Consider the following 72,089-nt stretch of genomic DNA (forward strand, 5'->3'; position numbering starts at 1 on the left):
TTGAGCCCCACTGGAGGCTGCAGAGAATTCTGGATGAGTGAGTACTAAAAACAGGGGAAGTTTCTGAAAAGGGTTTCTCAGCCCTTTACTTTAGCCCTGGCTGGGGCGAGTCACTGCCATTCTGTGTGTACAAATGACTCATGTGAGTGACTCTCTCCCTTGCCAGAGGGGCCACTGGTACTTATGGAGCACCTCCTATGTGCCGGACACTGAACTAGATGTGATGTGTACCATCTCATTCAATCATCCCCACACCTTGCAAGGATTCGATCCCAGACTCTCTCTACAGCCCACACGCAGATTCACTGCATGAACTTTTCCATCCCAAACATCCTCAGAGCCCACCTATTTCATATGAAGCTCTGGGTACTGTCAGAAAAAACAACCAACATTTGGAAATAAGGCAGACAAGGTGGACGGCACATCCTTTCCATATCATAGCAGGAAAAGACCATCCAAGAGTGTCTGGAATTACCCTGCCCAATGCAATAGCCACTAGCCACTGTGGCTAGTGAGCTTCTGAGTGGTTGCCTCTGAATTGAGGCATGCTGTAAGTGGAAAATCTACACTGGATTTCATAGACTGAGCATGGAAAAAAATTGTAACATAGCTTATTAATAATTTTCATGTTGATTACATGTTGAAGTGATAATATTTCAGATATACTGGGTTAAATAAAATTTATCACTAAAATTAATTTCACCTGCTTTTTTAATATGGTGACTCGAAAATTTAAAATTACGTATGTGGTTTGTATTTTATTTCTATTGTAAGCACTCGACCAGTGGAATGTATTTAGTACATCTCATTGTTTCCTATTGATTAAAAGTCCCAGACTTAGTGAAGTTACTTGTTAATTTATAGATTTTGTCTAGGGGCTTCCCTGGTGGTGCAGTGGTTGGTGGTGCAGTGGTTAAGAATCCACCTGCCAACGCAGGGGACACGGGTTCGAGCCCTGGTCCGGGAAGATCCCACATGCCACGGAGCAACTAAGCCCGTGCACCACAACTACTGAGCCTGCATGCCACTACTAGTGAAGCCCACGTGCTTAGAGCCCGTGCTCCACAGCAAGAGAAACCACCGCGATGAGAAGCCCACGCACCACAACAAAGAGTAGCCCCTGCTCGCCGCAACTAGAGAAAGCCCACGTGCAGCAACGAAGACCCAACGCAGCCAAATATAAATAAATAAATAAATAAATAATACATTTTGTCCAGTAAAGAGGCACATAATTTCTGTTGAGTGGAACAAATAACCCTTAAGGTTTAACTGGTTTTATATCTAACCCAGCCATTGTGTCCTAACATTTTGTTATTAAATTTCGTTGTTAAACCCTAACATCTTGGTTTCTCACATATTGGTTCCCTCATTAATTAATGAATTTCAAAAAATCCTTGACACGTTCATGACACATTTGTTTGAGAGTTGTGATTTTTACTTTTGAGACAAGCACTAATAGAAATAGAATGCAAGCCGCATACGTAATTTTAAATTTTCTAGTAGTCACATTAAAAAGTAAAATTAATTTTTAAAATATATGCCTTTTAATTCTATATGCACCAAAAATTATCATTTCTACCTATAATCAAGATAAAAACATCTTGATTGATAAAAACATTATCAATGAGATACTTTACATTCTTTTTTCATACTAAGCCTCAGAAATCCGGCACAGCTCAGTCTGGACCAGACACATTTCAAGTTCTTCACAGTCACCTGTGGCGAGTGGCTCCTGCATTGGACAGTGCGGGTTTTGACTTTATCCTTAGAAGTAAAGAATATGACCAACAAATAAAGGCAGCTTGAGACATCCGGGGTCCACGTGTGAGCTGGAAGGCAGTTGTCTCTATAAAGACAACCAGAGGCCTGGGCGGAGCGGGGCTGTACCTGAAAGTGTGTCCCAGTGTTCACATCACTTCAGTGGGACTCCTGAAAAAAGGGCACAACCTGAAACTAATGAGAAAACATCAGGGAAAAATAAAGGCAACAATCAAAAAAAGAAACATTCGATAAATTTATTGGTCTGTACTCTTCAAAATGCCATGAAGACAAAAACCAAGAAATTGTTCCAGATTAAAGGAAACTAAAGAGACATAACAACTAAATACATACAACTGAAGATCCTGGATTGGATCTTAGACCCAGACAAAAAGTTTCTTTCTTCTACCACAAAGGTCATTTGTAGGATAACTGGTAGATTTGAATAAGGTCTGCAGATTAGATATCAGTATCACATCAGTGTAAATTTTCTGGTTTTGATAATTATATAGTTTCATATGAGACTATCTTTTTTTTTTTTTTTTTTTTTTTGGCTGAGCCGCACGCCTTGCGGTATCTTAGTTCCCGGACCAGGGACCCAACAGTGAAAGCGCTGAGTCCTAACCACTGGACTGCTGGGAATTCCTGAGACTATCTTTTTTTAAAGAAATAAACACTCAAGCATATAGAGGTAAAGAGGCATCATATCTCTCAAATTTACTCTCAAATGATTCAGAAAAAAATATTTAGGGAGAAAAATGTGGTAATATATTGACATTTGGAAAATCTCGGTGAAAGGTACATAAAAATTCTTTGTACTATTTTTGCAACTTTTTTGTAAGTCTAAAATTTTAAAAAGAAGACTATTTCATGTTTGCTACTCTAGTTAAGAATATGCAACCAAAAAAGGCCTTTAACTCCAAATCACCTGAAGTTCCACAATGCTGATTCTATTTCTTTGATGAGAGGCCACTCTCACAAGTTTTGCTAAATGATACAATCAAGGTTTTAAAAATAAGATACAATATATAATATATAAATTTTTTTTCCTTAATAAAAGACAAGACTTTATTCTCAGGAAAAAATAGTTGCTGTTTTGTGTCATTAGGCAGAAAAGATTTTATTTCCTGGGAAAAGAAAAATTCCTCATTGTTAGTGTTTTGCTATAAAGTTCCTTGAAAGAAAGAAAAAAAATGAAACAAAAAAATCAAGTAGGAAATAGGAACATGTTTTCTTAGTTTATTGAGCTGGGTTTTAGTTCTAAATTAGATTACTGGCCAGATTACTCAATTACCTGTTCAATTCATTTTTTTCAGTGTCTTTTTTTTTCATTTTGGTTTCTATTCTTTCTTTCACCTTCTTAATATATCAAACACATTTTATAGCTTCTTTCAGATGGCTCTTTCACTCAGGCTCTTGGTGTGCTAATCCTTTGTCTTTTGCAGACTCACCCTTGTCATTTTTCACTGAGCTGAGATTGTTATATAAGTGGGGATGAAGAGCTAATTGCACTTCCTGTTAAAGCTCCTTTCCTTTGTGGTCCACTGCTGGAGGGACTTGTGGGCAGCTTCATCCTCCATGTCCTCACCTGGCCCACTCCTCCCTCAGCCACTGGCTGCACTGGCTCCACCGCGGTTGCCTTGGGTGGGGGGTGGAAAAGGTCTCACAGGATGGAACCTGAAGGAAACTGGGCATTGCTCTCCTCTGACCACGACAGTGTTACAGCCAACTTTCTTAGTCACTCGCTGATTCTTTGGAGACAAGTCACAGGTTAGATCTTGAGCACTCTCACCATCGGCTGCTGCTGCTCTGCCCCTCAGACTGTGGTACAGGGATCCTATCCAGGCAGCCCTTTTAGGCCAAGTTCCTGGTCTTGATCCTGGCTTCCTGGAAACACGGCTACATTCTTCGCCTCCACAAACCCTGAGAGAGCGGACGATTTCTGATGCAGTTACTTCTCACGGCTCTGCCATCAGCATTGCCAGCTAGACACTATCTCGACTTGAGAATTTCCAATGAGCCTAGCTTCACTCTGTGTCATATATTAGATTCCAGAATAGTTTGTGAAGTGCCCCCCTCCTCTCCTCCACTGAGCAGGCAGGTGATGGTGGAGGGACATGCCCAGCACTCTAAAGCATTCTCCAAAGAAATTGTCTCATTTCCAATTTTTCTGGCTCTTCTACTTCGATCCTTCATAAGACCCTCCAAGTATGGACTAAAGTCACCAAAAAATGACTTTCTGGACACCTCTCTTGCAAATCCTGGGAAAGAAAATAAAGGACCGACAACCATATGTCTATTTGACCTAGTACCGTTTATGGAGCATATAAGTAGATTTTGTACTTCAAACTCAAGTCAGTAGACTTTCCCTACAGAAACCAATTAAGAACTCTTGAAGAATCCAAGATGAGGAAAAAATAGTGAAAAATTTAAGACTTGGCTATACATAGGATACGATAGGAGATGCCTCAGTGATTCAGGTCTGAATGCAGCATGTTTCCTCTAAAGGTTAAGAAGTGAGGAACCTTAGGCTGAATCTGCTGAAGTGGTTTGGCTGATATGACAAAATTCCTCAGGCCTCACAAGGACGGACTCAGGACGTGCTACCAAAAGTTCTTGAAGACTTTCCTCTTTCGAGACCCTTCACTTTTCACTCGCTTCAGTGTTTCCTAATACAGCCTTCCCAGCTCAGTCGTTCTTCTGCCCAAATCTCTGGTTCTTGCTTCCTGCTCCTGCAGAGTTAAATGGAAAGGATCGTAGGACAGTTTTAGGGTGTAATGTATGGGGTGGCAATTTTTAAGTCTCTATTGACAGTTTCACATGCTGTTTCCTCAAACTTGCTATTTTTCGTATTTTAAAACTGTGCCAATCTTTTTACCATTCAAGCAAGCCTTTGACTAATGAATTTATTGGCCTACTGTACTGTTTCCATTTAGTTCCTTTCCTTTCTGTGACTTCTAATGCCCAGAACTGGATTAATCATAATCCTTGTTTCACCCGTTCTTGAATGGATCTCTTTCTGAGTATTTGTGAACCCACCGCCCTGCTCCCAAGCTGATAACTTACACTTACTTTGCCTTCCTGTCCTAGCCTGTCCCCCTGCTTCTTCTCCAGTTAACCTCTATTCTAAATTTTGTACTTGTCATTCATACCCTTGGTAAAGGAAAGAGAAAGTTTTGTCACATATATGTATGCCTAAGCATAAGATCTCATTTTTGAACTTTATATTGTACTGTTTTATATAGTTTACTGGGGCTGTTTTTTCCCTCAATATTGTTATTAAAATTCAACCATGTTCCTGACTGGACTATAGTTGACTTATTTTCACAAATGAAGACGATGTCATCAGGAAAATATTTATCCATTTCCTTTCCATGAACATTTGGATCGTCTCCAATTTTTTCCAATTCAAATTGTACAGCTCTGAATAATCTTTTTCAATTTCCTGAGGGCACACATGCAAGTATTTTAAATACTTAAAAAAAAGATATGCTCAAGAGAGAATTGCTCAGTTGTAGGGATGTGGAATGTTCAACTTCACAATACCAAATTGTTTTCCAAAGAGATGTACTAATTTAAACTCCCATCAGCAATGTATGAGAGATCTCCATCCACATCATCTCTAATGTCTGGTATGGCCAGACTTTCAAACTATACTAATCAAGATTACTTTAATTGTGGTCTTGGTTTGCATTTTCCTGGTTAAGCCTCTTTTCATGTATTTATTGATCAGATATCTCTTCTATAAAAATGCACTTTCAAAATCTTTGTCCATTTTTCTATTTTATTATAATTCTTTATATATTTATACCAATTTTTGGTCCATTAGCTTGTCTTTTCTCAGGTGCTTCTTTCCACTTCGATATAAAAATTTCTATGCAGTTGAATTTATATTAACGTTCATATATTAAGATGCTGAATTAACATATAATTTTTCTAGTTAGGTTTTCTGTGTCCATCTTAAGAGATCTTTCCTTACAGACTTCAAGGTCAGCAAGTGATTCACTTAAATCTTATGAACATTCCAAAGTTTGCTTTTAAATCTTTCATTTTTCTTAATTTGATTTTTGCCACGCCTCGTGGCTTGCGGGATCTTAGTTCCCCAACCAGGGATTGAATCCGTGCCCTCGGCAGTGAGTCCTAACCACTTGACTGCCAGGGAACTCCCTGGATTTGATTTTTATGCATGGCAGGAGTTAAGGAAAACAGTGGAAATGGCATTCATTAAAAATACAAACAAACAAAAACCCCCGTAAAATCATGTGTTACCTTTCTTCTCTTGACACACTAGAAGTTTTAAAGTACCTACCTGTTTCCAAACTAAACCAGGATCATTAATGTGAAAAACCTTTTGTGACAGGTAAACTTTATCATTAATCTCTGCTTGGGAAACATGATCTGCTGAGCAGATCCACAAACTTTTGTTTTGCAGACTGAAGTTCTCAAGTTTAGAAACAGCTTTTATTTTTGGGGGGTGGGGGCCGCCACGGTTTTACACGCCCTTGTTTTCCCGAACGTTACACGTTCCCTCTCCTCCTATAGATTTCAGCAATGTGGACACTAAGTTATTACAGCTCATGAAGTAAATGCATATCCCTGGGCTTTAGAAATTAGAATCCCAGAGACTGGGTGCTGGGAATAAGCACTTTAACCCTGATTTGATCAAAAGCATTAAAAGTGAAAGCCACTTGCCTGTTACTTAGAAAGCAGAGCCTATTTCTTCTTCCTACACTCTCTGAGTTCCTCACCTGTGAGTGCACAGAAGTCATCTTTAAATTCTCCTATCTTGATGCCTTTGTTCATACTCCATCGGATACCATCCATTCTGCAAGTTTGACTCAAACATAAATCTTCTCTGAAAAGTCCTTCTTAATCACTCAGAACAGTAACTGGCCCTAATCAACCTCCGATTAAAAAAAAAAAAAGTAAGCCCCTACTGAAATACTGATAGGTTTTAAAAGTTCTTGAATTGGAAATAAATTTACTACTGACAAGTCTTCGATTAACATTAGTTAAGTCTGGTCTTTCAGAAATTTTATGGAATGGACTTATAAGAAAAAAGTACTCATCACCAACGGAGTCCCTGGCGTCACCTAGGATTGATAATAGCTGTGCCTAAATATACGCATTCAATATATTCTTGGTTTCTGCATCCAAAAGACACATATGCTTGCTTGACCAGCAGGATGGTTGGATATTCTTACAAACTGAGTAATTATGGTACACAGGTGAGAAGCGTATGTCTTCCAAATAGTTGGTCTACCATCAAGTTTTGAAATACTTGGGGGTTGACAGTCATACATAAAGTAGTCTTCAAAGGACCCAGGTGAGTACCATAACCAGACTTGGATGTACACAAGCAACATTTTTAAGGTTAGTTTTCACACTTTTAAAGCAGATCTACCACTGTGATGGGTTCCTGAATACCATTTTGTCATCCAAGAATATCAGTTTCCTTAGAGGCCTGTTGTAAAGTTTCTAAAAAAACAAGAAACAAAGAACCTACAAAGACCCAGCAGTATCTTATGTTTAGGTCTCTAGTCTATTAAAAGGAACTAGAATTAATCGAGATAGTGACTGCTATAGGTCACACTAAAAATAACAGAAAAGTACTTTACAGATGCAATTTCACATTCAGAAAAGTATCCAAGTCCAGCCATTTTCCAAGGGCCCCGTCTAAGCCAACACCTTAAGACTGTAGATATTTCAATTCCACCACTGTAATTTCCTATATGGTGTATAACAAAATATAATAAAGCAATTTATTTAATGATTCCTTCACCTTTTCCCACAGGAAGGTGTATATCTCTGAGCACCAGTTAAAGTTCCTCACACACTGCAGGCTCTCATGCAGTGACTATGATATACTTGCATCCAAATAAACTGCCATTCTCTCCTAACGGAGAGATAAACGATTAAATGATGCCACCACCGCTGAAAAGTGTCAAATTCTTAGATCTACATTCAGAGCCTACTAAAGATTTTTAAACATCTCACCATTGTTAGAGCTCCCAAGTTATTCAATCAAGTTGAGACCTGACCACAAATAATCTAAGATTGCAGATTACAAATTGGCCTTAACTAGTTTTAAAATATGCGCTGGGCCATGGCAGGATTGGTGACTATTTTTAGGGAAGACAGGAAAAGAATTGAGCTCCTATAGTTACTAAGCCACTTGACATTACATTCTTTTAATTCTCTTTTACTCCCCCACCCCAATTTCTATCTTCATAGCACAAAAAACAGCTATTAACTGGAAAAGCCAAGACCACAGGCCAAAGTGGCAGCAAAATCCATCCTTTTAACCGATCACACTCCTGCCCTCTCTCAAGGCACAACTCTGAAGTGGATATGTACACTTAACAACTCCAATACTACACACACACACCAAATACATTACATTGCTGGAGTCTCCAAATTCCTGAAAGTGTTGACAGAAACAGACATGAAGCCTGAATTTGGGGCAATTTAAGAAATGTTATAAAAAATTTATTATTCAAATCTCAAGGCAAAAAAATCTCAGGTTGAAATCTTCCTTTATCTACTGGGCACTACTATGTAGAAACCTATTAACAGCTAATATTAACGAAGTATTATCACAATTTATTTCAGAATCAAACTAGTAGATGAGACTGAGGCACATAAATAGGCAAATGAGACAAGCTTTAGATTTTATTTATAATTTACTTGAATAAAACCCATCTCCTCAGTCTAACTTCATTCTCTGTAGCTATAAAATGATTATTTCATGTCCTTGGCCTGGGGGTCAGGAGAAATCAATAGAAAAAGAAAAGAGCTGTGCGTGAAGATGCATTATGTTGTTGTCCCAAATGCGTAAGAGATCTTTTTCTCCTGGAAAGAAAGACCCCAAGGCCTCCATTGCACTTTTATTTGAATGTAACATTTGGGACAATTGTCCCAAAGGGCTGATATTTCCCAATTTAATCTGAGGTCATAATAAAACAAGCAACAAAACAGTATTCGGGGTTTCAGTTCTCACCCTTATCATCAAGACTCACTGCCTCCCATCATCAGTATTTATTGAGCATTTACAGTGTACTAGGCACAATAGAACATACAGAAAACATTGTCCCTGCTCTCGAGGAGCTTACATTCTAAAAGAAAAAAAAAATACACCTCTTTTAAAATGGTATTTTTGTTTGGTGTTTTCTGCAAGGTACTGAGGAAATAGCTTGTAGGGTGAGCTTTGGGTATAACTTAGCCCCATCATTATTCAAAGAGAGGAAGAGGAAGGATTTTAAAGGCAAAGACAATGACAGACCATTCAGGATAGGTAGGGTTTACAGGGAGATAAACACAATCTCATCAACTAGGGAGAGATTTGCTGCAGTGTATAGGATGAGGGAAATAGTTTGTGGGATGCAAGCAAAGGAAGCAGGGTATCCTTAGGCATTGAGTGGAGCCAGAAAGATCATGCGGCCTTTTCCCCAAGTACATGGCCACCAAGTAGGAACGGTTGGTGACAAGACACAAGGCTTAAAAAAGGTAATCCTGTGCACCTGACAAATAGAAAGAATAAAAGATCAAAATTGAAGGCAGGCTGTAAGAGTATCAAGAAATTCTTAAAAACAAAAGTGATTTGGAAGCACGAAACTTACAGTTAATGCTACCCAATGTCATGATGGGCCAAGAACATTGCAGCTTCCTAAGTTAGAAAATGCCATATACCAAAATTTTAAATGGAACACATTACTCTTTTTTTCAATCAATACCCCTGTCTCTGAAAAAAAAAAAAAAATTTTTTTCAGGGGGAGGGGGGAGTATGGGACATGACTGGGAACAGTAGTAGTTATCTTAGTAGTATTTTGTTGTTATGATAAACTTTGTATTCAAACTTAGTAAAAGCCCATTAGCTGCCAAGAGGGAATAAGGAATAAATTTCCAAAAATGTACAATTTTCTTTAGAGAAGTTTCAGAACCAAAAGACTAATTTACATGAAAAGCTGTAGAGAAAGTAGTTGAAAAGTCCATTCATAAAACTTTTATTCCACTTACATGAACTTAATACACGTGTTCTTAACAATTATGCTTGGATTGTTCATGAAAATCTCATAAGACATTAAACAAAGCTAGCCATCATCTCAAGTTATTTCCCTGTTAACTATTTTTACAGCACATGCATGTTAGGCAAGTATCAAAAAAAAAAAAACAAAACAAAAAAACCCCAAAAAACAAAACAAAAACAAAACAAAAAAAACCCACAAAAGCAAAAAAAAAAAAACCTAAAAAATGTTAAATACATGGGTTTTTTGTTTTACTGCTGCGCTTGATACACAAGAAGTAATGAATATCAAGCAATTCATTTTTACTGCATCTTTACTTGTACATTTGTTCTTAGGTTGCCTAAAACATTTAAATACAAATAAAATGAGTGTAGCAAAAATAATGAAAGCAAACAGCAGGTAACTTTACAAATAATGGAATGTGAACCGTTTCTGCCCTTATCCAGAGTAAATTGGGTCACAACTAAAGGAACACTTCTGTAGCTGTAGTCAATGGTGTGCACAATGAGACTGAGTATTCCACAGATAACACATGGTTTAACATGTAATATCCATGGGATATCTATTTCTACTATAGCCTTATAAGTGCTCCAAACCTTAAAGTACCCACAGCTACACCTGTGACTGGAACCAATTATCCCTTTTATTCCCCACCAGGACAAACCAATACGAGGCAGTTTTCTTTGCTTAGACATGGAAGCAGTTTTAACACTGGCCCTCGTGAAGCCACAATGTACCAAAAGTACTATGCCAAACATTTATAACTTGTATAAAAATTCCACATCCCCATATTGGCCACCTCAAGATGAAAACAGATAACTCCCTAAATGTTAACTGGCTCTACTCCCCTAATATTAAACATAAAAACCACATGGGAAATATAGAAATTCAAATAGAAGTAACATAAACCTGTCATAAATCGTAAACAAAAAACTATTTGTGGGACAGCATGGATGACAAATGGTCTACTGTGTAAATTTTAGAATGAGGCAGACAAAAGTTGGAAGGCCTTTTAATTTTCCCCTCCTTCTCCTGCTTCAGCTTCGTCTCCTTGGGTATCCGATGTCCACAACTAGTTAAAAGAGGAGGGAGGGAGGGAGGAGGGGAGGGAGGGAGGGGGGAGGGGGGGAGGGAGAGAGAGAAATTTTAGTATATTTCAGTTTAAAAAAAAACCTTAATATATATGCCAAAGTACCAGAATCTAAGCAGTTTTTGTTGGAAGGCTTTCTTTAAAAAATTGCAGCATTTAAGATAGCTTCAAGATGTAAAACGCCTCCAGGGAATTATATTCAATATCCTGTGATAAACCACAATGGAAAATAATATGAAAAAGAATGTATATGTGTATAACTGAATCCCTTTGCTCTACAGCAGAAATTAACACGACATTGTAAATCAACTATACTTCAATACAATAAATTTTTTAAAAAGATATAATACATTTATTTCCTCCCTAATCATTCTGTAAGCATTGTAAGTACACAGCAGAGATGTCTTCAAATAACAAAGTCAGATCCAGGAAATTCTTGGTTATTCATAGAAGGTAAAGAAAAAGTAGAAGAAATCATAGAAATGCTACAGTTCTAAATATCAATAGCTATCAGAATAGTAGGTTGTCCCAAACAGCCCCAGCGAGAGACGGATGTATAAAAGTTTAGTGCAACTAAACCAGAATCATCAAATTCAGCCCATGCTCAAGGAGCTCAGGCTGACTACTTTCCCCTGGTAGACTTTAGACTGCCACTCTAAAGAGAATACCACACTCCATGAAATTCAAGAGTCAGGATCAAGTCAGAACTAAACTACAAATTTAACTAACATTTTTAGTTTACAAAAAAAAAAAAAAAAAACTACCTTTGTGAATTTGTCTGATTGAAAATAAATAGATGAACACAACAGTATGGTCAGAACCAAATCTTCTAAGAGGTAAAAACTGAGTTGTCCCATAGTAGGACTATGGTGTCTATTTATTTTTAGATTAATGTTACAGTTTTTTTTCAGCAGTTTAAAAAGATGATTTCAAAATTATCTCAGCTGTTCCAAATATTAATTTTTTTTACAAGTCTTAGCACTCTATAATGATTTTTAGAGGCAATTATAAAAGGATTGTTTCAAGATACCTTGAATTTTATATTGCTTATACATTGCAGAATGAAGGGGGGAAAAGCTCAATATTTTTCTATCCCCCAAATCACCCATTAGTTTTATTTATTTATTAACCAAATATGTTACTGGCCTGGAAAGGAGACTTCTCTGAACATCATACAGTTAGCTGAATGACCTCTAGAAGTCTGTAAGCTTCTATTAAACTGGTGGTCTTATAAGACAAGATGAAATTATTTTTTTATCATCTCTTTCCAGTTCTTTCATGGACCCTTGTTTTTTCCATATAAACATTAAAAATTTGATGAAGGATATTTATATTTATCTTCCTAGGGTTATGTGTTGACAATACTGGTCAACCAGATCCAGACTCAGATACTAGATAGTTTTGACAAAATTTCTTTACTTGACAGATAAGTGATCCAATCAACCTATAATGATAACAGGCAATATGACAAGAGCTCAGAGAAGGCACATAGTAAATAGTGACGGAATCAGAACCTTGGTTTTCTTCTTACTCAGCTCTTGTAATATGCTCTTCATGCTATACTGATACCAAGATTCAGCTGGAAGTATATATTTCAGATCAGGCCTTCTCAAAAAGTGATGACAACACAACTCAGTAGTGATTAGGTCTCAAGTTCTACCTTTTAGAACTATCTCATCATTTCAAACCAGAAAAATTTGAAAAATTCTTAATATTAAAATTAATATTAAAATTAGCTAACAAACTGAAGTGCTTCTTTCATTTGATATGCATAAAAAGATTCACTCTTTAAGGAACTATACCTTATCCTCTTGACTAAAATAATCTCCAGAGTGTGTAGGTAGCCTCCAATTATACTTTCTAAAATAATTTTCAGTGTTTAATAATAAACAAGTGCATAATGACATTCAAAAAACTGCTGAGAATATAACTGGTTCAGAAAATTGGCAATGGACTAAAAAAAATAAAGCTGAGAAAAGTTAAATGTATACAATGATGATGTACAGTCCCCAAAACAAATGCCCCAAAGCTAATAAAAACCAGTAGCACTAAACTATAATCTTCATTCCTAGCTCTTTATCTGGCACACAGCAGATACTTGATACTGTTTTTCACCCAAGCCTCAAAACTTCAAATTTAATATTTATGTAAAGGAGAAGAATGTGAAAACCTATGGGACCAAAGAGACATATCAACCAACTGCAATATGTAGACTATTTGGATCCCAATGCAAATAAAAAACTGTTGGAAGAAAAAAAAAAAAGACAATACAAAGAAACACAAAAAGACAACTGGAAATTGAATGCTAGAAATTTAATATTATTAAGGAATTAACTAAATATTTTTTCAGTGTGATACTGGCATTGTGGTTTTTTTTTTTAGTCTGCAGTATACCAAGGACAATCATGACCTGCCACAGTTAAGTCATTTTTTTTTTTTTAACTAAGAGACTAGGCAAAATAGATGTCCACTTGGACTCCATAGAGTATCTGAAATTTTGTAACTAAAGTTATTAATGCCCTACCATAGCTACATAAATATAGAAGCAACTTTATGGTCTCCATTTTTAATGGAATTTAAATATGAAGAGAGGGCTTCCCTGGTGGCGCAGTGGTTAAGAATCCTCCTGCCAATGGAGGGGACACGGGTTCAATCCCTGGTCCAGGAACATCCCACATGTCTCGGAGCAACTAAGCCCATGCACCACAACTACTGAGCCTGCGCTCTAGAGCCCACGAGCCACAACTACTGAAGCCCGAGTGCCTAGAGCCCATGCTCCGCAACAAGAGAAGCCACGGCAATGAGAAGCCAACGCACCGCAACAAAGAGTAGCCCCACATGCTGCAACTAGAGAAAGCTCGTGCGCAGCAATGAAGACCCAACACAGCCAAAAATAAATAAATAAATAAGAAGAGAACTTAAGGGACTTCCCTGGCGGCGCAGTGGTTAAGACTCCGTGCTCCCAATGCAGGGCACCCAGGTTCGATCCCTAGTCAAGGAACTAGGTCCCACATGCATGCCACAACTAAGAGTTTGAGAGCCACAACGAAGGAGCCTGCCTGCTGCAACTAAGACCCAGCACAACCAAATAAATAAATAAAAGTTATTTTTTAAAAAAAAAAAGAACTTAAGTATGCTTTTGATACTAAAAGCAAAACTCTTCTGTGACTAAAATGGAAAGAACAGAATCATCTATACTGAAATGAAAAATAAAATGGCTTATGTAATTGAAAGTTCAAAACCATGAATTACAAAGTCATTTTAAAAACCAGAATTTTAACAATGGGTATATGTAACTAATCAAAGGACACATATTTAGTCCTTAGTCTAATATTTCAGTTTCTGTAAGATGGTTTTCTTCAGAGTTTTAAAAGCAGATAGGATCTTACATTTAAAAAAAAAAAAGAAAAAAAAGAAAAAAAAACGAATATAAAAATAAACTGAGTCACACGAATTTTTTGTTTCCAGTGCATATAAGTTATGTTTACACCATACTGTAGTCTATTAAGTATGCAACAGCATTATGTCTTTAAAAAAACCAACGTACATACCTTGTTAAAAAATACTTTACTGCTAAAAAATGCTAATCATCAACTGAGCCTTCAGCAGTTGAAATTTTTGTTGGTGTAGGGTTTGAAACACTGAAAATTACCAAAATGTGAACTCAAGAGACATGAAATGAGCAAATGCTTTTGAGAAAAACAGCACCCACAGACTTGCTTAACACAGGGTTGTAACAAACCTTCAATTTATAAAACTCGTAGTATCTGTGAAGCACAATGAAACAGAGGTATGCCTATAATCTCTTCGCCATGTTAACCACTCATGATGCTGATATGTACTTACTGTCAAGTTGTCTCTCAGTAACTGCATTATTAGTGTGCTGTCTTTGTATGACTCTTCACTTAATGTATCAAGTTCAGCAATGGCTTCATCAAATGCCTGTGATAAAAAAAAAATACATTTCAATGCTCAAATAATACTGATTACTAAATTTCCACATAACAGGTAAAAAATACATACTGTTTTTGCAAGAGAGCAGGCTTTCTCAGGGGAGTTCAGAATCTCATAATAGAACACAGAGAAGTTAAGGGCCAGACCCAATCTGATAGGATGTGTTGGCTGCATTTCCTTTTTGCTGATTTCAAAAGCTTCTTGGTATGCTTGCTGTGATTGATCCACAATCCCTGGATAATAAAATGCACCAAAATGTATCGATACAAGTTTGCACTTCACCTTCACCCCTCAAACCAAACCATTACTATCCTATTATAAACTCTGAAATATTAAGCTGTAGCAACCTTAACTGATTAAGGCTCCTAAATTTAAAAGAAAAGAAAAAAAAAAAGAAAAGCTTCTCCTGGAAAACTACACTAGCCATTGATCAATGTCAAGACAAAATAACTCTAATCATCTCAGTATTATTTTTAATAATTAGTTTGTACTGCTCTACAGTTATACTAAAACCACTATTAAAATTGTGAGGAAACATTCCTATACATAAAATTGGCTTGTTAGCAAGCATACATTTCAGAATACCAATTATTCGGCAGTAGATATATAGTTGACCCTTGAACAACAAGGGGTTTAGGGATGCCAACTCTTCATGCAGTCGAAAATCTGAGTATAATTTTGTAGGCGGCCCTTCATGTCCAACCTTGGATCATGTAGTACTGTAGTATTTACAGAAAAAATCTCTGTGTAAATGGACCTGTGCAGCTTAAATCTGTGTTCCTCAAGGGTCAACTGTTTAGTTGAAGGAAGGATGGGGGGAGGGAAAAAGGGAGGGGAGGGGAGGGAAGGAAGAAAGAAAGAGAGAGAGAGAGAAAGCGCAAAGTCCATTATTACTCTTCATTTAGTGCTCTGAGCAATTAAAAAACAACAAAACAATTCTCTACACTCCAGAAGGGACTCCTTCCATACTGTGTCATTTTCTAAGCGTCCAGCACACAGGCTGAGGCAGCATACCTTTCTTGTCATCACCTGCAGCAACCTCAGCCAAATAGCGGTAGTAGTCTCCTTTCATTTTCAAATAGAAGACTTTGCTCTCTGCTTGTGAAGCATTGGGGATCAAGAACTTTTCCAAAAGAGACTTGGGAAGAAAAGAAACAGTCATAATAAGACTAAAATATTTACAAAACTGAAAGAATCTGCATTTTTCAAGAGCATACTATAGCTTAAGTTATAAAACTTTAATACCCAGTCATTGCCAATGATACAACTTTTGAATGCCGTAGGCTCGTAAATTTGTGGTTTAAAAGCAGAATGCTTTGGACAGCAATACTTAAAATTTGAAATTAACGTTCAGCCTATTATTTAAGGATGATAATTTGAATATTGGCCTCTCCCCCATAGTGCTATCAATTTACATGCTGATAAAGACTGCATGTTTCAATGAATGTGAAAGCATGACAGCTCATAATATTATATGTTATTATGTTTTATTACTATATTACTTAACAAAATGGCAAACTTTTCATTTTCAAGGTAGTCATGACACTAGAATGCAAAGAACATAAGAGATTAACTTTCTGGTACTCTGGAGGAATATATGACTTAAGCAGAAACCGACAGTATAATAGACACTACCAGAGTCCATGACAGAGGAAGCAGAACAAAAGAACAAAACGTCATTTATAAGACTACAATTAAAGTAATACCTCACAACAGGTAAAAAGCTGTTCAAAGTTTTATTCTTCCTACCTAAATTAAGACACTGGTAGGAGTATGAGAATTAAAGATCTGAAGAGTTGGGGCTTCCCTGGTGGCGCAGTGGTTGAGAATCTGCCTGCCAATGCAGGGGACACGGGTTCGAGTCCTGGTCTGGGAAGATCCCACATGCCGCGGAGCGGCGGGTCCCGTGAGCCACAACTACTGAGCCTGCGCGTCTGGAGCCTGTGCTCCGCAACAAGAGAGGCCGCGATAATGAGAGGCCTGTGCACCGCGATGAAGAGTGGTCCCCACTTGCCGCAACTGGAGAAAGCCCTCGCACAGAAACGAAGACCCAACACAGCCAAAAATAAATAAATAAATAAATATTTTTAAAAAACGATCTGAAGAGTAAACCTTTAGTTTCATTAAAGTGATTTTCAGCTAATAAGATACATATTTACCGATCACCCCAAACAGGTAAAACTTCACTCTACATAATTCTGTTCAAAACTATAACAATGTAAGCTAAGTACATCCTAACATGCTAATAATTATATTCTACAATGGATTTAAAGAAAAACTTGATTTCACTGTATTAGGGGGATAAGGCACAATAAACTAGTGATTTTTTTTTTTAAGGGGGAGAAAGATAATATTCCAGTAGTAGAATTAGGCAAATTTTTTTTTTTTTAAATACTCCACTTCTTCCTACTAAACACACTCTAGGAATCAAGGTGAAAGTCAATTTTCAACTGGGCTTAGCCCCAAACAAGTCTCAATTTTTACAAGGAAAAAGGGTATCTAATTCTTGGTTTCTATTCTTCTGGTAGTAACCCAGTAGTTTATATAGCACCTACTTATATGCCAAACAGGTTGAAAAACGCTTTTAAAATAATAACTCTCACTTTGTATGTCTACCCCATTATGTTCCAAATGGTGAGTGGGAGAGTAAGCTTTAACCCGGCTTCTCCCCCTTTCTGCAACTTAAGCAACAGATACTCAGATGAAGTGGGTAGTTCCAAGTTGGCAGTAGGAGCAGGTTGCAACGCATTACAGCAAAGGGTTGGAGATGAGAGAATTCAACCTGAAATTATGTTTCCTGTGATTATTAACTGATATTTGAAACCGTTGGCCTGAAATCAGAAGACCATTTTGGTTAGGATAACAAAATTCTTATTACACCATCCCCAGACTTTCATATTCAAAGATCTCTCAGCTGCAAAAGTGTTTTGGAATTCATTCATTCATTGATTCATTTAAACTTTGAGGCAGCTTCTAGTGTGAAATCTCAACCAAACTAGAAATAAAGGAACCCTCTGGGCTTGGAAGACCACTGCTTCCTCCGAAGAAGGAATGCCTATAACCTAAGACTTGGCAATATTCCAACTTCCCGTCATTTTTGTCCTTTAAACACCATCATCTTCTTTGAGGCATGAACACTCTGTGAACACTATAGCTGCTCTTTGGGGATCTGCCTAAACAGCAAAAGATAGTTCCATTTAGTATAGTAAGTGGTTTTTTTTTTTTTAACTTAAGAAACAAATGACCAGGCTTTTTCAAGTTTTATATCTTAATATAAAATGCATTATTCATTCCACTATGGGAGACGGTATAGCATAATGGCTTTGGATTCAGAAGTCTAGGTTTAACCTGTGGCACTCCATACTTGGAAGGACAAATTCCACTTCTGATTGGCTAGGCTAAAAGTTAGACTATGAAGTCTAAGGAAAAAGTATATTGCGATTAACCAGAATTCACAAATCACTTCAAATTAAATAGCGGGAAAAATATATATAAATCTAAAGAAGGTTCCATATACAATTCGATTGTGAACTGCTCTCTGGCTCACTTATGTATATTTAAGATTGACAAAGAATATTTTCAAATGAAAGAAGTGACAACAAGTAAAAGCCTAACCATGAAATCAATTCTCTACCTAGGCATTTCTATTTCGTATTTTACTGCTTCAACATATTTTTTACATTCACTTATTCTTCAATACTTAAATGGCACTGTGCTAGGCACTGAGAATAGTGAACAAGACAGTCTCTAAGTCTGAGGATAAAATGTCTAGCAGGGAAGACAAGAGAAACAGAATAACACTGCCTCGTCATGTCCTTCACTTTTCAATGACTTTTATCTAACCCACTGTATATATGTAAAGATGAGGGCCACAAACATGTGCAGTTAGTTAAGGGTGAATCACTTAAAATGTAAAACTTTAAAGTATACATCTGAAAACTTGCAGAAGTTATTTAGGCAAGGTGTCAATAAATGTCATAAGAAATTGTAACTCATCTTTTATGAGTAATAACTTCTATATCTCTAAAAACTGTTGTTTTACATTTGGGTAACTCACACTGAGAATTTTTAAATTAGCAATTAAGCACCTCTTCCCCCAAGGTGAACACTGAATTTAGCCATAACATCTGATTAAAACAATAACAACGGCAAAAACTACTTTAAAGCTATTAACCAGAACCTACAAGTAACAAGAAGGCAAGATACCAGTAGTCAGGCTGTTTATTGGCCTAATGATAGACTAAAAGGACCAAGGATCAACAGTGGCGAATGTTTCTGGTAAAATGCTGACTACAAGAAGTTGAAAAAGCAAACTCATCACACTGTACCCATTAAATAAATATGCGCAGTTCTTTGTATGTCAATTATACCTCAGTAAAGCTGTTAAAAATAAAAGAAGTTGAGAAAGGGATAAATGACAAACTTTTAGAATCTTCTGATGACATAAAGGTAAGAACCATTAAGACTTGAAAAACAAAAAGCAAGAAAGACTGGATTAAACATTAAATTTGGTTCAAAAGGCTAACTATGAAAGAACAGAATGTCCTCCACCAATTCCCCTACCATCCCTGTTCATGTATGCCACTCCTCCTGTCAAGAGGTGGAATTCATTTCCTTTCTCCTGAGTCCGAGTTAACTTTGTTGTCTTGCTTTAACCAGCAGAATGCAGTGAAAATGACTCCTGTTCCAGTTCTAGGCCTAAACCTTAAGAGGACTAGCAACTTCCCTTTTTGCCTTCTTGGAGCCCTAAGCCAGCATTAAAAAAAAAAGAAACAACAAAAAAAACACTATCTTGCTGGAGAGAAAGGTCAAGTCAGCCCCAGTCATGGAACATGTTTAGTGAAGCCATCTGGATATTTCAGCCCCAGATGAGGACAGCAATGAGTGACCACAACCAACACCATGTGAAAAACTGTCCAAAAGAATCCAGACGAGCCACAGGGTTACAAAAAAGAATAAATCACTGTTTTAGTTTTGATCGGTTTGTTATGCAGCAATAGACAACTGAGAAAAATAATAAAAACATCATTTTCAATAATAAACATGCCATTTTTGACAATCACTTTACATGGATTAATTTGATCCTTCCATAACCTTACCTATGAGGTACAAACTACAATTATCGCCATCTCATAGAAGACAACAAACGGCGCCGAGCTCAAAAACCACAGCTAAGTTGTGAAGGTACAACTCCAACTAGGCAATCTGACCTGTTCTACATTATTCTACATTTTCTCTGCCTCAACAGGACGATATGTCTACTAAGAAGGAGAATATGATTCCAAGATATTAATTAGAAATCAAAATGAAGGATGATGATTCAGTTCTACACTGTGCTGAGGAAACCAAACCTAGAGTATACTGTTCCTTTAAAAATAGGGACTTCCCTGGCAGTCCAGTGGTTAAGACTCCGTGCTTCCACTGCAGGGGAGGGCACGAGTTCGATCCCTGGTCAGGGAACTAAGATCCCACATGCTGCGTGCCTCAACCCGCCCCCCAGCCCCCACCAAAAGTATCAAGTAAGGCTTTGACAAACTGGAGAGTATCCAGGAAAGCAAGCAAGAGTGTTGATGAAAACTGGAAACAGTCATGAAAACTGAACGAATATGACATGAATGGCTCCAGAAGACAAGACTAGTTAAATTTGGGCAGAGGTAGATTTCTGCTCAGTATGAGAAAACTTACGAAACAAATTTGGAATAGGCCACCTTGTCAGATAGCAAGTTCTACTCTTCTTACAGAGATTTTCAGGAGAAATGAGAAAAATCACTATTTTTTAGAGATTCACAAATAAGATGTGGTCTCATTCAACTCTAAGATATGGAAGATATAGAGTTCACTGAATTAAGTTAATTGTAACACTACAGAGATGATTAAGTATGTTAATTTATCAAACTAACCAAAGAGAAATAAAAGTTCAATTTTCCGGATTTAAAAGCCAGAGGAGAAAGGCAAATGTAGGGAGAAGACCATGATGGAAATAAAAACAGAGGGGAAAAAAAGGAAGCAGCACTTATCACAAAGCAGCAGTGACAAGAAAAACTGAAGAAGAGAAAATGAAGAGAGGAAAGAACTAATAGCTATTTTCAACATACAAAAACTTCAGAAAATACCCTGTGCTAAGTATACAACTTCCTATATTTCATTCATGTGTACTAGTAAAGGTGATGACAACTGTGGGACATTGTGAGAATCTGAATTTAAAAGGAGACATAGCATTAATATAAGGAAAGAAGCAAATGAGGTGTCACAATTTCTACTTATAAAACAATGGTTAGGCTAACTACTGATGAACCTTCCACTTGTAAAATTCTCCACATAACACTGACTTTCTAATCTAAATGTAATTTGTAACAGAAAAGGATTTTCAGGTCAAACACAAACTTTAATAACATCTTACACTCAAGCACCTGAGACTACAATGTTAATATTGAGCTGATCTCCATTTTAGCCAGTCAGAGAAAAAAATAACATGAAGGAGCATGTAGTCTAAAGTTAGTACCCACTGCCCTCATGTACATTCCACTGGTAAAAACAGTCACTTGCCTGTATTTAAGAGGGACACTGGGAAATTTGGTCCAGCTGTGTGCACAGGAATTAGAGGGGAGCCTCAGCTTTAGTAAACAGATAGCAGTTTCTGTCACACAATTGATGGAAGCATTTTTTCTTAGTTACTGGTATTGATTATGAATTAATATGAAATTGAAAAGAACTAGTGAAAATGGAAAAATGGTGTGAATTTTTTGTAGAAAAAATTAAAAAGCTAAATCTTTTTATACTCACTACCTATATGATTTTTTAAAAATTTTCACATCAGCATCATATGCTAAATATGAACGTTAAAATGTTATCAAACAATAGGGAGGGAGTAGTTACTTGTCCGAAGAGCAGTTGTACTATATATAGTGTCAATAAGGATCTTGCTGAAATAGAATTTGATTTAGAGATTCACAGTAGTTCCCCTCAAGCAGTTTAAAAAAATGTTTGTGATGACAGCTACTGTCTTTTAAAGATAACCATGGCCATTTAAAAATACCCAAAATTAATCTGCTGAATTAGAGTTAATGCATATTCTGACTTTATACAGTAGTCATCCCCACTTAACGTTATGTGGAATTGAAAGCATGAGGCCCACATCTGAAATGTCTCTGTAAATGGTTCACAGTCCAGAGCTAAATACATGCTATAGTTCTGGAGAGGGCGCTGAACCTTAATCTAATCAATGGATAAATTATGTGGAGCTTGAGATTTTAGAGTTAAAAGATTTTTTTTTCCCTCTACAGCACCATGTACAATTAACCTCTTAGGTTGTAAGAACACTTAAGATATGGGGTCAAGTAATGATTTTTCCCCCAAGCCAGTCAATTTACCCAGGGCAGAATATATTAACAATAGTTTCTAGCACGTGCTTGATCCAAAGATGGTCTACGTAACATCAATGCTTTGACTTTGGAGCGTATTAACATTAAGGAACCACACAAACTGACAGGTTATCTAGTTCTGACTGCCCTTCTTGAGGTAGGCTCAACCTGCCCCCACTAGGAATTTCAATAAACATTCAATTCTAACTGTGGTCAAATATTTCTAATAAAAAGTTTGTAAACTGAAAATCCATCTCTATTCTAGTGATATACCTCTCTGTCCTTTAATATGATTACAGCTTGAAATTAAGAAGAGTAAAATATCAAATCTGTAGGAACAATCAAGACTAGAAACTACCTAAAACACCAAAACTGCAGCCTGAGATGGTGGCAAGGCCCTAACCTCTGGGCATCCAAGCATTTCTTGGAGCAACAGCTTGGTGTAACAGAAACAGTATAAACTAAAATCAGGCAGACTTTAAATCCCACTCTCATCAACTTTGAGATCTCAGGCAAGTTAATCTCTCAGAGCCTTAGTTTTCTCATCTATTAAAGAATTAAATGAAATTTAATTTTATAAAATGATTTTTTTAATAAAAAATATATTTACAAATGATTAAAATGAAAATCTACTTCAAAAGGCCGCTACGAGGTCTAAATGAGAGTATAAACAGGAAAGCACCAATCACAGCTCCTAAAAGAGTAGGCACTCTACTCAGTTAGATGTAAATATGACATGGGGATCTTGACATCCAAAAAATCTGCTTTAGTGCACTTGTACTCTCAACTTTAGTACTTCAGTTCGGGTTCAGTAATCAAAAATTTGTGTATCTAATAAGAGTGGTGAAATAATGCACAAAAAACCTTTCATTTAAAAACACAGGATTAAAGAGGGCAGGGACTTGCTGAGCTCTGGGCTTCCCCACCTGGTTTTGTGGCGCCTCCTGAAGGTTCTGGTGAAGGAATAAACTGAAGTAATTACAGCAAAACAAAAACAAAAACAAACCCACAGGATTAAATTATATCAAAGTACGAAAGATGAAGGAAACATTTTCCGTTAGTACTTGTTCTTTTTACAGCAGACTTGTAAAAGGCACAAGCTTACACTGCTTACTACCTATGTTCAAATCCCAGTTCACTGCTTACTAGCTATGTCAACTTGACGAAGTTCTGAAATTTCTCTGGGCCTCAGGTTTCTCATCTGTAAAAGAGCAGAAAATAGGTGTGACTTCATGAATCCCCCCCACCCAGCAGGACTCCCAGGGGTCCACAGATCACTCTTAAAACTGTTGACTGACTTAAAGTAATCTGTACCATTCACCTACCTTTCAATATACCCAGCTCTAACACTATGTTCTCCCTCAAGCCAATTCTCAAAAATATTCAGTTTAGTCCCAGGTCTAAACAGTACGTGCCAGTATGGAATGAAGCGTAAGATATACATCAAAGTGTTGTGTGTGTGGGTTCAACTTACAGAATAGTTTGTATATGATCCTACCTGTGTATATTCTTCAAGGACAGAATTGTTTGCGTGGGCATTGCAAGTTCCCAGGAGGATACAAAAAAGATTAGACATTACCTCTGAGGAAGGGGGATGACATCAGAAGAGTTTTGTTTTTTGAACTTTACATCCTATGCTCTGCAACATGTTATCCAGAGCAAGTGTAATTTAAAATAATTATGATTTTGCACCTTTGACTTTTCACATATGTATTCTTAATCTACTTATAGGCTCCTTAGAGACAAACGTTTTGCACACATTAGGCACTCAAACATCAAATCCCCAGGCCGAATTAGTAGACTAATTTGAACAGCTTCATTTAAATATAGCAGAGGAAACTTAGAACAATCTTAAAGGAGAAAAGCCTAACATCGAGAAGACTATCAAAAGTTCATCATCTTACCAAACTTCTAAATATAGTTAAAATAAAATGTAGTAAAAATTATTGAGGTTGATATTGTAGGTTAGATAATGAATATTTTGCTCAAAAAGGAACAATGTTCTGCTTCTTTAAAGACCTAGAAATTGCTCAAAAATGACAGGTGTTTGGGTGCTGTACTAAGCACATATATTCAGAAACAGCAGCCAAAGGGCAGGCTAGGTATATCCTAATATGCTTTCAGGACCCTTGGATAAGCGCCAGGTACTACGTAATGCCTCTGGAGGGGACAACTAAGGGAGACAAACAACTACAAAACTTCACCAGCGATAGGGTGGGAGGACAGTTCCAGGCAGCAAGGTAGAGTAAATTTGTTTGCAAGTCAGGACACCTAGATTTTGGTACTGCAGCTCTGCCACCAAGAGGAGTGATGGGAGTTTCAAATACAGAACCATGACACCTCCTCATTTGATCTTCTTGTGCTTCACAGTAGCATTCATTTCAAAACCTTCCTTCCAAATTTCACCCCAGGAAAGCTTCTCTAACGCAATGAACACGTCCCGCCCCCCACCACTATTCCTCACTTGTCCTTTCCTTTTTTTCTTAAATGGGAATCAGACAATGTAGAGAGTAAGGGTCCTTAGACTAAACTTTAAAAAATTAACAAGAACTCATTGTAAACCATTTATATATTTATTTCAGCCCTAAAGAATGACCACCTGCCACTATGCACTCAAATTAAATCACTGGGCTAGTGGCTGTGATTTAGCTTGTCAATTAGAATACATGAAGCCAATTAATGAAAATGTATTTCAAAGGAAAATCACAAGTTATAGAGCTGGGATTTCTTTCCCCTTTCAAAAGAGTAATCCATTCATTATAAAATTACATAACCCATTTAAAAAGGACTTCGGCAAACTATATTTAGTTCTAACCTTTGATAAAGTAATCATACTTATGGGGCATCGATCTTTAAAAAAAAAAAATTTATACTTTTACACCACAGGGTGTTTTTAGAAGTCCTCCCTGCTGTTTAAATTAGAAAATATAATGTCCTATCTAAAGATAATGGTTCAGTAACAGAACAACATGTGTCTCCTAATACGATGCACCAAGGAGGGCATGATATCATTTCCAGGAATTCTTCCCCAAAATGCACAATCTGAGTTTACTCATGAGGGATCACCAGACAAATCCAAATTGAGGGATATTCTACAAAACAACTGGCCAGTACTCTTGAAAAAAGTGGCAAAAGGCAAGGACTGAAAAACTGATCCAGATTAAAGAAGAGTAAGGAGACATGACAATGAAATGCAAACTGTGATCCTGGATTGAATTCTGGACCAGAATTAGGCAATTATAGTGGTATAATTTGTAAGTGCTATAGGTTATATAATAGTTTATTTTATCCATTATTTTATTAATTTATTGATTTTGATCATTATACTGTAGTTACACATGTTAACATTTGGGGAATCAGGTAAAGGATATATGGGAAAACTTGAACTTATTTCAAAATAAAAAGTTAAAAAATAAATGGTTAGAAAGGCAGTTTAATTACCATATGTAGAAGAAGCTATTTTCCCTTTTGGTTAGTTAATATTACACTTATATAAAAGTAAGTTTTAAAGAAAAACCTTCTTAATAGGACTATTTCTGGGGGACTTCCCTGGTGGGGCAGTAGTTAAGAATCCACCTGCCAATGCAGGGGACACGGGTTCGAGCCCTGGTCCAGGAAGATCCCCACATGCGGCGGAGCAACTAAGCCCGTGTGCCGTAACTACTGAGCCTGCGCTCTAGAGCCCACTGAGCCACAACTACTGAGCCCGCACGCCTAGAGCCCGTGCTCCACAACAAGAGAAGCCACCGCAATAAGAAGCCCGTGCACCGCAACGAAGAGTAGCCCCCACTCGCCGCAACTAGAGAAAGCCCATGCACAGCAACGAAGACCCAGTGCAGCCAAAAATAAATACATAATTTTTTTTAAAAGTGATTAAGAAAAAAAGTGATTATTTCTGGAAGATGGCATTATCAGTGAGTTTTGCTCTCCACCCTTATACACTTTATGTGCTCATCTATGTTTTTCAAATTTCCTTATTGGGCTGGTAAAACTTGTATTTAGGAGAAAAAAGTCACAAAAATAAGTGATGCGTTTGCAAATAAAAATGAGGGGTGGAGAGGAGGTTCCCACTTTGTCTTGGAGAGTATTCCAACAATTGGTTATACTGTTAAATTTAATTTCCATTAATTAATATACATTAAAAAGTCACTAAGCAAACAGTAAATAGTCCCAGAATATTAAACCAAAAGAATCAACCTCTAATGAGACATTTACGGACTGCAATTTGAAAACATAGCTGGGCAAGTGTCTCCTTTGACTTGATTTCACCAGATGTGTGCACGGTAAAGACCAAGCCTCTACAACCCATTGCTCTGTTTTAGACTGTACTATCATGGCCCTCTTCCCTAACACAAAGGAAAAGAGGCCAGGATATAGATACTAGGCTTTCATACCAATCAGGCACAAAAAATGCCAATGGCTGAAAGGGAAAAGGTGCCAAGAACTTGAGGCACAAGGCCCTCAAGTGTGATTCTTGCTATTTTCATTTAAGTATAGAATCCTAAAATATAGTCTAAAACTAAAGCCATCACTTTTAATGAAATTAAACAAAGTGGTAATTTTTCCAGTTACAAGATGGGATTTAACCTTCTCTAAAAAACACTTCTAACTTCTCTAATGTCCAACTCATTAAACAATTCAAATACATGAAATTCCAATGCAACAAAAATTGGGCACTCCTCATAAATTAAATGCAACAGGATCTCTCCTAGATTAACAAACATGCATACAGGTCACGCAACTGGACAAAGTCTTATTTTGCTTCAGCTTCTTGATCTGTGAAAATGAAAAAGCTAGGGTAGATGCTCCTTCAAGCCTCAAATCCAATGATTCTATAAAATTCACCTCCCAATTTATTTTATTATTCAATTAAAAATCTCAAAAGCCCCACAAATGTCATTTTAAATAATATCCTCAATATGAAGTTTAATTCAAATTCTACAGCACAACGTAGAAGTTCACAATTCTGGTCCTGCACAATTCCCTTGTGCACAGAGAATTTTCCCAGAACTTTCACTTTATTCTGTAGAGCCCCTGAGACTTTTATCATTCCTAAAGTCTCAAAATTCTAAAAAGCAAACAGCTATTTTCGTTGCAACAAAGGCCCACCAATTTAGAAATTATTCTCTTACTCCCTCTTGTGGCTGCATTGCTTTCCTTTCTTTCAATTGCAACTCCACCAGTTGCTTCCAAAAGTCCTCCACCAAAACTGCTAATGAATTAGATGGTGTCAAGAACTAATTTGGTAGGGATCTGAAGACTTTCTGTGCACTCACCTTTCTGTGTAATGTTGGCACACAGTAAAATTTTAGGTGTTCTATAAATGATAAAGTCACATAGATATGAAGGGACAGAGCTTCTTAACTTCAAGGATGGAATCACAGAGGACTCTGACCAGTCACTTAACTGAATGCAGTTTCCACTAATAAGAAATAGATGGCAAATCTGCACCATCTAACTTTTAAAATAGCAACAAGGAATTTGATAAAGCCAAGATATATTATTCTCTGGTGTTTAAGGAATGTTGAAACCAGCCTAAAATTTCATTTTAATTCTTGCTAAAAAGCCAGAGTAGTTGGCTCCCTGATTCTTACCAAAAATGAAACAAAAGATAACCACATAAAAACTCAATGCTGATAGAAAGCCTGGAGTGTTCTAAAATGGTTTTTTTTGAAAATTAGTATTTTAGTCATATTCGAAATGTACCTCCTAAGGATTAAAAGATGGTGAAAAGTACCAAAAAGAAATTATTGAGCATTGAGTGATAACTGCTAAAACTGTCTGACACTAGGGGGCTTTCCTTCTCCCCTTCCCCAGAGCCCTTCTCAGAGCCGGCATTAATGTTGACCTACTTGGGCTGAAGTTTCTCACCAATCAAGGCCCCATTTCCCAATATTTCCATCACAAAGCACTTTTTGTTTTAAAAACCTCATTTTTTATAGTGTTTTTTTAAACTTGCACATGCACATTGTGTGTTATTATAATTCCTTAGTGGGACCAGATTATCAGCCACTTTTAAAAAGGAAGGTTGAAGACCAGCTAGCTCTTCTGAATTTGACCAACACACAGTACTTTCCCCTCTAGGTTGTTGAGATTCTTTTTATGAGCAGAGGCTTTTTATATTTATTATGTTTTTCGTTATGCACAGGGCTTATAAAGTAGCAAGTAATCAATAAATATTAAATTTAAAGTTTAAGCAGTTTATTAAAATTCTCTTAAATTTAATCTAAAATTAATAAATCAAGCCACAATGAAGTGATATCAAAGAAGCACAAAAGAAGGTAAGCAGTATATTTGCTATCTACTATTACCACGGGGATGTATTAACTCTATATAAAATATCCTAGAGGTAGATGCTATTATTATTTCCATTTTGCAGATGTGGAAATAAGAGTCACAGAGATGTAATACCCTGCCCAGAGTCATAAAATGAATTTAAAAAATTCAAACACCAAAAGTCTGCATAGTCTGTGCTAGGTTGTATCACCCCTTTAAAGTAAAGCAGCACACATTATAGTTTATTTTTTAGAAATATTACATAAGATTATTCTTCAAGTCTTATCCCTATGATCCAATTAAATTTAAGTCTGATGATAATCCTCTTATCAGATGGAAACTATCAAATGGGAAACTGAAGGGGAAAGTCATTACTGTTAACAAAGTGTTATGATCCGTTTGATGTCTTATTTCCAAACATCTTCTAAACACCGTAGTAAAATACTCATCAAATTATTGACTTGAGAATTTGCTTGTTCTAAGAATACTACTGCCTACCTATACACTGTCCTCAACTGTCAATTTCCCAGAATCACATTTTAAAGGTAACGTGTTTTGAGTAGGATTTTCATCACGTGTCCCTTGGTTGAATGTGGTCCAAGTATTCCTTTGAAATTCTGGGCAATGGTGTTTAATGTATGTTGTTTTAAGGAGCAAAAATAATTATGAGTTGACAATTCATGAGTCTTGGATCAACAAGAGAAGTAGATTTTTCTCAGAAAAGCATTTGTATTTAATCACTTAGATGAGAAACATTCAAATCACCACTGGGTTCCTTGGTAATACCGCTAATTTAAAAAAACTCGTAGATCCTGAAACTTGTTTGCGAGATGGAAGTTAACCTCCACTAAAACATTTCTAACTTCTCTAATGATGTCCAACTCATTAAGCAATTCAAATAAATGAAATTCCAATACTACAAAAATTGCACCTTTTCTAGGTTTTAAAAGAATGAACATGCATACAAGTCAACCAATTGGACAAAGTCTTAGTTTGACTTACTTAACTCTATAGATTAACATTTGACTGACTGTCCTTACATTCTTACTTTGCCATCCTACCTGTAGCTAATACCATTGTAACTGTATTTTTATTTGGGGGAGAAGGGAAGAAAACTCACAGATTCTGTCGAAAGAAAGAAACAGCTTACATGCTGAAACCTTTTAGTTATCTATTCCAATACAAACAAACGTGAATGTGCCATGCAACAGGACCATACTGGTAGAAGTCAGATATATTCAACCATGCTTTGTTGCCCCCAAGTTCCACACTATAGCAAACTAACGTCAACAGAAAAAAATTAGTGAAATCTGCCAAGATATAAGACTATTTTATACTACATCACTACTTATGTCACATTATACCTTACCAGAAAATGCAAAACTATATCAGTGACAAACGACAACTGCTACCGCATAGCAATTTTTACAGATAAAAGTTTTTCATCATTATAGGGAAATGCTCACTAGAGAATAAAGGAGAATGACCTGTTGCAAAGAAATGTACTTAGTACAATGGGAACTGATAAGAATGTGGTGGGCTAAGCATGCCATTTCTCCCAAGCCAAATTCTAATTTATGCCACCTAAATATTAAAAGCGTATAATATTCCTTCAGCATACTTTACATATTAAATACCACATATGTCAGTGGTCCTGTTTTTAGGGGGAATAAAGAAATAGAGCCAATCTTCTAAAGTTCAAAAACCACATGGACATCAAAATGAAAATAAGTTACAAATCAGAGTAATGAAACCCTCAGGAAACCCTTGGGCCATAAAGATGGGAATTAGCAATGGCTTGTGTCAGGGAAAGTAAGACCACCAAACTAGAGCTGAAGGCTTTATAGAGGGTATTCTGGCAAAGATGGAGCAAATGAACAGAAGGAAAGCACTGTTTTATAAAAAGGTAAGAAGAGTAAGAGCTGTCTGTATATAGCATAGAACCGGGAAAAGAACAGTAAAGATAGCAAGTCCGAGTGAATGACCACCACTAGCTGTAAAAGGTTCACAATTTAGCTTCTGTCCATTAAAATTAGGTCAAGTTTACCCTTCCTTACACCATCACTTTCTTGCCAATATGCTTCTGAGTGGGAGAGTAAGGGGTAGAACTACTACTAACTAGTACAATGGCAATGGCAAATAATCCTGGGTACTACCCACGGGAGTGCATCATACAAATGAGTATCAACAATGTAAAGGGTTGAGAACCTATGATGTAGGCAACACAGCAATAACTTGCAATCAGAAAATGAAGTCAAAGTTGAGCCCAAGATATCATTTTGATTAAGTCTAGAAAATGTGCTAAAAATTAAGAGGTTAGGAAGGACAGGTAGTTTCAAAAGGAAGATGAACTCTTGCTTGTAGCACGCTGAAATTGACAGCAATTCTAAATCCTCTAAAGAGCAGTGTTCATTCTCAATGCAAAACCCTAATAAAGAAAAGAGCTATGGAAACCAGGATGAAATCACAAGAGGAATATCTCAGGAATTCTAGAAAAAAAATTCTAATGCTTATTAGAATTTCAATGGACTACATTAAATTTTTAACTTAGCTGACATCAGAACACCCGTAATTGACTTTAAAAAAATTTCTCATACACACAAATGTTCTTCAGTATAACTGTGTCAAAGATCACCTATTTTGGAATAAAAAACTTGTGGTCAAATTAATCTAAATGGTCCAATAACATTTAATTTAATATTATAAATGAAGAACTATTTCACATACTGGGCTCCCTCTATGTGGTAGAACCAGTCATCAGATATGAAAATAGGTATTATATTCATGGGGGAAAAAAAAAAAAACCCTATGTCTTTCATAGGTTAAAGCCCCAATTCCAAACAAAACCCCAAGGTTAATATATGAATGATGATAAACTATGATGGAGGGCACTGAGACTCTGTTTCTGACATTAGTAAAAGGAGAAAGTTAGTCCAAAGAACAGAACCGGATGATCAGAAATCAAAAAAATTGGTCAAATCAAAAGCTCTGATTTTCTTTATAAAAGCAGAATTGTTTTTGCATGTCTATCAACACACCTTGTAAGAGGCAAAATCTGGTGTCATTTCCTTTGCCTGAAGTTTTCATATGGCCACTAAGTCCCACATTCCTTAATTTATAACATAGTAGACCCTTCATGATCTAACCAGTACCCCTCTCTCTCCTCCTCATCTCTTGCAAAATTATTGGAAAAGGCTTTTAAATAAAGCAATGTTCCCACCTACTGTTCCGAAAGAATGAACCATCACTTAATTTGCTGTATTAACCAAATCCTACTTACCTAATAGACTGGCTTTACATTAGGCCTTTCATTCCTAAGTAAACATCAATCATGTCCATGACTTTGGGCTAAGTACTTCAGATAGGTTTTTCAGCTACTCTCTGGAACTCCCTTCAGCTTCTATCAGCAGTTATATCCTTACTAAGAGTCCCATATATTTGTTCCCCGAACTATGCCATTATACTTGGCTATAATTACTTAAAGTGGTATGTTACTTAAGTGTTATGAAATATAAGTATGAAAAGTGTTCCTATGAAAACTAAGCTGAATGCGTCGAACGACTGGTTTTGAAAGGAGAGTCACACTCTCACACACACACGCACACCACTTGGGTTATTCAAAAAACTAAAAGATTAGAAAAGTTGCATATTTCTAGGATTATGAACTGATTACTCTTCTAGCTTTTAAGTTCTCACTCTGCTATGCAAACTCAAACAGCATTTTGTAATGGATGCATCTATTTTAGGGGTATCTAGTAAATTATTTTCAAACTGTGGATCTATGCATATTCAGAGAAAAGGTCTTAGCTCCACATTAGCAATGGGCAAATGAACATACACATCTGTTTTAATTGAAAATAAATGTTTAGACCAAGTATGAACACATACTTGAACCACTTTCCAATTAACCAACTAACTTGGGTCTTCTACCGTACCACTGTTGAGGTGTTACCAGTAAGATTTCTTTACTGATAAAGTTGGGTTTTTAGAAGAAAAAATGAAAAGCAAAATTACTCTCCATATGCTATTACAACTCTAAGGTAGCTTTATTTTCCCTCCTTTCTAATTCAAAAGCCTCTGCTAGGGCTGAATACAATTTCTTCCTCTTTCTTGGGCAGATTAGATGCGTAAGTGTGCATGTTCCTCCTCTACTTTAAGATTTTACTCAGGTTTTTTGTTTTAAGTCCAATTTTGAATCCTTTCATCTTTTCCTCTTAGTTCACTTTTCACTATCTTCACAGCTCATCTAATCACTAAACATCTCCAGGTCATCTATATCTCCTCCTAGAACAGGCAGGAAAGACTTCATTCTTATCTAAGTATTGCTATGCCAGAAAAGGACAGGTAACCTGTTGCTCTTGATCAAGTTGTTATTCTTCCCCTTCCCACCAAATGGCAAACATCTACCTTTCCTTTCTTTGTTCCTTTATTTTCTTTCATTTACACTTCACACACCTCAGACTTCCCAAATATACAAAATACCCCACCAGGGTCAATATTTAATGGTTATCATGAAAACTCTTTTAAAAAGACTACTGAATTTTATTCCCAAAAAGACTATCCAATGTACTCCTTCCTGGAAGGGACTGTTGCTATCTGCTATGTCACATAAGGTCTTTGTACTGAAACATACCAAAAGCAGTTATTTGACAAAAACATGTAAATATATACAGTCGTGAAAATGAATATGACACTGCAGAATTCTTCTGAGAAGCCCTTATTCCAATAAGTGAACTGCCTAGTAATTTTCAACTTAAAACTCTATATAGCAGTTTTTAAAGCCTAAGACACATATTAACACATTATTGACCAGGGGATTTCTGCAGAAACTAACGCCTGTGGCCATAATACGTCTCTGGTCAAAAATGTGTTAACATATTCAGACTAGGAAGGACCCCAAAGCTGCCTGGTTTCCTAGCTTGCTCCTGCTTAATGGCAGTTCTATGAGCTAGAGATAAAAACCAGTGCCCAGCAACCACACCTTAAAAACCACACCTTAAAAACGTAGAGAAGCATAATAAAATGGAACGCAGTCAAGTTAACTGAATCACACAACTACTGTTGCCAACTGTTACAAATGGCAGACTCATGATTTTACTGATTTGTGAAAGGAAGCCATTCTTTACCTTATACCAGTGGCTTTCAATTTTTAAATGAAACCTTTGAAAATTTTCTGGCCAGTATGGGCCCTCTGCCCTAGAAAAATACACAATTTTTAAGGCTTCTTGGATCTTTTAAATCCCATTCTTGGACTCCTGAGTTAAGAGACCTCTATATTATTAGAGGCAGGTTTGTACTATTGTCACTGCTTTAAACAGAAGCCCAAAACTGAGATAAATTGGGGCACTAAGAGTACCTGATTTTCTTTCTCCACAACAATCCTAAGGGGTAGATATTATTCCCATTTAATTGAGCTCAGTTTTCTCTGAGGGATGAAAGATTTCTTTAGGCCACTCGGCTATTCAATGGTAAAAAGTCGGTTTGACTCAAAACCTGGAGCTCTTTTTACGACGCTACATTCTTCTTTGAGTTTGAATTAGGTTCAATCTAGTATGCATATCCTCATTTCATTTTCCATTTCATCATGTTCAAGATAAACTACCCAATTTTTTGGCTTCTTGTGAGTTTAGGCAGAAGAGGTGTTGATCCCCTCCCCCACTAACACGAGAGCTTTTGGTCTAAGATCTGGTAGAAGAGGCAGACTGCATTAGTTCACAATTTAACGACACAAGGAAGAAAACTGCAAATTTTCTGGCATAAAGAGAAGTCCATGTTGTGAAGAATAAAGCCAGTGACCATTTTCCACAGTAATGCTCTAAAACTTTTGTCCAAAGTAACATGTTCCCTGCTCTTTCTCTGCTTAAGTAAATGGTATAAATTAAGCAAACACTTGATAAAATGCACATAACCAGAATGGCGGTAACCTAATAATGGACTAAAGAGCTCTTCAGAAAAACTTTGAACCGTGGAGGTTAGTTCCCACTAATAGGAAGAAAGAGAATATGTTCTTAGCCAGTATGACACAGGTACTCAATAGAACAATGAAGTCTGGTTCATCACTGATGCCAATAATGTTAATTCTGAAAAGGAATTACCTGCTTGTTTTCCTCAAATTAAAAGTCAAAGTTCAGAAAAAAACTAGAGTAATAAAAATTGTAACTGGTTATATTTTTATAAGTAAGATATTGAGATATAATTAAGCACACTTTCATTAATCATCAAGTAAATCAGTTCAAACAATTTTTTTCTCTAGGAGAAATAACAGTTCTGCTATATTTTACTCTTCCATTTTACTAAAAAGGGGAAAAGGAATTTTATGCAAGATGTTTCCAGAGCCAACATGACCTGCCTGAAAAAAGATGACAGGGAAAGGAAGAAGCCTGCCTGTAACGAATCACAGTATCTGTAAATATCGAATTTTCCCAAGTTGAAACAGAAAAGGCCTTGGAAAATTAGCAGTGCTGCTGACCTAGTTCTATTATCCTCTTTTCCAAAAGAAGCCTTTTTGCTCATTTACTTAACAAATACTTGAGTATCTACTATATGTTAGGAGGCATGAGCCATGCAAAGATCACTAATGGAGCTTTACTTTAGAAAAGACTAAGGCTGGAAGCAAAAGCTTGTTTAGGATTCTCTGAGTCTTTTGTATAATAAAAGAATTAAACTTTCATTTATCTATACTTTCCAAGTGGAAATTTCGTTTAGACTTGGTAAGAAGCCAGTGCTATTCTGAAGAACATGGGTAGTGACCAGTATGAAACCCCCTTAATAATCATATCAACAAGGAGAAGCTATTTAGAGATTAATCCAGTTATTCTCACCCACTGATCCTATTTTTTTTCCTTGATAAGGAAACCAAAGGGAAGTAAAGTTAAAACTGCTATAGTCTTTTCCTAGGAAAATCCTCACAATGACAGGACCTTTTATACTTCTTGTGTGGAAAACATGCAAATACCTACCTGGAATCGCAAATAAGCTGTAAGTAGAGGGTAAATGTTACTGCGTCCCCCATTTATTCCTAAAATTGACTTTTGTCTTAAGGGAAATTATAACTTGTAGCAAACTCTTTGAAACCAAAATAAAAATTATTTGATCTATTAGGTGTAATAATTGGAGGAAAAACATCAGAGAGAACAAAACTCAGTAACGTACACCGGTACTAATCAGTAAACAGAGCAAGGTGGGAAAAGCCCGACATGTTCTTTATTATAGGAAAATATTATATTTTCAAATTTTAAATATTCTTAATTACCTTAGCAAACCACAAGATGAGCATTTGTCATTTAGCATAAATAAAAGCCAGAACTCCCTTCTCATCTTAGAAATGAATGATAGCTATCAATGTAAAGATTTCAAGTAAGCAATCAAAAACAAACCACACACAAGACAGACACCACATAAGACTGTGCGCCCACGTTAAGATAAAAAATATTATTGTTCTTTAAAAAGATAGCCTAAAGAAAATTATCATTTAAGAAAAAAAGTCATAATTTAGGAACTGAAGATATTCCATTAGTCTCAGACTAGTATAAAGGAATCATAATACCATTATAACTTTAACAAAAACTCCAAACCCACAACATGAGAAATAATCCTATATCGCTCGTTATAGTAGTTCTTCCGTGAACAAGGTTCAAATAATTAAGTAGTGCAGCTGGATTTTCAGAGGAATTGGGATACTGCATCTCTCTATATACCAGAGCCCTGCCATACTGAGACCCAATGTGTAACCTGAAATCCTGAAATACAAGAGAAATCATTTAGTAAAACCCACTTCAAATATTATTCCAAAAACTCCTGCTTCATTAAAAGGGGAAAGTATTAGTGTATATAGGTTGTTACATGCTAAATGGTTGGATCTCCTACCAATTTATCCTCAGATTTAAACTTTTCTGACACAGAAAATCATCATTTGCAGGAAAATTTTAAAATTAACCAAAATGTAATGTTCAATTCTTTTAAGCTATTTAGAGAAGCAGTGCTTCAACAAGTAGATACTGAATACTTAAAATACTTCTTGAATGAACCTGGAAAAATCAAGCTTCAGTTTTTCATAATCTTTTATTGTGGTTGTCAGTGTTCAAAGTTGACCTCCAACACTTAAATGCAGGAAGAGGCAAAAGCAACTGTGAAGCCAGTTTTCTGCATGGCTGACTCATTACATTAACATTATAGTGGCTAATCCAGGGAAGGCTATTAAGTCTACAGTGAGTCTCCTGTTACATCTTACCTAAAACAGGGTATGTAAAATTCCTGCATCCATATATGTACTTTAAAGAAAATCAGCTCTAGAACTACTACAAATATTCTAACCATAACTGAAATGATATACTATTACTTCACCTCTTCAATTAGAACAAAAAACACTACTAATCTATTTGAACTGATTGATAATCATCTTTGCATTTACCTTATACAATTGTCTTAACATCTTTTAGTAATGACACCCTGAAAGACTTGTAAATCTAGAACACCCCATTTTTAAAAGGAAAAGAAAAACCAAAGAAAGAAAAAGTTGAGAGTACCCTAACTGATACGCATTACAGGAACTCTATATTATAGCGACGCTAAACTGAATGGTTTGATTCTCACCAGTACATCGTTGCAGATATCTCTTAGCTCGGTCTCAATTTTCTCTCTGTATTCTCGAGCCATCTGCTGTTTTTTCTCAGCACCTTCCGTCTTTTGCTCAATACTTGACACGACCCTCCAAGATGACCTACGGGCTCCTACAACATTTTTATAAGCAACTGAGAGAAGATTCCTCTCCTCGTTGGATAATTCAGCTCCTTGCTCAGTTACAGACTTCATGCAGGCCGCCATGTCGTCATATCGCTCAGCCTGCTCGGCCAGTTTGGCCTTCTGCACCAGCTCATTTTTATCCATGACTGGATGTTCTGCCGGGAAAAAAAAAGTAGCATTTAGATATTTTTTTCCATTAAAACAAACAGACTGAAAATTATACCTTTTGTAAACAAGCTATGTTAACACCTCAAACCTAATTACCTATGGAAGATTTTTTACATGAGAAATTTAATGCAATCTCACAAAAGAATGCTAAGAAAAAAAACTGGCATGCTCAGCATGCAGAGGGTACATTTAAAGCCATTAACACTGGTTTAGCAAAACTAAAATTGCATTACCTCATCTTTGTTCAGAAGATCCTAATTTCACAAAAGGTTAAAGCACATTTCACCAAGAGGCGGCCTTAAAAACCAACCGTTATCTTACTTGGTCAAAATCTCAACTCCAGTTTCAAGTATCACTAAATAATCCAAAATTAAGCAGCTTTTAGTGAAAACACCACCTATGAAGAACATTATACTATCACACTCCCAGAATCACGATACCTGTCAGTTGAATGTAATTCATGTCCTTTTACTTTGTTAATAGCTACGCTTGTCAGGAGTGTTTAAATTTTAGTTGGTATCACACCCACCCCAAGTCCACTGATCTTTGCAACAGCTGATCGTAGCATGCCAATTTTCTGTGAGAAATGACCAAACTGCTTGTTTTAAGATACTGTGAATGTAAAACCACCACCAAGGATCAATACATAACTGACCCTAACGTTTCATTTATCTGTACCTTGTTATATGCACACAGGCTTGAAAAATAACACCCATGAATCCTGGAACTTCATTCTTACTATCTGCGAGCACTAAAATGTATATATTAAGTGCTTCCCGGTGTCACCAGTGTTTCTGATGTCATTGTTCAGTTTAAATGCAGAATTACTGCATTGTTCCTAGTAGTCAAAATTTAATTGAATACATTATCACCCGAGCTGCCCTTATATCGTAACTTCCTAATTCTTTCTCATTTTAAAGCTCCTTCGACTTTTCAATTTCCCCCGTTTTACTACTCCTTAAGATATCCTTCTGAAAGGTCCTAAAGCAGCACAGAAAGCTACTAACCCATACAGGGGTCCCACAGGGTACAGGATTTATGATGAACAGAAGAGTCACTGTCATTCACTACGGGAAATGACTCCCTTTCTTTACCTTCCCAGGGAAATCCCACAATACTCTTTTTAAAAAAAAACCAAATCGGCACAGGTCCTCTGTGTTTGAACAAGTGATTAGCGAGCTTGAATGGGAACTAGACTGTTTCAATGAGAAAATTAAAATTTGTGATCGCATAACCTCCCCACCCCCCTCTTCTTGAAATTACTAATTTCTCCCCTAGGAACTCAAAAACGCTCTCGGACTAACGCTGCTTCTAATGAAAATTATCTAAGACCAGTACAAAGGTTTCTCTCCCCAACCCCTCGGGTACAAGCGGGAAATGGATTAGGTTTCTTAGAATAACCAGCGCTCCAAGGACTGGCCGCACCCATTTAACCCTTAACCGGCCTAAGACGTCGAGGAGGGTGAAATGAAAACGGGCCGACTGCGACTTTAAAGTGCAAACCCTTCCGTCCGCGCCATCCGCAACCCCCCTCCTTGGCTCCGCCCAAGCTGGTGCCTCCGCTCGGTCCCCGAGTCTCCCTCTTTGTCATGGCGGATCTGTGTCAAGGAGCCCAACCTACTGCCGAGTGTTAATTCCCCCACCGGGGCCGGAGGGAGGAGCCGCGCGCCCCCGCCCGAGCCGGGGAGGGGGAGCCGCCCGCGCCGGGGGCACCGACGCCAGCGCCGCCCGCAGAAGCGGAACCAGACGGGCCGGCCGCGGACACACCCCACTCTCCCACCGGCGTCCGTCCGCCACCGGCCACCGCGGGTGCTTACTTAGTCTACGGGGATCCGACAGCTGCGGCAGGTGGGGGAGGGGCGAGCCACACCCAGGCGAGCCGGGCCACCGCCGGCTGTTATGCTCCGGCTCACCCGCCCCGCAGAGCGAGGTCCCCGTCTACACACCCAGACCAGGACCCTTCAGTTTCAGCCCCCGCGGGAGCGAGCGAGACACGCGGCCCACCGTCCTCCCCATCCCTACCTGGGCTCCCAGCCCCCCTCCACCCGGACACAGAGAGCCAGCCCATCCCCCACCCCGCCAGGAATATTCAAGTCCCCCCCCCGCGGAACCCAGGAAATTCGGCTCTGGGTCGCGGGCGAGCCCCACCCCGGAGCCGGGTCGCCCGAAGTGCGGCCTCGCCCAGCTCTACCTGGCGGGCGCTTCCGGGCCGCCCCGGCTCGCAGCCCGGTGCTCGGGCCTCCCGCCGCGCCACCGCCCGGGTGGGGGAGGGCTGGGTGCCGCCGCCGCAGCGCGGGGCGCGGAGGCTGCGCCGAGGAGCGGGCGGGAGAAGCAGGGGAGGGGAGAGGAGGGGGAGGCGGCGGGGAGGGGGCGGCCTCACCTGCGCCACTGCAATGCCCGCAGCCGCCGAGTCATTATCTCAGGCGGAAGCGGGCAGCGGGGCGGCGCTGAGGAGGGAGCTTCGGGGGCGCGGGTGGGAACGGATCGCAGCCGGCGGTGCCTCGGCCACCCCCGGGAGCCGGCGACCGGGCGGGTCCCGGGGATCTGGCGTGTGGGCGCCCTTCCCACCAAGGGGGACGGGACCGGGGCCGGGCGCTCATCGCGGCCGAGGCGTTGATGCGGAAGCAAGTAGCCCGAAGCAGCCGCGAGCCGCCCGCCCGAATCCAGCGGAAGAGAAGCCGCCGCCCGTCTCCGCCTGAGGAGACTCCGCCTCAGCCCAGCGCCGCTCCCGCCGGGCGAGTGGGGCTGAAGGGATGCGGAGCGGGGACGGCCCCCGCGCTTTCGGAAGGCTGGCCTGGGACAGGAAGGAGCCGGGCGAGGCGGCGGCGGCCGGGTCCCTTACCTGTGTCCGGAGTGGGTGGCGACGGACGGACGGGGCTCAGCGGTCTCTGGGCGGCAGCGGCGAGGCTGAGACTCTGTCCCTGGATCTCGCTGCTCACAGGCTACAGCCGCTCCGCAGACACGGGGTTTCCTCCAATCACCAGCCCCGGCAGCAGGGGCGCCACACGCACGATGACGTCAAACGCTGCTATGGCAACCGTTGATTGGTGCCCACAGCTCAGGGGGCCCAGAGCAACCGCCGCTCTCCAGCGCGCGGCCGTCTTGCCCGTCCGCACTAGAGGGCGAGCGGAGGAGCGCGCGTCCTCTCCGCTCCCAACACTCCTCCCCAGCCCGCTCGGCTTCCAGCTTCTCTACTCCTGTCCTGAGTGCGCCTGAACAGGAAGCTCTTTTTTTTTTTTTTCTCCTGGCCACCAATACCCCCACCCCTCACTCGCCTTCCCTTTGGATCCCTCCGCTACCTCCGCCGGCTCACTCTTCTAAACCAGCCAGCAGGAAATTTCTCCCCACCCCCACCGTAGCTTTTCGTGCGATCCGTCTGCGCCTGCGCCAGTTACTCTCTCTAGAAGGGGCTCCCGTTCAGCAACATCCGGGACCTTTCACATCCTCCCCCCCATCACCTCCCAGCCGCCTGGCCCGCCCCGCCCTCCGTGTTTCGCGGTGGTAGCTGCCCCCGGGGCCATCCGAGGGGCGGGATTACGAGAGCGGCTCCGCGGCGCGGGCGTTATGATCTGGAGTTGGGGGGGTGGGAGGGCGCGGTCAGAGGGTCGGGGAGGGGCGTGGTGGCGCGCTACCCCGCTAGCCCGCTGCTCCCTCACGCCGGGCGGGGCGACCGGGGCGCGCGGCCCCTCCCTTTCTCCCTTCCGCCGCTGCGGCTTTACCTGCTGGCTCGCGGAAAGCGGCCGGAGGCCTTTTAAGGCTCGGCAGAGAGTGAGGCGTCCGGTCCCAGAGGGTGGGCTGAGCGACGGGATGGTTTTCCAATCGGGACTTGGGGATCAGCGCGCAATGACAGCTGCGAGGGGACAATGGGTGGGCGCGAAGTGGGGCTGAGGTGGGGCGGGCGGGTGGAGCTGAGGCCTGGAAGGAGGCTCTCAAAGCCTACAACCGCCGAGGGGAAAAGACAGCTTCCTTAGATGGAGGATTTGAGGTGACCGTGGAGGCCTTAACAAGAAGGGAGGCGAAGAAAGAGGTTTGACCGTATTGCCTCGTTTCTCGTAGGTTACATTTTTCTGTCCAAATAAAGCTTTCACTTAAAGGCCTCATGCTGCAGTGGTTTAAAATGTAATGATGATTACGTATTTTCTCCTGAAGCAAGGTTTTAGGGGCTCGGGGGTTCCCGGGGCCCGGATTGACCCAGCTGGCGGTGGGCCGCAGGCAGGGCGAGGAGCAGGGACCCGGAGCCAGGAAGAGAGGAAAGAGAAGGGCGGAAATTGCAGGTGCCGCCTTAACGTGCCAACCTAAAACGGTAGGGCCTCCACCCAGTCAATTTAAGGAAGTTCTAAGAGATATATTCACAGTGTGAAATGTCCCTGATCCGTCTTCCTTTAAATGTATTAGAGCTTAGAAAAGATGAGTGCCTGGTTGACCTGCAAAACCAGTTGCAAAAGTCGTCTGGAGTTAATAGAACTCAGAGCTCTTCCTACTACCCATGTGTAAACTCCATCTTGGCCTCATTGACTTTTCCAACATCTCTTTACTGAGCACCTACTAGGGCCCTGCTTTAGGCACAGCTGACAAAGGAGCCTCACAGGAGTTCAGCCTCAAGTTCCGCAGAGGATTGAACTTACCGGTAGCAGACACAGAAAACGTTTCCTCCTTGGTCCAGCACCTGGTTCTTCGGAGCACCTTGTCTTTTTCTGTATGATGGATACAGTGTCTGTGCCACAAGACTGTTCTACAAATGACGTTTTGCCTGAAGTTCCAACTGGCATTTTAGATACTAAAAGATAAACCAGGAAGAGAGTTTTCCAGTGACCGGTTCAATTTCAGTGTTTTTTATTTTCCCCATCGGAACAGAGTCATCATAGGCTGAATGGATGAACAAATTGATCAGGGTTTTGTTTCTGGGATATTAAAGTCACCTTTCTTTGACTCCTAAGCAAATTCTTTTAGGGAGTGAGTCACTTAAAATGACTAATATTTCAAAAGATTTCTTAAAAAAATTTTTTTTTGGCCTCCAGTTTTGTGCTAGGCACCAGAAATTTGACAGAAGATACTAAGTTTAAAAAATCTTTCTTAAAAGGAAATTGATGGGAGTTCCTGGTGGCCTAGTGGTTAGGATTCCAGGCTTTCACTGCTGTGACCTGGGTTCAATCCCTGGTCAGGGAGCTGAGATCCTGTAAACCATGTGCCCCCCACCCCCCACCCCCAGAAAACTGATGTTTCTTTAATATCTCAAATACATGCCTAGATAGAATATATGCCCTTTGTTTTAGAGGAAGTTTAGGGATTTCTCTGCATAAATAAGTTGTGGATTTACCTTAGGAAACAGCTAAGTTAGGTTTTTGCCTCCTGCTTTAAATAGCAAGGCTTTTTTGGTGAAACGACAGGAGCTATTAGGTTTTACATACTCAGATCAACATGCTCATGGAATAAAGTGTAATGAGGTTGCAGGGGAGCAAGAATAGGGAATGTCATGAAAGCCCCAATTGATAAGTATTTTGAGGAACAGGAATAATATATGGCAAGGATAATTGAAAACAAAGAAATAGAACCTATGAACTTGAACTCTAGGACAATTACTGGAGACTTTCAGTGGTAGCCTAACCTGTTTTTATTTTCTTCACTGCTCAACTCTGTTGCCTCCGTCAAGTTGCTTAACCCTCTGTGCCTTGATATCCCCATCAATAAAATACTGGTAATAAAAACACTTAACTCATTAAGTGGTGTTGAGGATTAAATGAAGACATATATAGGGGACTTCCCTGGTGGTCCACTGGCTAAGACTCTGCGCTCCCAGTGCTGGGGGCCTGGGTTCGATCCTTGGTCAGGAAAATAGATCCCACATGCTGCAACTAAAGATACCACATGCCACAACTAAGACCCGGTGCAGCCCAATGCATAAATAAATAAATATTTTTAAAAATAAATAAATGAAGATATATATATACACATACATATATTTATATATACATATATAAATGTATAATAAAGGTATAATAAGTATCTTATATAAGCAATTATATAAGTATCTTAAAATGTGAAAGATATACATATGTATAATATAATGTATAAGTGATCTTTATCTTATATATATTATAGATATATATTATACTTATACTTAATTATTCTTATTATAATATATACAATATTATGTATTTTATATACATAGTGCCTAGCAGCATTCCCTGCTAACTTAGCTATTATTATTCATTGAATAATGAATTATTATTATTATTCATGAATAATAATTCATTATTATTATAGATGGATATATCTGATGTCTCTGCTCTTCAAAGGGTTGTGAATATAAAATGAAACCATATATTTAAAACGTCTTTGAAAAGTATGAGGTATAAAGGTGTTCACTCTGGAAATGCAACTTTGTTAGTCTGTTAGCGCAAAGGAGCCGTAAGTGATAGGTCAGTGACTATTGCTCCATTCTTGTACAAGAGACTGCAATGATCTCCTCAGATCTATGTTATACATTAAAATGGGAAAGCGTTCAGGTAAATTAATGTAAGTCCATCGTTTTAATTGGAAAAACATCTCACAGGATGAACTCTATTGATGATGTGGCAGTTACATGATCTTTTAAGCTTAATCACAATTCAGTCAGGTTATAATCTCACTTCAACATTATGCTTTAATTGGAGAAATGCAGCATAGTGCAGTGGGCTTTGGAGTCAGAATGGGATACAAATTTTCGTTTGTCATTCAGAGCTACGTGACCTTAGGCTACTAAATTGGACATACTAATATCCAATTCCGTCAGATTATTGCAAGGATAAGTAGGAGATAGAGTAAGGAGAGAGCTACACATAGTGCTCTATATCACAATTATCTATTGTTGGAATAACAACCTAGAGTTTGTGGTAGAGGCAGACTAGTTATTCACCAAACCTATTTTTTTCTCTCAGAGCCTCAGCTGGACTCCATTGCCCAGTCTCCCTTGCAATTGGGTGTGGCCACGTGACTGAGCAGTAACTAATAGGATATGACCAAAGTGATGTGCTTCACTTGTGGCCTTGGTCCTTAAAATCCTCCCTGTTTGAACCTCTATTAGGTCCCTTAATGCACCTCTATTTGCCACCTGAAATGGAGAGGATTTCAAGGCTTTAGAGGAGAGGGACTGTAAAATGAAAGGAGCCTGAGTCCCTGAAAGTCTATGAAAGTTGGCCTTGAACATTTTGGACTTTATCGAGGGATATCTTCTCTTTTTAAAGCCACTGAGATTTAGGATTTATCTGTTATAAGAGCTAGCACTGTAATGTCTGTAGATGTCATTGGCAAATCCAAAGCATGGTAAAGATTTTTTTTAAAGAGAAAATGGGAAAGAAAAAAGGGGGGTGGTGGTGGGAGGGAAAAGAAGTGAGAGAGTAAGAAAAGGGAACCTGATCTTGTGATAAAAGGTATTTTATGTATTCGCGACTAATCTCTTGGCTTTTAGCATGACCTTAGGAAAGTAACATTTTCTCAATTCTAAATCAATCTAAGGGACTTCCCTGGTGGCGCAGTGGTTAAGGATCCATCTGCCAATGCAGGGGACACAGGTTCGAGCCCTGGTCCGGGAAGATCCCACGTGCCGTGGAGCAACTAAGCCCGTGCGCCGTAACTATTGAGCCTGCGCTCTAGAGCCCACGAACCACAACTACTGAGCCCTCGCACCTAGAGCTCGTGCTCCACAACAAGAGAAGCCAATGCAATGAGAAGCCTGCACACCACAACGAAGAGTAGCTCCCACTTGCCACAACTAGAAGAAAGCCCGCGCACAGCAACGAAGACCCAACACAGCCAAAGATAATAAATAAATTTAAAAATAAATTAATCTAAGAGTCTCACTACTTTACTTTTTAATTTACTATTTACTTGATGCCATCCTCATTCTTTTGTCTACTACTTTAGCCTTATTTTTCTAAAAAAAATGTTCAGTCCATACGTTTTAACTGTATCCCCACATCCCAGACTCTAGCCCTGTGTTCTATGATACTTTGGTCACAGACCGGGTTTTTTGCATGCTGATTAAAAAAACAAAAATGTAAACCAATAAGAAAGCCAAGTCAACTGTGAACTCTCATTTCATACCTTCATCGGGCACTTAACTAGGGCCCACTGGTCAGAGATTATGCTGCACTGGAGGGGTAAAAATGCATGGATATGCTCCCTCCCTGAAGGAGCACACAGTCTAGGGACAGAGCCAAACACCAAATGCAATTACAGTGAAGCACAGTGAAGTAAGGGCTTGTAAAGGTAAGCAGATTGTGTTTTGAGAAATCAGAGCTGTGAGCACTGTCCATGGAGAAGTGAGGAAGGTTCCCCGAAAAACTGATATTCATCCTATAAATTACTGATTTGATCATCAGCAGAGTCAATTTTGCTTTTTTGCCTCCAATGGCATTTTTAATTCCACAGTGAAATTTTTAGCTTCCTTACACTTTTACCTTACCAGTGACTGACAGATACCATATCTCCCCACATCCTATTAAGTGCACAAAGAGACATTTTCTAAAGTTTTCTTTTCCTATAGTAAATCGTCTTCAGTTGTATACTCTTCTTTGGAGTCTTCAGATAGCACTCTGTTGCCTTGTGCTATAGAGTTTTTTTCTATCCTATGTTGGGGTGATGACTGTTTTCCTATTACATGTCAATAAGGGAAGTTCCTTCCAGTCTCAGAGTTGGCCAACTGGCAGATGAAATTTCCTCTGCTTCTCTTTACCATCCTCTTGAAAACAGACCTAAAGTGGTAGGGAGAGTGCAGGACCACACTCACCTACCCAAATGCTGGAATCCTGCAGACATTTACATTTATCACCTGTTGAGCAACCGACATGACAGGATCTTCCCCTGACCCATTGTTCAGTTGTCTGCAAGGAGGAGAATTTATGTTGACAAGAATCAGAGGCTATCTGGGGTTCTTCTTTAATCAGCTGTGATAAATGGAAAAACTACAATCTTGAATGCTGAAGGCTGTCAGCATGCTTCCCCATGATGCTTTATCTGCAGCCTCTTATGCCAGGGGTCTATCCATCACGTTCTGTAACCAGCCACCCCTGCCTCCCTGGTCCTCTGTAATTCTACTGTGCCTTCTCCTGGGATTTGGAGATTCTGACTGAATAACAGTGTGAAGGCTTAACTTCTTCCTACCCATTTTGCTCTTCTTTCTCAGAGGATAAAATATTCATGATAAAGTTTCTTGGTTTAGTTTCCTCTGCACTGTAGTCAGTGGAAATGCCTCTTGCAAATGGCTGACTCTTATTTTTCAAAAACTTTTTCATGATATTTTAATGGCAAAATGGGAACCATTGTAGCAAAGATTGTAGCTTGGCACCATTTTAACATCTTAACCTTTAAGTCTCCTGTTGCAGTCTCCAGTAGAATTTATTTTAGGTTCACAGCAAAATTGAGAGGAAGATACAGACATTTTCATATAGCCCCAGCCCCCCCTTATGCATAGCTTCCCCTATTTTTGACATCTCCCACCAGAGTGGGGTATTTGTTAAAACTGATAAAATTGATTTGTTAAAACTGAGTGGTATTTTGTTAAAATACATTTACAAATCATTATCACCCAAAGTTCAAAGTTTACCTTTGGGTTCACTCTGGGTGTTGTCCATTCGATGGGTTTGGGCAAATGTATGATGATATATATCCATGATTAAAGTGTCATATGGGGTAGTTTCACTGCCCTAAAAATTCTCTGCTCCATCTATTCATCTCTCCCCCCAACCCGTGGTAACCACTGATCATTTTACTGTCTCCATAGTTTACCCTTTCCCAGAATGTCATATAGTTGGAATTATACAGTAGCACCTTTTCACACTGGCTTCTTTCACTTAGTGATATACATTTAAGATTCCTCCATGTCTTTTCATGGCTTTCCTCCATGGATTTTCTTTTCCTTTTTTTTTGGCCATGCCCCACGGCATGTGGGATCTTAGTTCCCTGACCAGGGATCGAACCCTCGCCCACTGCAATGGAAGCGCGGACTCTTTTTTTAATAATTTTTTTTTAATTAATTATTTATTTATTTATTTTTTGGCTGTGTTGGGTCTTCGTTTCTGTGCGAGGGCTTCCTCTAGTTGTGGCAAACGGGGGCCACTCTTCATCGCGGTGCGCGGGCCTCTCACTATCGTGGCCTCTCTTGTTGCGGAGCACAGGCTCCAGACGCGCAGGCTCAGTAGTTGTGGCGCACGGGCTTAGTTGCTCCGCGGCATGTGGGATCTTCCCAGACCAGGGCTCGAACCCGTGTCCCCTGCATTAGCAGGCAGATTCTCAACCACTGCGCCACCAGGGAAGCCCGGAAGCGTGGACTCTTAACCACTGGCCCACCAGGGAAGTTCCCTGGATTTTCTTTTCTTTTCTTTTCTTTTCTTTTTTAGGGCTGAATAATATTTCATTGTCTGGATGTACCACAAAACTGTGATACACCCGTTCACCTACCAAAGGACATCTTTTGTTGCTTCCAGGTTTGGATAATTATGAATAAAGCTGCTATAAACATTCACGTGCAGGTTTTTGTGCAGACATTAGTTTTCACCTCCTTTGAGTAAACACCAAGGAGTGCCATTGCTGGATTGTATGGTCAAAGTATGTTTAGCTTTGTAAGAAACCACTAAACTGTCTTCCAAGTGACTATACCATTTTGCATTCCTGCCAGCAATGAATGATAGTTCCTGTTGCTCTACATCCTTATCAGCATTTGATGCTGTCAGTGTTCTGGATTTTGGCCATTTTAATAGGTGGGTAGTGTTATCTCATTGTTCTTTGAATTTACATTTCCCCAATGACATATGACGTGGAGCATCTTTCCATATGCTTATTTGCCATCTGTATATCTTCTCTGATGAGGTGCCTGTTAAGGTCTTTGGTCAATTTTTTAGTCCAGTTGTCTTCTCATTGTTGAGTTTTAAGAGTTCTTTGTATATTTTGGATAACAGTCCTTTATCAGTCATTTGCAAATATTTTCTCCCAGTCTGTGGCTTGTCTTCTCATCCTCTTGATCAATTATGTTTTTTAATATATTATATTTTTATATTTTGTAAGCAAAGGTAAAAACTTTAATTTGGTGTTAAGCATTAAAAAAACTTTTGGAAGTTACAATTGAGATTAGTGGCGCAGAAATGAAGGTGCTGGTTTATGATATTTACCAGAAATGTCTTCTGAATTCAGGAATCATTTCATATGAGAGGTACTCATATATACAAAGCAAAATGAAAAATGTACAGGTACCACCATATCTGATCATCTTTTGGAGATTGCCACCATTTGATAATGGTTTGAGCCAGATGAAAGCAGCTGGGAACTCACAGTTTCAAAAGTGCATCATTTACAATTCAAAAGTAATCATGGAGTGGAAAGGTCAGAAGAAAAATTTGTCCCCTTCTGGCCTGTATTTCAGTCCTGAGTACCCAAGAATAAGCAAAGGGAACATGTGGAATTCATTAAGGGTTGAAAATACAATAAGAATGCATATATATCAGAAGACTTAAAATAAAAATTCCCTCCTTTAGGCATCTGGAAAAGGCATCAAGGGCAATGTGAATTTCTGGCAGTTTTCCCAGGACCTGATATAAAATTTTTCTGGACCTAAGAGCAGAATTTCTGTATTCTAGTTTCCCTGCTCTTTCCTCTGGGGCAATTGCTCTCAACTTGAAATTATTTTTAGGAGGAGTTCACACACTTTCTTAACCATGAAATCCTCAGGAATCCCTGAAATATTTCAATATTTCAGCGACTAGATAGGAAATTTAAACCAAACCCACTCTGTAGGACATGAGATGGTTATTTGGGGCAGTCATGTGTGTTTTTGACATGACTAACTTTCATACAGTTAACGCCTCACTTATTTGTTAAACATTGATTTTTCAGTCAGGTTAGTATAGTCAGCAGGCTTCAGGCTTGGTCAATTAAAAAATGAATAAGTAACAACTGCAGGAACACTTAAATTGGTAAGGGACCAGTAGAAGGAAAGGGCACATGTGTTGAACTGTTTCTCTAAACCACCATTGACCAAAAGATCTATCTAAGCAATTTATAAGATGAGGTCACCTTCCTTTTGTGACTTTCCTATCACAGCTTTGCAGCGAGCGATAGCTTATGCATGCAAGTGGCATAAATAAATCAAAGCGTATCTGCTAGGCAGCGGCTATATATATGAGAAGGTAGGGATTAGAAACAGTACAAAGGTCAAGCTTTAGAAAGAACAATCAACCCTGAGCTGCTGACAAAGAAGACTTGATTGTTTTATTAGAGTAAGTTGAGAGTCAGAGGTCAGGGAGAAGTGAGTGTTGTACTTGACTGAGAATAGAGGGAAATATAAATGCAGGAAAAGCGCCGACATCTGCTGCAGAGAGACGGAGAATGGAGAGTGCATTCTAGCACAGGCCTTCTGTATGGTACCCTACTGTTCTCCTTTGCTGAAACATCTCAAGGGCCTTTTTGGAAGGGCAAGTAAATAATATCAGAACCAGGGGATTCTGGAATGTCAGTGAAACACTCAACATCATCATGGATTGCCTTCATTATCTTTAGGAAAACAGAACAACATCAATGGATCTGGGTTCTGGAAAGACCACATTTATTCTTTCATTCTGAACAGATGTTTATTGAATAGCTACTTAAATACCACATGTAACAGGTGCTGAGAGTGGAAAGATGGAAACTGCTAGACCACAATAGAGTCACATTTTGGTGGGAAGGACAAATATATTAGCCACCTCTTTGTAGGTAATTGATAAAGACTGGTTGAATGGAGGAATAATGAATAAATAAATGGACTTTTAAAAGAGAATAGCATTTTGGAGATTACTAATATTGCTACATATGAATAATAACATGAATAAATGAAATTCACTGATAAACACATTCTCAGTATATATTTAAACCCAGAAATACTAGGAAGTATTTCTTTATTAAGAAAAACTGAGTAAATTTACTTTATGTTCATTTCTCTCCAGAGGACCCCAAGAGAGATTTGGTTAGCGATGAAATGAGGTAGGGGAATCAAAGGAGAAGAGAAACAAGTCCTGGATAATCCAGTTACATATAAATATTGAAAATAAAAGGGACCTTGTCATTTTAAAAATATTTACTTTATTCAAGGGACAGACTCAAGACATAAACTTAAAAATGGCTATTAGAATTAAAATATCACCTTCAAGTCTATTTCTGAAAAATATACAAATAAACAAAGGATTATATTATAACAAAAAAACCTAGTATTCTTTAAAAGCCAAAATTTAATCCCTTGTTGGGTAGATCAATTTTATAGAACTTTTTTTTTTTTAACTTCAGACTATACTACAAAGCTACAGTAATCAAGACAATATGGTACTGGCACAAAAGCAGAAACATAGATCAATGGAACAGGATAGAAAGCCCAGATATAAACCCACACACCTATGGTCAACTAATCTATGACAAAGGAGGCAAGGATATACAATGGAGAAAAGACAGTCTCTTCAATAAGTGGTGCTGAGAAAACTGGACAGCTACATGTAAAGGAATGAAAATAGAACACTCCCTAACACCATACACAAAAATAAACTCAAAATGGATTAGAGACCTAAATGTAAGACTGGGCACTATAAAACTCTTGGAGGAAAACATAGGAAGAACACTCTTTGACATAAATCACAGCAAGATATTTTTTGATCCACCTCCTAGAGTAATGGAAATAAAAACAAAAATAAACAAAGGGGACCTAATGAAACTTAAAAGCTTTTGCACAGCAAAGGAAACCATAAACAAGACGAAAAGACAGCCCTCAGAATGGGAGAAAATATTTGCAAATGAATCATCGGAAAAAGGATTAATCTCCAAAATATATAAACAGCTCATGCAGCTCAATATTAAAAAAACAAACAACCCAATCCAAAAATGGGCAGAAGACCTAAATAGACATTTCTCCATAGAAGACATACAGATGGCCAAGAAACACATGAAAAGCTGCTCAACATCACTAATTATTAGAGAAATACAAATCAAAACTACAGTGAGGTATCACCTCACACCAGTTAGAATAGGCATCATCAGAAAATCTACAAACAACAAATGCTGGAGAGGGTGTGGAGAAAAGGGAACCCTCTTGCACTGTTGGTGGGAATGTAAATTGATACAGCCACTATGGAGAACAGTATGGAGGTTCCTTAAAAAACTAAAAATAGAACTACCATATGACCCAGCAATCCCACTACTGGGCATATACCCAGAGAAAACCATAATTCAAAAAGAGTCATGCACACCAATGTTCATTGCAACACTGTTTACAATAGCCAGGTCATGGAAGCAACCTAAATGCCCATCAACAGACGAATGGATAAAGGAGATGTGGTACATATATACAATGGAATATTACTCAGCCATAAAAAGGAATGAAATTGGGTCAGTCGTAGAGATGTGGATGCATCTAGAGACTGAGTGAAGTAAGTCAGAAAGAGAAAAACAAATATCGTATATTAACACATATATGTGGAACCTAGAAAAATGGTACAGATGAACCGGTTTGCAGGACAGAAATTGAGATACAGGTGTAGAGAACAAACATATGGACACTACGGGGGGAAAGCGGTGGGGGGTGGGGGTGGGGGTGAGATGAATTGGGAGACTGGGATTGACATGTATACACTGATGTGTATAAAATGGATGACTAATAAGGAAATAAGTAAATAAATAAATAAACATTTTTAAAAAAACAAAAACCAGGTATTGTTAAAGAAACCACAGATCAATAGTAGGGGTTTTGGTTTTTTTGTTTTGTTTTGTTTTGTTTTTTTGCTACTAATAATGAGGGATTTTTTTTCCCTTGAGTGTGTCTTTATCTTAATGATTTAGCATCTAGCACAGTTTCTTGACAAAAGAAAGTATGTTTATTGAATGGATGATGAGCCAATTAATGACTGTTGGGTGTTTTTTTTTAATTGAAATTTTTATTGAGATAATATTAGATTCACATACAGTTTTAAGAAATAATACAGAGAGATCCCTTGCGCCCTTTATCCAGTTCCCCCAATGATAACATCTTATAAAACTATAGTATAATATATTGACTACCATATTGACACTGATACAATCTGCAGATCTTATTCAGGTTTTCCAGCTTTACTTGTACTCATTTGTGTGTGTGTGTGTTAATTCTATACCATTTATCACATACGTGGTTTCCTCTGTCTACCCCTAAAGTTAAGTTACAGAACAGTTCCATCACAGGAGGGATCCTGTCGCCCTTTTATAACTACGTCCATTTCTCTCCTGTATCCCCACCTCCTTTTTCACCTCTGACAACCACTAATCTGTTCTCCATTACTAAAATTTTGTCATTTCAAAGTGTTACATAAATGGAATCATATAGTATGAAGTTGTTGGGAATTAGCTTTTTTTTTCACTTAGCATAACCTTGAGATAATCCCCTTGGGATGCATCCAAGCTGTTACAAGTATCAATAGTTCATTCCTTTTCATTGCTGAGTAGTATTCCATGGTATGGGTGTACCAGAGTTTGTTTGACCGTTCATCTGTTAAGGACATCTGGGCCATTTCCAGTGTTTGGTTATTTTTTTTTTAAACATCTTTATTGGAGTATAATTGCTTTACAATGGTGTGTTAGTTTCTGCTTTATAACAAAGTGTATCAGTTATACATATACATATGTTCCCATATCTCTTCCCTCTTGCACCTCCCTCCCTCCCACCCTCCCTAGAGTGTTGGGTGTTTTATATTTTTATAGAAAAGTCATATTTTTTGTTCAGACTTTTCAAGAAAAGAGAGGCTTGAGAACCATCGAAGAAACAAATGTAAATGTGGCCTGTGGAAGAGTCTGCAAGTTTTCTCCAATACATCTTCTTGCTTTCTTCTAGAAAGAGTAATAGAATTTCTGATATTCCGCTGGGCACAATGTTCCCTGGAAAAAAGACCACATTTCTTACCACCCACCCAACTAGGCGGGCCTTGTAACGGCCAAGACATGTAAGGAGAAGTTTGATGTGAGACTTCTGGAAAGTGTCCAGAAAGGGCAAGGATGCTCACTGCTTTGTCTCTTCCCCTTCCTGCTGGCCAGAGTGTGGACGTAGTGAGGGCTAGGTAAGCCAACCTGGACTGAGGCAGAATACCAAGAAAAGTGGAGCAACCAAGCAGAAGGAGCGTGGGGCTCGCACAACTTCTCGGAACTGCTGTACTAGCCCTAACCTGCATTTTTGTTGTTGTTTCTGTTAATGAGATTAAGCCCCTGCTAATTCAGAGTGTCTATCATTTGTAGTCAAAAGATTGGGATTGACATATATACACTAATATGTATAAAATGGGTAACTAATAAGAACCTGCTGTATAAAAAAATAAATAAAATAAAATTCAAAAAAAAAAAAAAGTAATCCTAGGGACTTCCCTGATGGTGCAGTGGTTAAGAATCCGCCTGCCAATGCAGGGATCACGGGTTCGAGCTCTGGTCCGGGAAGATCCCACATGCCGTGGAGCAACTAAGCCTGTGAGTCACAACTACTGAGCTTGTGCTCTAGAGCCCATGAGCCACAACTACTGAGCCCACGTGCCACAACTACTGAAGCCCACATGCCTAGAGCCCATGCTCCACAACAAGAGAAGCCACCGCAATGAGAAGCCCATGCACCACAACAAAGAGTAGCCCCCGCTTGCCATAACTAGAGAAATCCCATGCACAGCAACAAATTAATTGGACACCTACTATGTGCCAAATTGTGTGCTCAGTGCTTTATATATGAATTCTCACAAAACTAACGCAGCCTAAATAAATAAATTTATTTTTATTTTTAAAAAAAGTAATCCTAGCTAATAGTGGCATAAATAGTCCTAAAATTGTTACCTGTTTTGTATACTTGTTGTGGATTCTATGACTCTAGTTTGAGATTCAATGTTCTTTTTTGCCTATAGATGTCCAATTGCTCTAGCATCATTTTTTTTTTTTTTTTTTTTTTTAGAAAGGTATCCTTCCTGCATTGAATTGCTTTTGTACCTTTGCCAAAAATCAGCTGGGCAAATTTTTGTGGCTCTTTTTAGTTCATTCCTTGTTATTACTGAATAGTATTCCATTATATGGGTAGACCATGGTCTCTTCATCCGTTCACCCATTGCTGGACATCTGGTTGTTTTCTTGCTTTTGACTATTATAAAGAAAGCTGCTGTGAACACTGACATACCCATTTTTGTGTGGACATCTGCTTTCATTTCTCTTGGGTAAATATCTAGGAGTGGGATTGAGGGGTCATATGGTAGGTGTATGTTTAATTTTTTAAGAAACTGCCAAACTGCTTTCTAAAGTGGCTGTACTATTTTCACAAGAAATGTATGAAAGTCCCAGTTGTTCTGTATCCTTGGAAACACTTAGTATTGTCAATCTCTTTAATTACAGCCACTCTAGTGAGTGTGTAGGGCTATCTCATTGTGGTTTTAAAATGCATTTCCCTAATGACTAATGATGCTGAGCATTTTTTCATGTGCTTACTTGCCATTTGTATAGCATCTTTTCTATATTTTTAATTTTTTTGACTTATTAGGTACATGTTTAAAAAACACCAAATAAGTATTTGAGGGAGCTTACCTTTAAAGGAATTCTGAAGTGCTTCTTCCCAGCTTCAAGGGGTATTAGGTCTTTAGGAAAACAAAAGTCGCTCTTCATTAAAAAAAAAGAGAGAGAGAGAGAGGACAACTTTCTTAATTTATTTGGTGTGTGTATTTGGATTTCCATGTATAGTACTAAGTTGTTTAAAGAAAGATATACAACAGAATAACTAAAAAAACAGTGCTTACTGCTCATCCTTCATTGAATTAAAGTGAACATGATATTTTGGTGGTCATATTGCTAACCGAATGTGAAGAACTTAACTTCTTCAAGCCAACATGTTAGCATTTTAGCGAATAATTCTTCCTAGCAATTTTCTGACCCTTCTCAAAGGTAATCATTCCTTTCTCTAACTTTGAGAAGCCTCTCTGTGTTGCAAAAGATGTGTCTCATGACATGCCTCTCCTAGGAATGGCAGTAATTGCCACGATCCAGTGTGGTAGTGGCACTAGAGATGGATGGAGGGTAGTAGAATCTTCCATCTTGCTTTTCGTTTCAATCCAGTAGATTGAAGACCAGTAGTAGATTCTAGGCCAGAGTCCATTAAGCACATCTGACAAGAGTGATATGGAAGTCAGCAATTGGTTACATTGTTTAAAATAAATTAACTTTATTTACAGATTAATTTGATGGCATCACAACTCTTAGAGGCAATATGGCAGAGTGAATAGAGATTAGGTTATAGAGTCACTTGCAGCCTCTCTGACCTTCTGATCCTCAGTTTCTTCATCTATAAATAGAGAAAATAATATCACATATAATGTGAAAATTAGTGATATGTAAATAGTGTCTGCCACTATGCGGGGCGAATAGTAGAGGTTCAATAAATAATAACTCTTATTCTCATATTTCAGTCTTCCTAGTCTACAACTCAAGTTAATCACTTAAAAATTAGAAGTGATCATTGTGATAAGGTTTTAACTTCAGGTTACGTTTTATTATAGATCGTTTTCATTAATTGAAAACTACGTGCCAAATTCTGTGCTCAGTACTTTATATATGAATTTTCACAAAACTAACATGAGGTAGGTTTCCTTATTCTTATTTTTTTTTGAACAGGAGAAAAGCATACCAATTTTATTGAATATTTACATATACACGGGAGCCCTCACAAGAGAATGGTGACCTGAAGAAATGACCAGAGCAGGATGCTTTGATACAAGGAAAACTTTAATAGCCTGGTTTTCCACTTGCTGTCAGGTAATCCACTTGTTGTCTGATGTGAAAGTTGACAGATGTTACTGCAAAATCTCTGCTGAGGGGTGGTGTTGGTGATGGGGTTGTGACTCACCCCGGGGTCATAGACACTGGTTCAGGCATACTGGAGAATATTCAGCCATGTGAACAGCCCTGGGGACTGACATCTTGGATCATCTCCCTATCCTTATTTTACAGCAAATAGAGACCCACAAAGGGGAAGTAATTTGCTCAGGATTCTTCAGTTAGTTGAGGGGCAGAGCTTGAATTCACACCAAAGCCAGATTCTGACACTGGTATTTTAACCACTGCGATCTCCTGCCTCCCATCTTTATATTTATTTGCATTCTAAGCTTTACCTAATCTATACCTCACCTTACCTTAAGCCCCTCAGCTATGTTTGCAGATATCATTGCAGATATTATTCATCTAAGTTATTGGAATTGCAGCACATATAAACTTGAAAAATATGTTATCTGTTTAGCATTTCTGAGTTTTCTCCCTGACAGGCTCTGAGATCTAGAAGCTGACTTCTTCCAACTCATTATTCCATTCAGTTAAAAATATCTAAAATTTCCCAAGGACTAGTGTAGAGGATGAATATTTTATTTGTTGGTATAACTCTGATTTTTAATTAACGTATTGAAAAGAAATGTATGAATTTGAGTATTACCCTTGTCACTTTTTCTTATTTCTTCTTTTCTTTTTCACCTTTAAGCTCTTTAAAATTTTAATTTTCAAACTACAATTTTGATCACTGTTTTAAAAATTAAAATTCCCTGCAATACCTCTTAGTAGTTCCCCTTTTCCATTTTAATCTGGCTCCTGCCTGGGAATAGATGATCCTTATTCTATGATCTGAAGGTCGAAGAATTCCAAACCTGTAGTAGAGGCAGGGAATTATAGAAACAGAACCCTCCCCTGCTTCTAAGTTGTACACGTGTGTGTGTGTGTGTGTGTGTGTATATAGGTGTGTGTGGGTGTGGGTGTGTGTGTGTGTAGCTTAGTTCTGGTTTGAAAGCATGCTTTTAAGGGTTTTCATGCTGGGAGGCTACAGAGATTTGGCATTAACAGGTAGTATTTATTATTATTATTTAAAAAAAAATTTTTTTTTGGCTGCGTTGGGTCTTTGTTGCTACGCACGTGCTTTCTCTAGGTGCAGCGAGCGGGGCCTACTCGTCGTCACGGTGCGCGTGCTTCTTATTGCAGCGGCTTCTCTTGTTGCAGAGCAAGGGCTCTAGGCGTGTGGACTTCAGTAGTTGTGCAGTGTGGGCTCAGTAGTTGTGGCTCGCGGGCTCTAGAGCACAGGCTCAGTAGTTGTGGCGCACGGGCTTAGTTGCTTTGCGGCATGTGGGATCTTCCTGGACCGGGGCTCGAACCCGTGTCTGCTGCATTGGCATGCGGATTCCTAACCACTGAGCCACCAGGGAAGTCCACAGATAGTACTGTAAACCGTTTTAATTATGTAGAACAACTTTAAATAAGGTCTGCTTGAGATAGGGTCCTGCTAATTAGATTGTGAACTGTTGAGAGTTAGTTCTTTGTATCACCTGCAGCAAGTAAAGAATGCGGCAGGCAGATTAGCCTGACATTCAAAATTTAGAGACATGACAGCTCCTGCTCTGGGAAAAACCACCACAGAAGGCGAGGAGGCAAGTTGGATGTGCTCAATGCTTATGAAGTTTGCCGAAACCAAAAACTAAAGGACAGTTCTTAGAGTCTCAGAGTCAAACCTCATCTTTTCACCCACTTTTTACAAAGAAAAAATACCCATCAGCACTGTCATTTTAAAGTTCAAAGGACAGACTCTAAGGAAATGGCATCCCCAGATCACCTGTGATGACAGGAGTTTCCTGCAAGGATACTGGGTAGCAAAGGACATGTTGCCTCTTCAGGCAACAGCAGGGTGGATGCTGACTGCTCTCTGGCCAGCTCAGTGCAGCAGGTGAGGGGGGAACAACGCTCAGTGCCCCTTAGGATGCAGCCTGAGCACCTGCTTCAACCCCTCCTCGAAACTAACAAGAGTGTTGAGTTAGTTTGTCCTCATTCAAAATGGGACCGTTTCACATCAAGCCACCCCATCCTGCATGTGGCCTTCTTGGGCCTTGGATCAATCCCCTGGTGAGCCCTATAAGTTGCAGCTAAGGAGCATGGCTGGTCACTTAACACAGGGGGCACAGGCCATGGCAACTTAGGCAGAAAATAATTGGGCTACTTTCAGTAAAAGGCAGCTGTGGGTCTCGTGGGAAGAGGTTACATCCCATCCAAACTACGTCTGCTGATGGCAGTGCTATCCTAATTGTCACGGTTCTCCTTAACCTCTTCCTGTAGATCTGACCAAGCACCACGAGTTGCCAAGACTTCTCTAAAATGTCTGTCAGATTCTCCCATTCCTTCCCTCCTGGGGCGGACAGACACGTGTTGCTCGGAGCCCTCTTCAAGAAATGACTGGCTGCCCAGCCACAGGGTGTGTGATTGTCCAACAGCCTGCAGCTGTCAGCTCCTTCAGGATCTGCTTCAGCTCTTCAAGTCAAGGTCACAGTCTTCTGGGGGGATCCCCAGCCAAGGGCTGAGTAAGATGGCGGTGCTAGCCTAGCCATGTCCCCTCAACGCAAGACTTCCCTGCCAGGCAATCCCTGTGACTGAGCATCTTGTGGGGCTGGCAGACTCTGTCAAGTCTGATGGCCTTCGGACCACTCTGCCTGCCCAATTCTGCTTTCTGCCCGTCTCCTTTTATAGACCTTACCTCCCAGTAGACCTTTTGTACCCCCTACTCTTTCTCAGCATCTACTTCCCGGAGAACCTAACCTGCAACGGTGGCTCCCTTCCCCTAACCTGAGGTATGTCAGATTCCACTGCTAGACGTGCTGTGGAGTTTGCAAAAGTCTCCCAAGATCCCGCACCCCTCCCAGTGATGCTGCTATTTCCCCCTGGGAACAGTGGAAAGTACTGTTGACTTTTTACCTAGAGAGGAGACGTGTAAAGGAAAACACAAAAGATGTGTTCAACACTTGAATAAGCATCATGTGACCACAATGAAAAATGGGTACAAATCACCCGGTTTGGGTTCAATATTGGAATTTTTTTCTTTCTTCTGTTCTTCATTTTTTGCAGGTTCTTTTTAATTTTTTCCATAAAACTATTCACCACAGGATCATCTTAGAATGTCTCCATGATGCATTTAAACTCATTGATTTACAAAACTTGAATGTACACTTCTCTTCTCTCAGAAAGTAGCTATCAAGTTAAGTAGCTATAATATGCTTGAAATAATTGTTCTTCAGTATTGTAGGGGACACACAGTGATAGATTTGCTATTTTTTTTTTTTTTTGCTTTGCTTTTCTATGGCTGAAAATACTTGAAAGAACTGAAGAAACACTGAAACATGACTTAAAAGAGGCCAAGAGGCTCTCAAATGAGGAATGAGGATCCAAAATCCATCATTTTATGTTGTGAAAATAATAACAACAACGCAGCCAGTTTTGCGCTGAGGGTGAATGAGACATGGTGAACAAACCTTTTGCATGTGACACACATGTAAAGTAATGTTGAGATGGTGAAGCAGGCTTGATTTGCCCCACTTGGTGAAAGAGGGGAACTGACCACGTTTTTCTTTCACTTTTTAATTGTTTTAAGTAGCTATTATTTTCACACGACTCAAAATGCAAAAAGTACAATATGCGTGAGCAGTCCCCCATCCACCCCATCCCATCCCAGGGGAGCACTTTGAGCCCTCCTTGGCTTTTGAGCCCCCACATCAGTCATTCATTCGTTCCACAAACATTTATTGAGCACCTACCTGGTGTGAGGCACCACTTGCAGGTGTAAGGATACAGCAGAGTATCAACAACGTCCCTGCCCTTCTGGAAATGACATTTTAACAATGCAGAGACCGACACTGAAGACAAACAGAATATACAGTCTAGCTGATGGTGATAATTGCTATACAGGATGAGGAGTAGCAGATTGCAGGGACGCTGGGGGTGCTATCGGTAAAGATTGGTCTTGGAAGGCCTTTTTGATAAGGAGATATTTAAGCAGATACCTGGAGGAAGTAAGGAGGCAAGTTGCATGGCTCTCTTGAGAAGGCTTCCAGGCTAGAGGGAACAGGAAGTAAACAGGTGCATTTGAGGAAGGCTGGTTTCCTGTACTGCTCTACTTTAAGAGTAACTTTTAGGAACTATACTCAATATTTTGTAATAACCTATAAGGGAAAAGGATCTGAAAAAATGTATATATATAACTGAATCACTTTACTGTACACCTCAAACTAATAAATACAACATTGAAAATCAACTATACCTCAAAAAAAAAAAAAAAAAGAAAGAAAGAAAAAAGAGTAACTTCTGTTCCTCTTCCAAAGGGAGATTTATGGGACAAATCACCTTTTCAATATTTTATTTAAAGGCAGAGGTTGAACTTGACTTGGTCATGGTGTTGTCTTTTTTTTCACGCCTAGCCACAATATGTATTAATTGGGCCATTTACTAATAAGAAAGAATTGTTTTATGTATAGATGTACTTGGCTTAACTAAGCTCTTATTTATTTTTTATTTTTTGGAAAAAATAAGTAATGTGTTGATTGGATTTTTGTAAGTCAAATATCTTAAAAAACATTGTAAAATTTTGTACCTGCCCTGAACCCAACCAGTATTGTACTTCTAACCTCTCTTTCATGACTACTTCAGAGCAATGGTTCTTAAGTAGGGATGATTTTGCACCCCAGGGCACATTTGGCCATGTCTGGAAGCATTTTTAGTTGTGACAGTTGCGTTGGAGGGAGGACTTTCCACTGGCATCTAGTGGGTAGAGACTAGGGATTCTGCTAAACATCCTACAGCAATGAACAGGATTGCCCCTCAAACAAAAACTTTTCTAGCTCCAAATAACAAGAGTGCCAAGGTTGAGAAACCCTGCTCTAGGATCATAAACTTAAGCTAAAACTTAAGGAGAGTGGAGAGGCCTGTGGCACATGCATTCTGACCAGGTTAAAGCAGATGGTGTGAGGCCATGTTTTATGTTGCTCTTACTCTAATTCACTCATTTATTCTTTCATTTGTTCAACAAATACTTGCTGAGTGCTGGTATTTGTTAAATATTACTGTGTACAAATTACTTCAAAACTTAGTAGCTTAAAACCACAATGATGTGAATGTGGTCACAGTTTCTTTTTTTTTTTTTACAACTGTTCTGTGACTTTTTTTTTTTAACATCTTTATTGGAGTATAATTGCTTTACAATGGTGTGTTAGTTTCTGCTGTATAACAAAGTGAATCAGCTATATGTACACATATATCCCCATATTCCCTCCCTCTTGTGTCTCCCTCCCACCCTCCCTATCTCACCCCTCTAGGTGGTCACAAAGCACCGAGCTGATCTCCCAGTGCTATGCGGCTGCTTCCCACTAGCTATCTATTTTACATCTGGTAGTATATATAAGTCCATGCCATGTTCACATTTTCTGTGGGTCAGGAATTTGGAAGTGGTTTATCTGGGTGGCTCTGGCTCAAGGTCGCTCATGATGGGATCAACCAAGATGTAGTCATCTGAAGGCTTGACTGTGGTTGGAAGCACTGACTCCAAGGTTCTTCTCTCACATGATGCAGACTGTTGGCAGAAGACACAGGCCTTTCCAGGCTGCTTGAATGTCCTCACAATATGGCTTCCCTCACAGCAGGTGATCCAAGAGAGAGCAAGGCAGATGCCATATGATTTATTCCCTAATCTTGGGTGTCACACATGGTCACTTCTGCAATATTTTTTTTAAATTAATTAATTAATTAATTTTTGGCTGTGTTGGGTCTTCGTTTCTGTGCGAGGGCTTTCTCTAGTTGCAGCAAGCGGGGGCCACTCTTCATCGCAGTGTGCGGGCCTCTCACTATCGTGGCCTCTCTTGTTGTGGAGCACAGGCTCCAGACGCGCAGGCTCAGTAGTTGTGGCTCACGGGCCTAGTTGCTCCGCGGCATGTGGGATCTTCCCAGACCAGGACTCGAACCCGTGTCCCCTGCATTAGCAGACAGACCCTCAACCACTGCGCAAGCAGGGAAGCCCACTTCTGCAATATTTTATTGGTTGTACAGGATGTGTTGGTTGTACTGAACTCTGTGACAGACAATACCCGGCCCTCACAGAGCTTTCATTCCCAGTGAGAGGAGATAGACAATAATTAAACTGATGAACAAACAGGGTAAGTGCCGGAAAGGACATGAAGCAGGGGTGAAATGACGGTGACTAGCTAGGGAAGCAGAGGCACTCAGTTGGATGGGGCAGTCAGGGAAGACCTCGCTGGGGAGGCATCCTCTGGGCTAGGACCTGAATATAAGGAGGAACTGCCAGGGAATACCCAGTGGCAGAGTGTTCCAGGCAGAGGGAATAACAGGTACAAACTATTATTAATAGTAACTAGTGGAATCTTGATTTGCACATGAGGCTGAGAACGTAGAGCAACCAAAAGAATATTTTGTTTCATAACAGTTACTCCTTATTCAATTAAGGCAGGAAGTAGTATAGAGTCATGATGTGAGTATGAAATAGGACAGACACTTTGAAAACTTGTTCAGCAGGATCTACTGAAAGCTGAATGTGTGTCTCCTTTTTCAGCCAGGAATCCCACTCCTAACACCCAAGAGAAATGAGTGCTTAAGTCCGCCCAAGACATGTAGACAAATGTTGACAGCATCTTTATCCATAGTAGTCCCAAACTGGAAACAACCCAAATGCCAACAACTGAGAAGAGGTAAATTGTGATGTAGTCACACAATGGAGTCCTATACAGCAATGAAAAAGAACAAACTACTGCTATATGCACCAACTTGCATGAATCTCACAGACATAATGTTGAGTGAAAGCAGACAGACAAATGAGTATCTACTATATGATTCCATTTATATGAAGCTCAAGGATAGGCAAGCTAACTGATGGTGACAGAAGTCAGAACAAGGGCTTCCTGCAGTGGGGTGGGGTGTTTTGACTTGGGAGGGGCAAGAGAAGACTTTCTGGAGAATTGGAAATGGCAAATAGAAAATTGGAAATGTTCTATACCTCGATCTGGGTTGATTATGGCTGTGTCCATCATGTGTAAAAATTCCCAAACCCAAGTGGCAAGGCACATACATAATTCTTATTAAAAACAGCAATAAGGAGGTTCAGTTTTATATGTGATAACATGGACTCAGATGAGACAGTCACAGAGAATCTAGAGTCCTCAGGTTTACCTTATGGGTCCAAAATTTTATCCAGTGCCATAATTGGCCAAGCAGATCCCATTTTTTTCAGAGGTTGATCCCCACAAAGACAAAGCCACTCAACTCCCAGAAACTCACCCCCCAGGATGTCCAGCCTGGCCCAGTGGATCCTGCTGGGTTTCCTGTTTCCTAGGCCTTCCTTTTCTCTCTTTCATTGGGTGCCTTTTTATTCCCTTCCTCTGCCCTAGAAAAAAGGTGTTTTCTTCAATATTTTAGAAAATATATTGCATTCAGGAAAGAAAAAAAAGTTTTAAATCGATGGCTATAGCAGCTTGTAAAATTTTCTTCTAAAAGCTTTTTTTCAGCTGAAGTAATGGGGGTGAGAAAGGGGTGAGTGTGGGGAGGAGGCAGGAGCAGGGTAATGACTTAGTCACCCAGGAAACCACAGTCTGAGTGGAAGAGCGTCACCACTGCTCCTTAGTAGCAGGAGAGAAACCTCTTTTCTACTAGGTTTGGGAAAGGTTGGGAATAGGAGGGGATGTCAATTTTTATTGGCACCTAATTTATATTGCGTTTGGTGCCACTTTATGTAAAAATAAAGAACCAGGGGAAAATTGGTTAGGCCTTACTGGAAACTGGGTATAGACGCTTAGCCATGTGGCGTCCCTTCTCAGCAGTATGGATGCGCGAGGGTATGAGCTCTGTTTTTTTCTGCTGTGACCTTACTACAAGAATAGCTACCTTTTTATTGTGGGCTTAACAGGCAGCTGCCATGTTAAACACCCTATATCCATTTTCTCATTTAATCTTTGCGACACCTCTACAAGGTAATATGTACAAGGTGTTATTACATATTTTGAGGAAGTGGGGCTCAGAGAGGTCAGGTAACATGCTCAAGGGCACACAGCAGAGACAGGAAAGAAATGAGGGCTCCTCACACCTGAGTTCTTAAGTCCCTGCTGCCTGCCTGACCGCTGTGACCTAGCTTTCCTTTTTGTGTTCTAAGGAGGCACTGAGAATGCCTCCCGTTCCTTCTCCTTCCAAATGAAATATAAGCATTTCCAATACAACTCAATGAAGCAACAAACACTTCAGTCAGTTTTAAGGGTGGAATATGTCACATTTCCTCCTCCTTTGTAGCTCTCCAACCCCACACCAGATGACCAAGCCTCTTCTGAATGTTTTGGTATTTTACCTACATCATTTCAAAAGCATCACATTTCTCTTTGAATCTGACTTTTATGCACACACACACACACACACACACACACACACTGACCCTTAGTTCCATGCGGATCCCTGTAATTCCACAACTCGTCGTTCACATTTCTGATATTGCACACATCATGTTGTGTTTCATTCATTCAGCTTATATGTTTGAGCCCTTCACATGCAATGTTCAGGTACTAGGGATTCAGCCACACATCCCGACACAAAATCCCTCACTCACGGAGCTTACATTCTAGTCAGGGGGAAACTGATGGTAAAATGGTAAAATATAGGGCATGTCAGATGGCGATAAGTGATATGGAGAAAAATAACGCAGGGAAGATGGCGGGGTGATGGTAGAAGGGGTGGCATTGGTGGGTCTTTTTTTTTTTTTTTTTAAACTATTTTTTAAAATAAATTTATTTATTTATTTATTTATTTTTGGCTGTGTCGGGTCTTCGTTTCTGTGCGAGGGCTTTCTCCAGTTGTGGCGAGCGGGGGCCACTCTTCATCGCGGTGCACGGGCGTCTCACTGTCGTGGCCTCTCCCGTTGCGGAGCACAGGCTCCAGACGCGCAGGCTCAGTAGTTGTGGCTCACGGGCCTAGTTGCTCCGCAGCATGTGGGATCTTCCCAGACCAGGGCTCGAACCTGTGTCCCCTGCATTGGCAGGCAGATTCTCAACCACTGCGCCACCAGGGAAGCCTGGTGGGTCTTTTATTATTTGTTTACTCCTGTGTCTTCTCAAAGGCAGAAATCAAGCCAGTCTTGGAGTCTTGAGTCCTTACCTTTCACACGGCCTGACCCTGTGAGGCTCAAGAAATATTTGTTGATTGAATACAGGAGGCCAGTTTCATGGAGCTCATTTGGTATGGAAATAGTTTGCCTTTCGCAGCTTTTGATGAAAGAAGTATTGGTTGGACTATGAATGGCCCTTCCAAGAAGGAAGTGACTGTTTATCTTTGGGGTGGGTTCTCCACTTTCTATGGTTTTATCAGGGCCCAGTGTACATTGGCAGTTTTGAACAGAGCTTCAGCATAAAGCCCACAGAGAACAAAAAATAGACAGACTTGGTCAGCAACGACGAAGGTTATTCCTTTTATGGAAGACATGAGAAATGAGAAATTAGAAGTCAAGAAGGAATGCCAGTGCCAGAAAAGGAGACAAGAAAAGGCAATGAAAGGAAACAAGGAAGAAACAACAAGAGAAAAAGGTAAAAGAGAATGAATTGGTAGAAAAATCCAAAGCCATGGTGGGAGAAACTCACAAACTCTAACTCTGATGAGGCTGAGAGAATTGGCAGGAGTAGGGAGCAGGGAAGCGTGGAAACATCCAGAAGCAAACCCAAGGCAGGGAATCCTAATTTCTTTCTATTTTTGACCAATTGGAGCTCTCCCTGAGGGTCTGGTAAGAGGTTATATCTCCACCCACTAGTACAACTATCCTAACTCGTCTTCACCATCCTTAACATCAGAAGGGTAAAGTTTGAAAAGGAGCAGCTCATGGACAAGACTTTAATGTGACAGAGGGGTCAGGAAGCATGGTGAATGTGGGCTTGTACAGGGTTCAAAACAAGTCCTCTCTCATGAAAGTTAACAGTGGAAAAGCAGCAGTTAGCAAACGTGAAATTTTCTTAGGTCTATAAGGAGAGCTTTGCTCATTCTACTTAAAAATACTCCTCCAAAATACTCAGAAGCTAGAGTGAGGTCTCTTTTAAAGACCATTTCATGATAATTTGAATATATTTCGTGTCTGTCTTACAGGGCTGAGGGTTCTTGGCTATCTCTACGTGGTTTCACCAAACACACCTGCTCTTTCTCCAGCGAGTGTAACTGACAGTTGCAGGTGAGTGGCAGTTGGCAGCCAGGCTGAGGGACCTGAAGATGAGGATGGGGCACTGGTGAGGGCTCCCATCGCCCGTCACAAAATGTCAAGCTCTCCTCCTCATGGTAGTACTTGTGTCCTCTCCTTAGAGGGTACCTCAACCTGAGACCCTTAAGAAAGCTCATCACATTCTCCAGAACCTTCACCATCTCAGAGGGATGGGAATTCGCACCATCTACGATGAATTTATTCCAGTAAATCCACATATTTTCTTCCTTTGCCTTCTCACAAAAGCTCTAGAAGTAAATGGAGGCACGAAGTGGTCAGTAACTTACTCCGGGTCTCACGGCTAATAATGCTGGGGGTCAGAATGTGAACCTAGCTCTGCCTTTCTGTTTGTGTGTTTCTGATTACACCTGGTAGCTCCATGGTGTTCACAGGAGGGCAACCGCAGAGCATCGAGAGGATGAAAACATAACAGGGAGGCATTTGTGATTGTTTGCTCCATTTTTTTTAAAGAACTCCTCTCCAAATTAAAAAAAAAAACAACAACGTTTTGTGTTGGCATATTTTAAAAATAATGAATACAATTTAAGATGAGATATTCATAAAGCTTTTTTTTTTATAAATTTATTTATTGATTATTTATTTTTGGCTGAGTTGGGTCTTCGTTGTGCGTGGGCTTTCTCTAGTTGCAGCGAGTGGGGTTTACTCTTTGTTGCGGTGCGCGGGCTTCTCACAGCAGTGGCTTCTCTTGTTGCGGAGCACGGGCTCTAGGCGTGTGGGCTTCAGTAGTTGTGGCTCACGGGCTCTAGAGTGCAGGCTCAGTAGTTGTGGCGCACGGGCTTAGTTGCTCCGCAGCATGTGGGATCTTCCCGGACCAGGGCTCGAACCCGTGTTCCCTGCATTAGCAGGCGGATTCTTAACCACTGCACCACCAGGGAAGTCCCGTAAAGCTTTTTAGCTGTATCTTCAACAAAATAAAATTTTAAAATGTGATCAAAAGAGCCTTACAATGAGTGCTACCCTACATCTTGTTTTATCTCTTCCGTGTGTACTTGATCAAGATCTTCCACTGCTGCTGGCTTGTTTTTGTTTGTAAAGCATCATTGCAAGGAGCATCTAATCATTAGCCTCAAGAAATCAAACATTAGAAGCTATCAAATAAAAAACATTCCTGGCATCATTGCTGATCCAAAGAGTGGGGGAGGGGTAATGACAAGACAAATCTATATTTTCTGTAACACTTACAGTCTACAACAGAAAATTCATCCTGGCAGGAAGTGCTTTAATTATTAAGATCAGCGTGGTGGTTTGTCCTGTAGGCAGGCTCTGAGAAAGGTCTCTTAGAGTCAGAGTATGATGGGGAAGGGAATCTGCTTAAGTAGCAATTAGTGGAGTGTTGTCTTTCAAAATATTTACCGATGAATGGAGAGAGGGGTCACGGCTTTTATGAGACCAACACTCCAAGGAGGTTTGGGTTAGCTTGTTTCATGGAGAAGAGAAGCGCAAATGTAAAGTTCACAGAGATCAGTTATCAATGTGGGAGGCCCCACAAAAGGCAGGGAGAGGTGACTCTGGTTGGCTGACTCTGCAGGAAACAGGGGCGCAGAAGGGGAGAGCGGAAAGGAGAGTGAGTTGCAGACTACAATAAGATTCTCTTTTCGTGGCCCAAACTTGCTTCCTAGTGACATCATCGAGTTGGGTACTCTCCAGAGCTCCGGGAGATCCAAGAAAGGGATAAGCAATATAAAAGGCTATTCATAGGAAAGTTGCTGTCTTCAAAAGAAAAGCATGCATAACATGAAACAATGTCATTGAAAACCCTAGGAAATTGATAGAAAAGGTGTGGTTCTGTCCTTCAGGTTTTCTAAAAAATAAAGAGGCTATTTAAGAAAACAGGGATGAGTGACCGCTTTTTAGTTCCTTAGCTCTAAGGATCACTGTACCTGATGAAGATGTTGTCTGCGGGTGGCCTTGAAGACTTTAAAGCCAGTTTCATGCCACAACCCAAAGACAGGAGGAGGGGAGCATGGGGCTGGAGCCTCAAGGGTATGTTTAAGAGCTTCCCTTTTATCTTCAGATGAAGTTAAACATAGTCCCAGAAATGCCTAATGGGATTGAAACATAATGATCTTTATACAACTTTGACTTGAGGCAGACAACACGCTATACCAGTATGAATTAATATTTAATAAATTCCACAATTAACTAGCCTTATTTAACTTCATTCTTTTTTATTATTACTTATTATTATTCATTATATTATTATTGCATTGCATTTGTGTGTGTGTGCAAGTTTTACCTCGTTAAAACTAAGCATTTAAAAAAAATACCCCCAATTTTTTCCTATTTTCAATTGTCTCCATTAAAAGAGAAGTAGACCCGGAACTTCAAAGAACGGAAGTGCCTCCAGCCTTTTTTACTGTCTCAGAGGCCTGGTCTCAAGCCAAGTGCCCCTTTGCCAGCTACCCCTCAGGCAATCACCTTGACAAATACAATTTTTTAAAAAAGACTTCAAGTTCATTTCCACCTAGAAGGATGGGAGGAAACAAATCGAAATGCTTAGTAAGAGGCAGGAAGTAGTCAGAACGTGGCAAAGCTCTTGGATAAGAAGGCCTCAGCATCCATTATGATGTTCCTGAGTTTGTTGGAATTACAGAGCACGCTTGTCCACTGATGTTGCGGATATAGTTTTCAGTGGAACAGGACAGGAAAAGGTTTTTAGGTGTTTTGTCCAGATGTCTGGTCTGGGATTCTGCAAACCACATCCTTCCTTCCTTGGGATGCGGGTCCTTTGTGCAGCTCCACCACTGACACCACTCACGTCTACTACCCTGTAAAACAGGAATCTGCCTCGGTAGATACTTAGGAGGAAGAACGCGACAACTTGGCCATTAGAAAAGTAAAGACATATGTCCCAAGAGAAATCCTCTGAGATGATTAAAATGAAGCAGTAGGTGTTAGGACTCTTCCTGGAATAGTTTAGAGAAATGAGGGATATGAGATAATTATTTGTGTGGGGCAAAAATGTGTTCAGCAAGGTTTTTTCCTCCTTTCTTTCTCTGCCTTTTTCTGAAAATGGATGGGCACTTCTTATAATTACGGGACACTTAATGGACTCACAAGTGTGTTTTATAGTGTTGATAGCTTATCCTTGTTTTTAAATAAATTTATTTATGTTTTATTTATTTTTTGGCTGCGTTGGGTCTTCGTTGCTGCACGTGGGCTTTCTCTAGTTGCGGGGAGGAAGGGCTACTCTTTGTTGCTGTGCGCGGGCTTCTCATTGCGGTGGCTTCTCTTGTTGCGGAGCACGGGCTCTAGGCGCGCGGGCTTCAGTAGTTGTGGCGCACGGGCTCAGTAATTGTGGCTCGCGGGCTCCAGAGCGCAGGCTCAGTAGTTGCAGCGCACGGGCTTAGTTGCTCCGTGGCATGTGGGATCTTCCTGGAGCAGGGCTCGAACCGGTGTCCCCTGCATTAGCAGCCGGATTCTTAACCACTGTGCCACCAGGAAAGCCCGGTTTATCCTTAACTTGGCTCCATCCCTCACAAACTGGCAAACCCTAAAAGATGCTATCAGCAGCTTAGAATTCCGTGTGTGTTAAGAAGTGCGAACAGTTCAGAACAAAAGTCAATCAGCATATTTATAATTAACAAGGATTTATTTTAAAGGGAAAATACATCAAGCACAATAATTTTGTGGCAAAACTAAATTACACATAATAGCTTTCCTATTTTCAAACAGGTTACTTTTGACTTAAAGAGTACTAAAATTAAACATTGACCTTACTTAATTTAAAAAATTTCTCTATACCCCTCTACGCTAAAGGACTACAAAATTTTCTCTCGCTAAAAGTAGATGAACTCTCCTTCTCATGAATGCCGCTTCCCCCAGTGCCTTTGGTTCTTTATGTTGGCAAGGAGTTTCAGCTTTTAGTGATCTTGTAAAAACTTGGAACCCTTGAGCAGTGGGGGAAAACAAATGCCTAGGTCTCTCCTTTAGTTCTGGGCCTCCACGGGACCCCCCAGGGGGCTGTCTCTGATTTGCCCCTCAAGGCGGCCACATTCCGGGTGAATGCTAAGTAAATATGTGTTGACTGATGTGTCCAAATGCAAGTCATTCTTCTCTGGAAGTGTGCTTGTTATTTATTAAGCACCCACAATGGGTCAGAGAGTCAATGAATTTCAGAGCTGGAAGGGATTTTAAAGGTGACCTGGTCCAACCCCTTCATTTTATAAACAAGGAAATTGAGATCCAGAGAGAAGGGCCCTGCCCAAGGTCAGACACCTGGTACGTGGCAGAGCTGGAAACAAAACACCAGCCCAAGCTCTTTCCTCCTACCACAGCTGCTTTATCCCTCATCGGACCTGATCCCTGCTCGCTAGAAATTTATAATTTAATAATACCAACTTTTTGTAGCTTAAGATATTTGCATAATCGGAATGATGGAGTTGGGATCTACTTTTGGATTTAGGGAGAAACTGATGAGAGAACAGAGACAAGGAGAAAAATGAATACCCCTAACATCTATATTTTCAAAATTGATTTAACTTTATTTATAGTCTACTTCGTTCCAAAAAAGATGTTAAGAAGCTTTGAATGGGACACATACGACAACACGATAAAACAGGTAAGAACAGTACTATAAAAACGAGTAAGAAAAATGACAAAAAGGAAAATAAATATATTTTTAAAATTTTTAAAAATTTATTTTTGATGAGTTGGGTCTTCGTTGCTGCACGTGGGCTTCCTCTAGTCGCGGCGAGCGGGGGCTACTCTTCGTTGAGGTGTGTGGGCTTCTCATTGTGGTGGCTTCTCTTGCTGCGGAGCACGGGCTCTAGGCACGCAGGCTTCAGTAGTTGTGGCTCGCAGGCTCTAGAGCGCAGGCTCAGTAGTTGTGGCGCACGGGCTTAGTTGCTCCATGGCATGTGGGATCTTCCTGGAGCAGGGATCAAACCCGTGTCCCCTGCATTGGCAGGAGGATTCTTAACAACTGCGCCACCAGGGAAGTCCCCAAAAAGGAAAATAAAAGTAGTAAAGGAAGTTGGGAACTAGAGTGAAATTAGTGCACAAAGTACGAGCCTTAAAGCCCTAGATATTTGCTACAGGGAGGCTACAGATTTGCTGCTAAGCCTCCTAGCAAGAAGCAGGAACTGTTACAAGAGTCACAATTCCCAGATAAAAAAACAAACCAGCCCTGGAAAAGCACAACGTTCTTCATTAATGAGGCCAGAGAGAAGGTTCTCCCATGTGTCCTCATATACCCTGAAGTCTACTAGGATAAACTGGAATTGGAATCCCAGGCTTTTTGAGGCGTTGGGGACCATCCAGTTCAACTCCCTGCCCAGGAACTGGAACAGAGACTTCTCAAGGTCACATCCTGGCACTGAGTCTCCTGGATTTGGAGAAGGAGGAGGGAATCCAGGCAACCTCTTCTCTTCCACAGCGGACCACTGGAGAAGGTTGGGATGTATCCTGATTAAACACAGATGCCCTTTTACCTGGCCAAGAAGTCATCTTCCTCCTCTTCAAGTGTCCGGAAGCCAAAGGGCTCAGATGCCAGAGAGCTGCAGCTCCTCCAAGTTACCCTGTTCCCCCTCCCCTCCCCTGCCACTGTCTTGAAGATGCCCCAAGGGAGACAGAGGGAAGAATCTGGGGCCAGCTTCTAAAAAGACTGTTTATCCTGACTGGCTGGCAGGATTGATTTAAAAATGCAGAAA

The 72,089-nt window shown here is 39.7% G+C and overlaps 1 protein-coding gene and 1 long non-coding RNA gene across 4 annotated transcripts in view; one reads left to right on the top strand and one right to left on the bottom strand.

Annotated features, from left to right (window-relative positions):
• Nucleotides 1–8,632: 8,632 nt before the first annotated feature.
• YWHAZ (tyrosine 3-monooxygenase/tryptophan 5-monooxygenase activation protein zeta) lies at nucleotides 8,633–40,770 on the bottom strand. 3 transcript variants are annotated; one of them, XM_082434344.1, is made up of 6 exons: nucleotides 40,216–40,770; nucleotides 37,056–37,360; nucleotides 15,841–15,964; nucleotides 14,896–15,059; nucleotides 14,719–14,814; nucleotides 8,633–10,854 (listed from the first exon to the last, which is right to left on the bottom strand). In XM_082434344.1, exons 2-6 carry the CDS (start codon nucleotides 37,347–37,349, stop codon nucleotides 10,795–10,797), a joined length of 738 nt encoding a protein of 245 aa, XP_082290470.1. In that variant the 5' UTR covers nucleotides 37,350–37,360; nucleotides 40,216–40,770; the 3' UTR covers nucleotides 8,633–10,794. The 3 variants fall into 3 exon arrangements, with proteins under 3 accessions (XP_082290470.1, XP_082290472.1, XP_082290471.1); XM_082434346.1 differs by lacking the exon at nucleotides 40,216–40,770 and adding an exon at nucleotides 39,754–39,775; XM_082434345.1 differs by lacking the exon at nucleotides 40,216–40,770 and adding an exon at nucleotides 39,565–39,588.
• A 26,221-nt stretch (nucleotides 40,771–66,991) lies between these two features.
• LOC309647244 overlaps nucleotides 66,992–72,089 on the top strand; it is a 7,419-nt gene continuing 2,321 nt past the window's right edge. Inside the window, exon 1 of the long non-coding RNA XR_014255886.1 lies at nucleotides 66,992–70,999. This is a non-coding gene — a long non-coding RNA (uncharacterized lncRNA). The remainder of the gene's footprint in view (nucleotides 71,000–72,089) is intronic.

This window comes from Balaenoptera physalus (genome assembly GCF_965194825.1).
Source record: "Balaenoptera physalus genome assembly, chromosome: 17".
In the NCBI taxonomy this organism is placed as follows: Eukaryota; Metazoa; Chordata; class Mammalia; order Artiodactyla; family Balaenopteridae; genus Balaenoptera; species Balaenoptera physalus.

Coding starts and splice junctions, on each gene's coding strand:
- YWHAZ (XM_082434344.1), bottom strand. CDS start 37,349: ATGGATAAAAATGAGCTGGTGCAGAAGGCCAAACTGGCCGAGCAGGCT. Junction 15,965..37,055: donor ATATCTGCAACGATGTACTG/GTGAGAATCAAA, acceptor TTTCTTCCCAAG/TCTCTTTTGGAAAAGTTCTT. Junction 10,855..14,718: donor TACTGAGAGACAACTTGACA/GTAAGTACATAT, acceptor TCTTTTAACTAG/TTGTGGACATCGGATACCCA.